The 72,089-nt window shown below is 41.6% G+C and overlaps 2 protein-coding genes across 6 annotated transcripts; one reads left to right on the forward strand and one right to left on the reverse strand.

The window, feature by feature from the left end:
* The first annotated feature begins 1,474 nt into the window (after positions 1 to 1,474).
* On the forward strand, positions 1,475 to 10,721 carry LOC143280935 (F-box only protein 44-like). The gene is made up of 6 exons (XM_076585728.1): positions 1,475 to 1,529; positions 3,378 to 3,921; positions 4,419 to 4,532; positions 5,410 to 5,536; positions 6,693 to 6,828; positions 8,043 to 10,721. Exons 2-6 carry the CDS (start codon positions 3,711 to 3,713, stop codon positions 8,214 to 8,216), a joined length of 762 nt encoding a protein of 253 aa, XP_076441843.1. The 5' UTR covers positions 1,475 to 1,529; positions 3,378 to 3,710; the 3' UTR covers positions 8,217 to 10,721.
* Positions 10,722 to 10,868: 147 nt separating this feature from the next.
* Positions 10,869 to 50,605, reverse strand: LOC143280934 (uncharacterized). Of its 5 annotated transcripts, none has more exons than XM_076585726.1 (16): positions 50,571 to 50,605; positions 46,235 to 46,433; positions 42,779 to 42,899; positions 36,737 to 39,273; positions 35,390 to 35,562; positions 34,639 to 34,690; positions 31,866 to 33,648; positions 25,179 to 25,440; positions 23,869 to 24,114; positions 21,471 to 21,659; positions 21,064 to 21,126; positions 20,103 to 20,222; positions 19,278 to 19,352; positions 18,771 to 18,842; positions 17,530 to 17,673; positions 10,869 to 16,256 (listed from the first exon to the last, which is right to left on the reverse strand). In XM_076585726.1, the coding sequence occupies exons 4-16, from the start codon at positions 39,159 to 39,161 to the stop codon at positions 16,200 to 16,202; spliced, it is 5,661 nt and encodes a 1,886-aa protein (XP_076441841.1). In that variant the 5' UTR covers positions 39,162 to 39,273; positions 42,779 to 42,899; positions 46,235 to 46,433; positions 50,571 to 50,605; the 3' UTR covers positions 10,869 to 16,199. The 5 variants fall into 5 exon arrangements, with proteins under 5 accessions (XP_076441841.1, XP_076441840.1, XP_076441838.1 ...); XM_076585725.1 differs by having other exon boundaries at positions 10,869 to 16,253; positions 42,779 to 42,918; XM_076585723.1 differs by having other exon boundaries at positions 42,779 to 42,918.
* Positions 50,606 to 72,089: the final 21,484 nt, after the last annotated feature.

Genomic DNA, 72,089 nt, shown 5'->3' on the forward strand with positions numbered 1-72,089 from the left:
ATGAAATGATATGATATGATATGATATGATATTGACAGGCGCAATAGCCGAGTGGTTAAAGCGTTTGACTTTTAGTCTGAGGGTCCCGGGTTCGAATATCGGTAACGGCGGTTTCCGATCTTCCAGGTCAACAGTCAAATGTGCAGACTTGCTAGTGCCTGAACCTACGTGTGTATACGCACGAAGAAAATCAAATACGCACGTTAAAAAACAGTCCTGTAATCCATGTCAGCGATAGGTGGGCAGTTATGAAAACTGAACAATAACATACCAAACATGCACCCCCCCCACCCCCCGAAAACATGGGTTCTTTTACATGCACTAAATGTATGCTGCACACGGGACCTCCATCTGTCTTGTTCGAATGACTAGCGCCACGGTCCAGTCCACCACTCAAGGTCTAGTGTAGGGTAAGAAACTATACTGGCCGGCGACTGTGGGACTCAAACCAGTGCGCTCAGATTCTCTCGCTTCCTTGGTGGACGCCGCGTTACCAACATTCCACAAAAAAAGCAAAAAAAAGAAAAAAGAAAAAAAAAGCAGTGTGTGTGAGCAGTTGTGGGCATCCAGGATACGTCTTCATTCACACACGAGGACCCACGTACACTAGCAAGAGATGAAGATGAAGTCTGCATCGTCTACTCATTCCGAGTCGTCGAGCCAACGAAAGACAAGAAGCTATCCAGTATCAAAAAGACTCAGGCTCCATAATTTATTGCACTGAGCAGTTTCAATTACTTTACTGTACTGATATTTTTTAGAGAGAGAGAGAGAGAGAGAGAGAGAGAGAGAGAGAGAGAGAGAGAGAGAGAGAGAAGACAAGACAAGACAAGACAAATTATTTATTTCGAGGATAATAGATAAGCACTGGTGTGCTTTTTTACATCTAGTCCCCGCACTGAATAGGGTCTACACTACACAATATTTAATAAAATGAAAGCATGGTGTTAGTAGAGATACTTAACAGAGGAAAAAATATACATAAATCAAAACAAAACAACAACCACACACACACACACACACACACACACACACACACACACACACACACACACACACACACACACACACACACACACACACACACACACACATGGCATACAGGCACTAGCATGGTGTTAGTAAAATGCATAGGAAAAAATCAACAAAATGAAAGAAACAAACACACACAACACACACCGCACTGCACACCAGAATGGGGGATAGAGGGTGAGGAAGGTTCTCAGTCAACCATATACATTTGACAAACAGTATCAATAAAATGGACGATTTACATTACACATTATGGCAGAGAGAGAGAGAGAGAGAGAGAGAGAGAGAGAGAAACAGAGACAGAGACAGACAGACAGACAGACAAAAACAGAGACAGAGACAGAGAGAGAGCTTCAAGCCGAACTGCAGCTTTAAACCAGCTAAACCGTGCTTTAAAATCAAGCGCCTGTTGTTATCCAAGGGACGTAAATCTAACTGCACTCTCACCAAGACGCGCATTGCGTTGTCAACATCGACCATACAACGTGAAAATCGCTGTAAGTACTTTGAAAGCACCAGTCTGTGTCGTTATACTTGTGTTCGTAAGGTAAGTAAGTATACATAGAACGAGCATTCCTTTTTATCGTGTTTTCAACAGTCAAATGTTGATGTTTGAACAGTTTCCAAACAAGAACATAACATTAAAAGCTGGAATGCAACTTTGGAATCTGACTGGATTATGTTTAGTAATCTCTCTCTCTCTCTCTCTCTCTCTCTCTCTCTCTCTCTCTCTTTCAGCACAGCATTATATGGGGAAACCGGCAGATATCCACAGTACGTTAAAACTGTTGTAAAATGTGTAAAGTATTGGATTAAGTTGACAAGGCTACCGACTTCCAGATCATGTAGGCAAGCGTATGATATGATGCCAGTGCAAGAAGAGAGAGGTAAACAAAACTGGGTTTATCAAATTAAAAAAACTCTGACTGAACATGGATTTGGACTTGTTTGGATGTGTCAAGGTGTGGGTTACGAAAATGCGTTTATCTCAGAATTTAAAGATAGACTGATAGCTTGTTATAAACAAAATAGGCATGGAGAAATGGAAAGTAATGATAAATATAGCTGTTTTTTTTTTCTTTCAAGACAGCATTTCAGACAGAAAGACACATTTCAATCATAACAAACAGGTAGCACAGAGTCAGTCTTGCTAGATTTAGATTGAGAACAGTTCGGTTGAATGCTAACAAAAGATGGTTTGAGACAGGTGGATTAACAACATCTCTCATAAAGAAGATGAGAAACATTTCAAGTTCAGTTGCAAAAGTTACGAGGAGGTTTGGGAAAAGTGTATTCTCATTAAAACAGTTGCAGCAAAGAGGAAAGACCTAGTCAGTGTTTTAACATCAGATGACGAAAATAATATCCTCACAGTTACAAAATACATCTCAGAGGCAGTGGCTACACAGAAAAAAGAAAATAAATGATCAAATCACCTGCTAATACAAAATATGTGTAAACATTAATGGTTTCCCAAATGATTATTTTGAGGGTAAAAATAGAAGCAGTTAGAATTGGTATTTGGATGGTCAGTCTGATGATGTTGATGTTGTTATTTTTTGTGTGTAATTCGTTGGCTGTTGTTTATTGATACAATCTTAGTAATATTAGATGTATTAGTTTTTGTTTTTGTTTTGTTTTACTTTTTCAAATGATTGTACAAAACAACACTGTAACTTCCTGTGTATACCCCCTGTCACATGGGCTGTTGAGCTAATGACAGTAAAGAGTCAAGTGTCAAAGTGTCTCTCTCTCTCTGTCTCTCTGTCTCACTGTCTCTCTCTCTCTCTCTCTCTCTCTCTCTCTCTGTGTGTGTGTGTGTGTGTGTGTGTGTGTGAAAAATCTTTATCTGACAGTCACTGCAAAACAACACTTAATCAGACATCCTGGGTAAAATGCTGGTCGGCAGTATAAATGTTTGTGTTGAGGCTGCCAAGGCTAGCCGTTGACCATGTGTTTTGAGGTGGAGATGAGTAAGCTGACCAAATACCCAACCAAAATCTGTTTTCCCAAATGCACCAGAACTTATAAACTTCAGGACTAGTCAGACCTGCTGTGAAAGAAGTGATTGATAAGTGTTTTCTGTAGTGTGGATGAGTTGTCACTGACACTGTAAAAGACACCAGAAAGAATGATGTATAACCAATGTTGCAAAAGTGATAACCTGATTTACTTGGATTTCTATGTTATAAAAAATTATTTCAGCCTTTTTTTCTTAATAAAAAGTTAAAATATTTTGGAATCTCTTCATCACTTATTGAAAACCCAAACCAGACTATTTCATTTACTAATTTAGCTGATGATATAATTTTTATCAAAGCATTCTGTTTTGTTCTGTCTTTCAGTTCAACAGACGTGCATTCATCATCAGTGTGATAGCACTGCTTGATCATTACCGAAGCCTGAGAACAGTTCCAATGGTTGGGAATGAAGAAACCCACAAAACACAGGCACCACAGAAAAATATCCATTAAAACTCCACGCCTTCCGGAACTGGCAGAAGCAACACCAAGACCGTCGTCAGCAGCAACAGTTGTCTCATTGGCACCGTCATATTCCGATAATGAAACTGTGTTCAAAGCCAGAACAGACAGAACCAGACGAGATCGGTATGGAGGGTAATTGACTGTGGGCTTGGTGTCACCCCTTTATCGGTGGATCTGTTCCGACATATTTTGATGCTTCTGCCAGCCAAGGATGTGGTCCTGCACTGTTCTCTGGTCTGCAGGAGCTGGCTGGCTGCCTGTCGAGATCCTTGTTTCTGGCAGCAGAAATGTGAAGCAGAGAACAAGTTTGTGCCCAAAGTCAGCGGACAGCCTCCCAAGAACTTCGTCATGCTGTACTTCAAGGAGCCGTACACACGCAACTTACTGCGCAACACTCATGCTGGTATGTGCTCCTTGATGGTGATTGCTCTTATGATAGCTCGAGATAGATTTCATTGATGGAAATGATGATTAATATTGTTCAAGTGCTTAGAGCAGCTCAGTAAACTTTGCTCTTTTTTGTTTGTTTGTTTTTTGCATTTTACAAGTGTTAAGAGGAGCTTGGTAAACCTTGCTTCTTGTCTTTTGTATTTGAAGTGTTAATGGGAACTTAGTAAACCCTGCTGCCTTCCTTCTGTATTTCACAGGCGTTAAAAGGAATTTGATAAACCCTGCTTCTTTTCTTTCTTTATTCCAAGCATTAAGAGGAGCTCGGTAAACCTTGCTACTTTTCTTGTGTATTTAAAGTATTAAAAGGAGCTCAGTAAACATTGCTTCTTTTCTTTCTCTATTTCAAGCATTAAGCAGAGCTCAGTCAATCTTGCTGCCTTCCTTTTGTATTTCAAGCGTTAAAGAGGAGCTCAGTAAACCTTAATTGTTTCCTTTCTGTGGTGTTTGAAGTGGATGGCCTCAGCCACTGGAGTCAGCCCCGTGGCTGTCAGATTGTCAATGTAGAGGACAGTCCTGAGGGAGCCTATGCTATCAGGGACTACATCCCAGCTGAAGAAATACAAGGTGATTAGGACTGTTGTGTGTTGTCATACCAAAATTTGCTGTTGCATTTGTTGGTGTAAAGGGTATTGTAGTTGGGCATTTCCTGATATGGCCCTGTGTGGACGGCTGGACTAAAAGCAACAATGCCAAATGTTGGCTAGTATTTTTGTTTGTTTGTTTGTTGTGTATGGTTGAACTGATTTGTCTTTGTAAGCAGGAGTGTTTTTGGACTGTTTTGTAAGTTACCCCCCCCCCCTCCCCCCCAGAAGATTAAATAATTGTCTTTTGCAGGTTATGAATTTTTGTTGGAAACAGTTCTTCAGTTAGATTGTAAAGCTTAAAATGAAAGAAATAAAGGACAGCGTTTTGTCATTCAGTTGCATTATGGCATTTAAATCTTTGTACTATCAGTATTATCATAATTACGTGATATCTATGGATATGTAATTCCCAAATAGATTAAGAAGATGGATAGTATTGTTTTATATTGTATTGTTTACAGTGTACAGAAAAGGAGTATTGACATGACCGCTGTATGCCAGTTCATGTTTTGTTTCTAAGTACCATTCATGGTGAGCACCATTGATCATTATGCATTTACGCAAAAAGTTCTTTTGGAATATTGAAATCAGCAGAAAAAGAGACCTTTTGTGTTCAATAACTGAATAGTCTCTTATCCATTAAATTAATAAAATGCAGGTTGTTTTGTTATGTTGAGCTCTGAAAAAAGCAAACACATTTCGATATCTTTATGTTCAAGCCATTTGTTTCACAATGTCTATCTTACTTATCCTCTGTCTGCCTCACCTATGTTTGTCTGTGTAATAATGTACAAGCTGTTTGTTTCATGTTAACTAGTTTATTTATCCCCTGTCTGCATTGTCTACATTTTGTCCAGGGAAGATTCAGAACTGGGTGACCTCCTACAGATACACCTTCCTCACTCAGTCTGTGGTGTTGCTGGAAGAAGGATGCTCCAGAGCGGTACTGGATGAGCTGAGGCCCCCCATTGCTGTCTCTGCCTGGTCAGAATATGGTTTCTTCTCCTTCTTTTGCTTCCTCTGCGTTCTCAAGAGTGCGCATGCTGGATACGTTTTTACCGGGCATGACTGTTTTTACCCTGAATGTAGGCAGCCATACTCCATTTTCAGGGGTGTGCGTCTTGTTTCCATGACCCCACTGGGTGCTGACATAAATTTCAGGATCTTTAATGTGTGCCTTTGATCTTCTGCATGCACGTACACATGGAAGGGGTTCAGGCACTAGCAGGTCTGCACATTATGGAGATGGGAAGAATATGTGCTGTAAACCCACCAGTTGCTGTGACTGCACTGGGATTCCAGCCCAGGTCCTTCAGATTGAAAGCCCATCGGTTTTACAACTTGACTGTTGTGGTTGACTTTTTATGTGTAAGGCAAACAAAAACACAACAACAAAACAACAAAAACAAACAAACAACAACAACAAAAACCCCAAAAAACCCAACCCCACACGTCTTTTGCTTCTTGAAAGTTTAATATAGAATGGGGAAGCAGGATGAGTATCTTGTGTCTTGGCAATAGATGGGATATGATAGATAGAGAAGGAAACAAACACATTTACTGTGTTGCTGACACACTTAGCAATATCGATGAATATGTATGTCGAAAAAACAACAACAAAACAACAACCAAAAACCCAGAAGAAAATGAATTGCTCTGTAGCTGACTCTTTTGGTAATCATTATATATGACAACAGAGATACGCTGGAGTATAGTAGTTGTCTTCAGTTTTACATGTCTTCACTCATTTGATATTAAACTGAAACACATAAAAGTGGGGGGTTGAGGAAGAGGGAGGAGGGGAGGGTGAAGGATTTGGAAACAAAAGGAAGGGAGAAGGGGAGAGGGGAAGGGTGAAGGTGTGACTACATGTGTGTGTGTGTGTGTGTGCATGCATGCTTATGTGTATATGCATATATGTGTATGTGTGTGTGTGTATGTGTGAGTGTGTGTGTGTGTATGAACCTGGTTGTGTGTTTGTGAATACGTGTGTGTGTTTGAGTTTATGAATGTGTGTGTTTGTGTGTGTGTGTGTGTGTGTGCGTGTGTGCGTGTGTGCGCGTGTGCGCTCAGTCATGTGTGGATGTGTGTAAGTTTTAGGAGTTAACGGCATCACAGCAGGAGTGATTTTTTGTGACAGGTGTGCTGCCCATGAGGAGTCTGGCGCCAAGTTCTACATGCTGGTGCGGCTGATCGACAAGAGGAAGAAGGAGGCTGGGCACTTTGAGACAGAAGTGGACCTCTCCAATGAAGCTCTTCGCAAAATATGGCACAAGGTGGGCTTCGAGGGGTTTTATTTTCATTTCTTACTTTGTCTGTGTGTGTGTGTGTGTGTGTGTGTGTGTGTGTGTGTGTGGCTACAAGAATAGAATATAAGTTGTGTGTGTTTATACATGTGTGTGTGTTCATGTATGTTTTTGTTTGTGTGTGTGTGTTCATTTGTGTGTGTTTATGTCTTTTTCATGTGTGTGTGTGTGTGTGTGTGTGTATGCAGATACATGTTTAAGTGAGAGTGCGAGTCTCTGTGTGTGTCTGCAAGAGTGGTGCTGATTGATGTTGATGGAATTCTTTTGCAAAAAATGGCAAGTGCAAGTTTGGATGAAAGCTGAATGTCTGTATGTGTCTTGTATCCTTGTCCATATGTCTAACAACAAGAGTGAAATACACTGAAGCATGTATGCTAATGGAATCACTGATGCCTGCATGCTGTATGTGCAGATTTTTCTTTCTGTTTTGTCTCTCTCTCTCTCTCTCTTTTTTAAAAAAAAAGGAAAAAAAAAGTCATTTATCTGCTTTCTTTGTTCCTGGCTTTTTCCTTTTTCTTTCTGCCATTTCTTTTTCTTTCTTATATTCTGTCTTGCTGGTCCACTCTCTTAAGCTTTTTCTTCAGATTTTTTTTTCTTCTTGTACTGGATTTCATCATTAGGCAGCGTTCTTACCATGTAATTTTTTTTTTTGTGTGTGTGTGTTGGACTTGTGATTTGCTGGCAAGCTTCATAAAACAAAAGGTTATAGTCTGTTTTTAAAATTTTTTTTTGTGGTTTGTATGTTTTTGTGCTCCTGTTCCTTTTGATAATCTTTGAGTGAAAAATTGACAGATTGGTCAGCGTCAGAGGCATATTCTCCTGTGTTTATGCACATGAATGTGACTGTATTTGTGCCTAATTATTTTCTTCTCCAATTTTTTCCTTTCCACTCCCAGTTTTTTTACAGGATCAGTAATGATTTTGTTTTCAGCCTGACATGGCCTCATGCAATGGGATGGGCTATAAGCAACAAAGGTCCAGAGATATTCACTTGGGATTGCACAAGATGAGCTCTTACATATTGTTTGATTTTCAAGTGACATGTGAGACTGTAGTTATAAACAACTTTTGCGATTGACAGGATATGGCACGCTTGTATCTTAGGCAAATTTTGTCATTTTTTTTTTCTCCTTGTCCGCTATGAGCAACAACAAATGATTAAAAAAAACCCCACCATCTTGCAGATGGAGCACACTTTCACAGACTACAGACCGGGCGTGCGGAAGGTGGTGTTCAAGATGGGTGGGGTGGCTACACAGAGCTGGAGGGGACAGTTTGGTGCCAAGTTCACCTTACCCTGTGTGCGCTTTGCGTTCAACGACATGCAGACGGAGAGGCAGAGTCCAGAACCCTTGTAGGCTGTTGTGAATGTGTTGAGCGCTTAATTTGATGTTCATTGATAATTGCCGGTACCTTGCCAACAGTTCTCAGGTGATAACTTTTGTGAACTTATTTTTTTTGAAAAAGAATTGGGAAGAGGGGGTGGAGGGAGAAAGAGATTGGGACGCCATGTGTGAGAGGTGCAGGTGGGCATGCATGTGTGGGTATGTCTGTGTGCGTTTAGTGCAGCTGTTGGTGTGTGTGTGTGCCTTCAGCTGAGAGAGAAGCCATACTTCAGTGGGAGATAGAGAAGTTGTCTGAAACTCTGTCATCCTTAAGTTAATCTGAGGAACATGTGTACAGTGTGTGTGCCTTTAACTGAGAAAGAAGCAAAGAAGCCATACTTAGTCGAAGAAAGAGGAGTTGGCTGAAACTGTCTCCCATAACCTGAGGAACATGTGCACAATATTGAAATGCGTCCATTTAATACACCTTACCAAGCCATTGAAGTGAGTCTTTTTAAACTACCTCTGTTTTCCCTAATCTAAGGAATAAGCTCACAATATTGAAATGTGTCTGATGCTTCTTGCCAAGCCATTGACGTGTGTCATTTACACAACCTTTTTCTTCCCTTATCTTGGGAACAAGCGTACAATATTGAAATGTGTCAGTTTGTTGCTTCTTGCCAAACCATTTAAGTGTGTCATTTAAAACTATCTGTGTCTTCCTTAATCTAAGGAAAGTGCTCAGTATTGAAATGTGTCTCTGTGCCAAATATTAGAGTGTCATTTAAAACCCCTTGAGTGTTCCTGGATGGAAATTTGTCCCCTTCTGATGTGCAAAAAAGTGCCCCCAGGACAGAAATATCCATTTGTCATTATAGGAATTTACCTATCACAAAATCATTAATTCATGTGAAACTGTCATAATTGGATAGTGTTTATTTTCCTTTCAGAAAAGTTTAGGTTATGTTTTTTCTTTCAGTAGTTTTGGTTGCTAGAATTTTTTAAGCATCACCCTCAGTGACCAAAAATCCTTGGCAAATAGTTGTCACTGAGCATAAAATAGGCCTGTTACTGAACAGATAAACTATCTCATATGTGTACAATATTGAAACTTGTCCCTTACACACTCCTTGCCAAAGCATTGAAGTAAGCAAAGCTTGAACACTCCAGATTTCTGCAGTGTGTGTTTATTTAAACCTGTTACTTACTGTAAGCTGTCCTATCTGATTTTGTGTTCTGCCTCATAAACATCACATAACACTTTTCATTTTGAAAGCAATAAAGAAAATCCTATTATCATACTAAAATCTTGTGATTGATAAAGAGTCAAGAACAAATTGTTTGTGTCTTAAATTTCTTCATCTGTATATTTAAACAAAAGAGAGATTTCACTTTTTGTCTTATTATTTTTACTTTTTGTTGACAAGAGTGAATATGCTTTTCATTTATTAGATTTATTTATTTAAATATTTGTTGAGAATAAATTATACCACTATTATTTAAATCTGTCAGTATTGGCAAACTCTCTATGTGTGTGTATTATATTTAATTAAACTTGAATACTTGCATGGCCTTTTCATTTTAGGTTGGTTACAGTATTGGCAAACTCTCTATGTGTGTGTATTATATTTAATTAAACTTGAATACTTGAATGGCCTTTTCATTTTAGGTTGGTTATTATGTCTTCAGTGTTAAGGCATTTGGGTCATATTTATTAGAAGCATCACCTGTTTACACCAACACACACACGCAAACACACACTCACACACACAACACATGCCAATCTGGCACAAAAAGGCCAGAGAGTTGAGAAACTTTGCAGTCTTTATTTCACCAACTCATATGATATACTTATGTACAAATGTACTGAAGTAATGTACATGTTATTCACAGACCCTGATTTTCTGGCTACAACAAATGATTTACATGTATGTAATAGGAACACATTTATCTCATTTTGCATCTTGTGCCTTGGACAACAACAGTTTTCACTTGCAGCATAATGATTGATGATAATAATGATGGTGGTACTATTTTATATTTTATTCCTGTCCTTTTCAGTATCCTCTTTGTCAAATCTTTGCGCCAAGTCTTTTGGGATCGGGTCTTTCAACCTCCCTCTTTCCAAAATACCTTCCCTGTCTTTCCGTCTAGTTTCTCTTGATTTATATCGACACACGTTTCTTTTATTTGTTTTATTTCACAAGAAAACAAAACATTTATTATCATAATGGTATTCTGGACTTCCATGGATCGTGACAATCTTTAGTTCACCCAAATGGTGATGCCAGAGGGCTGTTCAAGTATGAACAGTATCCCCATCTTGAGGACATTCCGTTAGAAACTTCCTCTTTTCTTCAAGTCTCTTTGTTTCGGTCTCCTGCCTTTTCTTGGTGGCCTCATTATCTGTATTTTTTCCTGTAAACCTTGAACACTTTTGATCTTTTTCTGGTCCTGATACTAGGGCATTCTTACTACATTGTACTTTTTATGCCTGGGACATGTGGGGTGCCTGTTGATAATTTTTCATTATCATTTATATTTTTGTTTGTGCTGTACTCTGTGCTGTTTATTTATCTATATGTTCACGTAAGATTTATTTTTCAATCCTGTAGAAAAATATACAGAATGGTCAATATCAGAGGCATGTCCTAGTTTATGTGCATAAATGCCTGTACTTCTACCTAATTTTCCCTCTCCCCTTTTCTTTCAGGTCCTGTGGGGTTGATATTTATTGATAATTATGTTACCCTGTGTGGTCAGCTGTGCTACCTGTAGCAAATGTCAAAAGATGTTCACTTGTTCAGGTTTTTATTTGGCAGTGCACCAAATGAGGTCTTATGTTTTCCTTCATTGTTTGATTTAAAACTGACATGTAAACATTACAATTGTAAACTTTTTTTTTTGTTGTTGTTGCAATTTCTGCCATGCAATTGTTTATATGCTTTTTAAGGCTTAGTTTATCTCATCCGTTTTTTATCTCCACTTTTTTTCCCTTTTTATTCTCGATCTTTCATTCTTTAATAACATATATTGGATTTCCTTACACCATGTTTCTGAGAAAAAGTGAATTTTCATTAATCTCTTCATGATTTATTGTACATTATTCTTTGTGGATCTATCCAGCACTTCAGCGTTTTGTATTTTTGCACTTTTAATTGCAGTCATCTTTTAATGATACTTGTGATTTTATGATGTGAAAATTGGTTTTTATTAGCATGTTTTTTGTTGTTGTTGTTATGTTCATTGTTTGTGGTGTTTCATTTTGAACACACAATTTTCCCAATACAAGCTGTTGTCACAACAGTATTAAACTCCTGTGATGAAATCATATGGTTTGATAAATAAGTACTTGTAAGCACTTATATCTATCCTATGTATGTTTGTGTGAGGTGGGATTATGTGTGTGTGCTTGAATATGTGTGTTCTTATGTATATGAATGCTATGTTAAGATGTGTATGAATGTGCATGTTCAAGACTATCCCCACCCATTATCCAAAGTACAACCTGTTCTCTCCTCCCTGTGGTGCGGAGGATTTGTGGTGGGCGGCGTGGAAGAAATGCCTCCTGTACAGCAATTTGACACACACACACACAAAAGAAAGTGATGGAAAGACAGCAGAAGTTTCTTATTTCGTCATACTGTGGGGAAGGTGATAGGAGTGCACAGGAACAGGTGTCGAGATGGCTGCCGGAAAAAGAGGGCGCTAGCCAGCGGGACAAAGGGGAGGTTATTGGCTGTAGTTGCTTTCGTTTTCTCCACATAGGCGGATAGTAGTTTGCACAGGACAGGAATGTCAGACCCCTGCCGGAGTCTGCACTAGTTGGGTCACGGTTAAGTATGTGTAATTAAATAAGATGTTTAACTGTTCATTACTGCTTTTAACTTTCTCTTTAATGAAGCAGTCAATGCTGAAAGCAATGAATCATGTTTCAAATCACAATGAATCTCGATGTCCACAAGAGACTGTTGAGCAGGTATCTGCTTTTGGTTCACTTAAACTGTATCATGTACTGTTAGTGCAATGCCAGTACATGAACTGCATACTAAAAGTTACACATGACAGCACAAAGTAATTTCTCTGATGATGAAAGCAATGGAGAAATGAAATGATACCAAATAATATGATCAATTGATGTGTGACAATAAACCTAAGAATAAACCAGGTAACAGAGAAAAATCAAAATAAAACAAAAAATTTTGCTTAAAAGCAGACCATCCATATATTTGACAGATTTTTACTATTCATAATATGGGATTCTTAAAGTTTTAAAGAAATCTGCATTAGTCGTCTGAAATGACTCGTGCATTCACTTACCGATGTAAACTATGGTAACACTACAACCAACACACACATCTCTTAACTCCAGTCATTTCTTCAAGCCTGGGTAACAAACATGCTTAAAATTATAATTAAAAACATTTTATGTTACAGCAATAAACAAGTTCTAGATCCACTCTCAGTTCCAAATTGCCTGCCATTCCAATATGTCTTGCCATTTATTTTTTTTATCAGTTGAACACATAGCATGCATCACCAAAATTCCTGATGAAGAAGAGTGTTTCTTCGCATTGTCTTAAGAAAGATGCATTCTTTGCTTACCCCATCCTTCTAGGTGAAACAAAAATCTTCACATATATGTTTGGATAATAATTGTTTGAATTTTAGTGTTTACCACCTGATTTCATTCTTGCTGCTAGACTTTTTACTGTGCTGTAGAGACAATGATAACTTAATTAAAGTGCAGTGGACACTCTTTGGCTTGAATATTTGTAGTGCATTACGGTGATTCTTCCATCCACGACACTGTTTAAATACAGAAGAAACACATGCTGACAAAGTGCAGTTCACCATTTGCCCCACACAAAGCTGTGTCAAATGCAACCCTCTCTGGAATCTGAGCTTAATTCAAAAGAAATGTCTTTTTCCCAGCAAAAGATAAGATGATTAGGTTTCTGACTGTGTAGAGGCTCTCTCACGGTCTCTCTCTCCATTGATAAGACTGAATTGCAGAAATGTAACCCACACAACCTTCAAAAGCAGCCATTGCAGGTGTACTAACGATAAACAGGAGTTAACATAAGTGCCTTTAAGGTACACACCTTCAAAGCATGGCTGCTTAGCATTTCCCATTGGCTTGCAGCAGCACACAAGTACATGAAAGGTGTACACTTTGGTGCTGCATCCACAAAATGCGTGTCCAGTGATGCTGCAAAAAGAAAGTTTTATGTGCCAGCCAGTGGGGTTATTCCAAACTGTAACATAACAGTTGAGGGGAATAAAAGACTTGATACAGTGGAATACAAACACTGCTTTGTGCCTTCTCAGTCTCACCCAAACTCCTCTTAAGCCCTGGTAGTATAACTGCAAAATCATCGAAAAGAGAGGAGAGAGGGGGAGGCACTGTGTGAGTGTGTGTGTGATGTATCTGGCACGATGAACTGCAACAAAGCAGTAAATGTAATATTTTGTACAGAAATTTAGAGAAAAGTTGTGGGCAAAAGTTATACTAACACTATTACCAAATGTTTTCATTTTCCTGGTACTTAATTTTGGATGCAGCTGTCACAGACATAACACTGAATTAAGACATGATGGAACTCCCTGTGAAAATCCCATCAGCAAAGTGTTTGACACACAGGTTTTTGGAGAAGAATTTCATTTCACAATCAAGCCTCCAAAAATATACAAATCATTGTAACAATTTTATATCTAAAAAGCAATTAACTCCAAAGTCAGTGTTCAATCTTTGCAGATAGCTGTCTGCTGGCAACAAGTCTTAGTAAAAGTTATCAAAATGTATTTTCACATTATTCCTTTCCTTTTAGTGGTTTGTTCTCAGTTGCTTTCCATAGATCTGTTTTCACAATCTTGATATAAATGCGAGTGAGATCATGTTATATGTTTACATTCTGTGTATTGTTGGTATAATTATGTTCTCCATGCCCTAAAAGGGATTTAATTAAACTTGTGTGTGTATGTGTGAGAGAGTGAGAGAAAGTGAGTGTGGGGTCAGTGATTAACACCAGTGCAAGGTGAGAAATACTAGAACGTTGGTGTTGGTAAGCGGTACTCATTCTATTCAATATGACACTAATTCAATATTAGTTATGACAGTGCCAGCACACACACACACTGAACTAGCTGAAGATGTTTGTGTCCTTTCTCATTATCCGAATCCTCCTACACAATATCAGGTACTTTATTTTCACAATTCATGCATGCAGTATCAAATATCTAAGACATGCGTGCAGTATCAAACATCTGGCCTTCAAAACCAACAATAATCTGTTAGAATGTGCTCCTAAACACTGCTGATGCTCTGGTGACCTTTCATGTAACTTCATGTTTTTGACAGAAGCATACTGACAGGCAACATGAATTAACTCCTGTTACACTAGCGTTCCATGGTGGTGCATGCATTTATTGTTCCAGGCATTGTTTATTGTTGTTTTTCACAGTAACATGGGTTATTTCAAATGTCAAAAGCACACAATTATTAAATAACTCATGTAATTTGTAAACACACAAGTGAGCCCTAAACGTTTAAAAATGATTCTTACCTTCAGGAAGATGTTAAGAGGCATTATTTGTACACCTGTACAGGTAATTTCACTAATTGTTTGTGAAATCAGTCTGGATAATACTTAAGCTTATTCCACGACACCAAAAAAGCTAAAAGAAAAAAAAGAAAAAGAAAAAAGTCTGAAAGTAATCACACATTTAAAATTTAACTCTCATCAGGCATCACACCATACAGTTCAACACTGGCCTTTGAATAGATTCACAGTATCATTTTCCCATTTCAAATTCTTCACACACAGGTGTTCACACACTAAAAAATCACATTGAAAGCACACAAAGTTAACCGACAATCACTCAAGCACACTTGAGTTCTCGTGAGTAAATCAAAGCATTAGATATATTTCAATCAAAACCAAGAAACATAAAAAAAAATTTCCCAGCCTTTTAGGCTTTTTGTTTTGTGGGGAAAGAAAAATCACCATGCTGACTCAACGAAATCATGCAATGACTTTTGCATTTATTTAGCACACCAAGGCAGAGAGAGATTTTCCATTTCAGTCTGAAATATATCTCCCCTCCAATGTGACATTTCTAAAGAATCAATTATTTGCTGCTTTCTGCACCTTTCCTCTGGTCAGATTTCAGATCAGTCTGAAACATTCTCAGGACTGAGAGTATATATAGTAAGTTGTGGGGAGAGTATATATGGGTAAATGAACATTAATGGGGGAAAAAAAAAAAAAATCACAATCTGTAGATCACTCAATCCTACTCCACTGATCACTGTTGTTTAAAAAAACTCCCATAAAAATATGTACAAACTGGCAAAAATCTGTGTCCTGACCATGTACTTCAGGAAATCCATCCAATGCAGAAAGCAAAAAATCTGAAAATGTGGAATTCTAATATACCAACTATAAAAATCCATTTCGCTCCATCAATGTAAGCTTTGTTATTCCACAAGGCACTTTCCATCAGTGTATGTACTTTGAACACTGGACAGGCTAAAATATATTTGATTCTGCTGTGATCCGACAGCAGCATACTTTCCAATGAGAAAATCTCTGAAACTTCAACTGAGACTAGGTTGAGGTTCCAACCATATGTTAAAAAACCACAACACCACCCCCCCTCACCACCCTCCCAAAAACAACCACACACACCAAGATTATTTGTCTCAACCATAAAAACCAACTCAGCTGCACTTGTTCTCTTCATTACAGTGGAATGAGACACACAATTATTCTTCTTTTAATATCCTGCTGCTTGTAAGCAGTCCTGCATTAACAATTTTGTTTGTTTGTTTTGGTTTGTTGAAAGGGAAGAAAATCAACCACCACCAAGACCTCTGGTCATGTAATGGACTGTTTCCTCTTTCTGCATGAGGAAGCTTTCCTGGCCTGGGCAAGCAATGTCCCAGAACTCGAGACATGGTTCAGACACTGATCTGTGGCCCGAGTGACAAATTTTGTCTTCAGGTTACATTCCTCAAGAAAGTGGCGGCTGACCCCCGTAGATGTGTCGGCGCAGGTGCTCTCCAGCCTTCTGTGCAACACAGACAACACCATTTTCAGATTACTGTTTTCAGATTATTTATGTTTAACATCTTTATAGTTTCTTTATTGATTTTAGAAAGAAAAAAAAAGTACTATAAAAACTGGGACTGCAAAGAAAAGAATCTTCTACGGCGCTTATAACTGTAATTCTCACACACAGCTATGCAGGAACAGATTCCTCAAGAGACTTGCTTCAAAAGACTATAATTTTTCTGCACTTGAAAGCCCTTGCCACCAGTAAGCTATTAAACACAAATGTACATCTTTAAAATGATTAAAAAAAAAAAAAACCCACCTGAATTAACTACAAAGAACAAGCTGAAAATTCTAGTCAGACGCTCAGACAACTGAAACACACGATTATTACACAGACTGATGGGCACTCTGGCCCCATTCCTCCACCATCTCTCACAACCCCCACTCGTACTCCATCCACTCACATCACAGCTTTTCAAATGTTCAAATACATCAATAATGCGTCCAGCACTGTCCACAGGTGCAGAGTGCGTGTCCAGCATGACAGAGCATTCAGACAGGGACACAGCACCGCCTGTGTGTGTGTATGTTCTTGTGTGCTTTGTATCTGACTGATGTTTGTTACTGTAACGTGCTTTTATAGCACAATTTATTGTATTGTATTCTATTACACTTTTTTTTTTTTTTTAAATCACAACAGACTCCTCTGTGTGAAATCTGAGCTGCTCTCCCCAGGGAGAGTGCGTCGCTACACTGAGAGCACCTCCCATTTCTTATATATCTTTTTTTCTGCCTGCTATTTTATTTGTTTTCCTATCAAAGTGGATTTTTCGACAGAATTTAGCCAGGGACAACTCTTTTGTTGCTGTGGTTTCTTTCACGTGCGCTAGGTGCATGCTGCACACAGGAAATCAGTTTATCCTCTCATCTGATGGACTAGCGTCCAGACCACCACTCAAGGTCTAGTGGAGGGGGAGAAAAAACTGGCAAGTATGGGATTCGAACCAGTGCTCTCAGATTCTCTCGCTTCTTAAGTGGACGCATTACCTATTAGGCCATCACTCCACTACAAATGACTATTCTCACCATATTTTTCATTACAGCATTAACAGCCGGCGCAGGGTGTATATCCAACATGACACTGCATTCAGACATTGCCTCTGCCTTTGTGTATGTTATGTTCTTATGTGGTTTGTATCTGACTGATGTTTATAATGAGCTTTCAGAGGTCTGAAAGCACTCTGTAAATGTACCAATATCACTGTTCTTATCCTTACAGCACTCACCGCCGGCGCAGAGTGCGTGTCCAACATGACGGAGCAGTCAGACCAGGGGCACCTGACAGATGGTGTGTTGGGCAGCAGGTGGTCAGCCACCAGGTGGTGCCACAGGTGCTCCTTCAGGCCGTACACCGCCGAGCACGACACACACTGCACACACAACAATGCAGTTAGTAGCTTTAACAATACATGGCATGCTTAGTGCTGATTCTGGGGTATATGTGTGTGACAAAGAGAGAGATACAGAGAGACAGACAGACATACAGAGACAAGAAAAGACATACAGAAACACACAGACAGATGAAGACACAAATCAGAGAGAGAAACAGACAGAAAGAAGGGAGGAGGCATGGGAGAAAAAGGTAAGGGATGGGGGAGGTAGCAGGACAGAGAGAGAGAGAGACAGGCAGACATACAGAGAGAGGAAGACACACAGAAACACACACAGATGAAGAGATGAATCACAGAGAGAGAGAAAGAGAAACCGACAGAAAGGAAGGAGGAGGCAGGGGAGAAAAAAGGTAAAGGAAGGTGGAGGAAGCAGGACAGAGAGAGACAGAGAGAGAGACTGAGAGACAGGCAGACATACAGAGAGAGGAAGACACACAGAAACACACACAGATGAAGAGATGAATCACAGAGAGAAAGAGAAACCGACAGAAAGGAAGGAGGAGGCAGGGGAGAAAAACGGTAAAGGAAGGTGGAGGAAGCAGGACAGAGAGAGAGAGAGAGGGAGAGGAGAATGAGCGAGAGAGAATGCATGTTTGTGCATGCACACATACGTCGTTTGAGCAGCTGCAATGAAATAATGTGGCTGCTACGGCAGATTCATGCTAAAAGGAATCCAATATTCACATTTCATATATACAACAACTCAAGGAGGCGTCACTGCATTCAGACAAATCCATATACGCTACACCACATCTGCCAAGCAGATGCCTGACCAACAGCGTAGCCCAATGCGCTTAGTCAGGCCTTGAGGAAAAAAAAAGAAAAAAAAAGAGGTGAATAAATAATAGATAAGCGTACATAAATAGGTAAATAAATAACAAAAACACCATTTCCCCAACTACACCTCTTCCCTTAACTCTCCCCTAGTGTCTGCCAACCTGCTAAGTTTCAACATAAGTCCTGTTGTACTTTCTGCCAGAAAGTATACACTGTAAAAACTGTCCTGTACAAGAGTTGAATAGTACAAAACGTAACTGCTCCAAGATGATTATACAACATGACTAACACCGACTCACCTCACAGGCAAAGCTACCCATATCTCGAAGATCTATAGCTTCAATCTTTCCATCTCTGTTCCCGGTGTACAACTGAAAATAAATCAATCATCAAGTGATAGACATGTTCCAAGAATTATTAACAGTCATGCATTATTTCAAACTGAAATATATGCTGATCAATTAACTGCAGTAGTCTAATCGATACTGCACCAATATTGGCTGAAACAGATGTTGCATGTTTACAATTTTACACAGCACTGACAGTCATTTTGTCACAAATGATTTAATCAGTTTGGGGACTATTTTTTACATGCTGAGACAATTCATTTGGGAACGATCTTCTATATGCTGAGGTGATTCATCAAATGGTAATTTTTGTCAAAAAGAACACAACTGAACTGACTTCTCATGTGCAAAACTGTTTCCCCCCACATGAAGAGATGTAAACATGATTAAAAAAAAAAAAATCACCCTTATGAAGCAAATGTATGCAGATCCATTCATGTTTTGTTATACAACACTTACAATGGAATTGTGGATCGTCATCTTCATAATAATGCACTTGCCAGCTCCATACATCAAATGCAGCAGCTTACGACTCTGTAAAGGAAACAGATTACTCATATGTAGAAAATACATGTCGAACTGACATCTGGTTGAAAAACTGCAGTTCTTGTTATTAAGACTTTCATAAACTTGCAATTCAATATCAATGAAAACTCTATGACAGCATCAGGAAAGTTGAAATGCAAAGTAAGGAAAAAAAAAAGGAGAAATAGGAACACCTATGGTGACAGCATAATTAAAAAAAAAAAAAAAAAAAATCAAAAAAAAATCAGCTCATACAAGATTCTGAGAAACCCAGAAGCAGTTGGTTTTCTGTCAACAGGATGAAACAATTTTTGACATAAGCCATGCAAAATAATCTTTCCTCTCATAATTATTCCCCATTTCAGACGGGTGCAACGGCTGAATGGTTAAAGTGGTGGAACGTTCTTGGTTCCATTCCAGTATGCTACCTGGTGGATTAAGGGTAGAAATTTTTCCATTCTCCAAGGTCAACATATGTACAGACATGCTAATGCCTTAACTGCCTGTGTGTGTATATATATGCAAAAGATCAAGTACGTTAAATATCCCACAATCCACATCAGTGTTTGATGAGTTACGGGAACACGAACATACCCATCATGCACAGCCCCGAAAATAGAGAATGCTGCCTATATCATGCGGTAAAAATGATCATACACATAAAAGCCCAATTGCAGATTCAAGTACACGTTGTGAAGTTGTATCCCACAAACAGAAAGAAAAACAGCCAAGAAGCTGAAAGCAGAAAAGCAATCTCACCTTCAGGTCATAGCATCGGATGATTTTGTCATAGCCAGCTGTGAAGAGAAGTCCGTTGTCCACACAAATACTGGTGACTATACCCTTGTGGTCATGCAGTTCCCAAGCAAAGGTTGCATTCTGAATGTGGTAGCACAAGTCACAACAGCTTTTAGTTTTCAGACCCTGAACTGTTGAAGTGATGACTTTGGCACAAAAAAAAACCCAAAAAGAAAAAAAACAAAACAAACCACCACGCCCACCCCCTCTAAAAACACATCTTAACCTCTTGACTGCTGAACTTAAGTGAAAATGAACTAAGTGTGGCATGAACCTAAGTGCAGCTAGTGCACTTTGTTGAACAAAAGTAATGCAGTCTCAAGGGACAAGTCCAGACATAGAATGGTAATGGGTGTGTGTGTGGGGGGAATTCAAAGTAAAAATTCTATTCAATGATAGTAAACTGAATAAGCAACAACTGTTATTTACATCAAGCCATCTATGAAAAAACACGAAGCACAAGTCTATGTGTAATCATACATGGATATGCATGTGTGTGTGTGCATGTGCATGCGTGAGTGCGTGCGTGCATGCATGCGTGTGTGCATGTGTGTGTGCGTGCATGCATGCGTTTGCGTGCGAGCGTGTTTGTCGATGTGCGAGTGTGTGCGTATGTGTGTGTGCGTGTGTGTGTGTTGTCGTTTGTTTAGTGTGTGTGTTTGTGTGCGTGTGCGTGCGTGCGTACGTGTGTGCATGCGTGTGCCTTCATTCACAGCAGGAGTTTGTTCTGACAGATGTGTTGCCCCACCCCATCTCTCTCCCACCCCTTGTCTGTGTGTTTGTGTGTGCATGTGTGAGTCTCTGTGTGTGTATTCAATATCTGACGTAAGCACTTGCATGGACATTATTGTGTGTGTGTGCGTGTGTTGGGGGTGTGGGGTGCGGGAGGTGTACGTGAGAAAGTCCAATATCTGACACTTACATGGACATTATGGGCCATAACCTTTCTGTCCCCAGAGCCACTCAACACAAAGTGGTCCAACATCTGAAACAGAAAAACAAATCAGAGATGTTTAACATAAAGAATCCTCCACAGGTGAAAGGCCTTACAGATAATTCCACAGTCTTATGATGTGATGAAGTCTGAGATTCTGAGGAAAGCTCTGTGTGTTTGCAGATGTGTGTGTGTGTGTGTGTGTGTGTGTGTGTGTGTGTGTGTGTGTGTGTGTGAGAGAGAGAGAGAGAGAGAGAGAGACTGTACGTGCATGTGTGTGCGCGTCTGTGTATGCATGCGTGTGTGTATGTGCATACATGTGGGGGTGTGCATGTGTGTCATAACAGACACAAGCCAGGTCACATTCAGTTCCTCTAAAACACACACACACTTACGAGAAGTGCAAAAGCAGTCTTGCTGTGACCGCTGATGATGCGGACGGGCAGGCCACTGGAGGCGTCAATCACGTGGATGTTAGCATCCTGAGAGGCCACTGTCAACAGGCGAGTGCTGCCCTCTCGGGTCCACGCCATGCTCTGCACTGCACAGTCGCTTGCCTGGAAACGGCGTGTCTCTTGAAGGGTCTGAATCCAAAACCATCATACTCTGATCATCATTACAGGCAAACATGTAAAAAAAAAAAAAGAAGAAAAAAAGGAGCTATAACAGTAACAGTATGTTTAGTTTAAAATCAGAAACTTGTCTTTAGTGACCTCTACTGCAGTTTGTTATGACACAATCACTCTAAAACAGCACACTTAAAAAAAAAAGAAAAAAAAAAAGAAATCATTACAACCCACAAAAAAGAAATTCAGTGCACAACATTAACATTTTTTACATGAAGAATAAGGATTTTCAGCACTATATTCTTACATGAAAGTTCACCCACCCACATCCACTCATGCACAGATACACACACCCTCATCCCTACAGAATCATAACATGCTGGATATAAACATCACACTTAAAAGTTATAAAAGAGGTATCATTACAATCCACAAAAAGAAATATACACAGCAAAGAAAATTATAAAATTATCATAACCCACTTTGAGATGTTTTGGTTTTGGTTTTGTTTAATTTTAATTTAATAAAGTGGCTAAGCTTTACTGCTTGATAAACTTGCGAAATCTGCAGCAGAAAATCATACCCACATTCACTCATAACAATGCACTGACATCAATGTAACCCATAGCCTCAACACGAACATCCAAAACATCATTTCCCATTAAATCTTTCTTGACCTTTCCAGCACTTTACTTGGAGATGCTATGGCAGAATCAGTCAGGTGCTGGACTTCTAATCCAGCATTCACCAGTTATTAGGGTTCGAGTCCCCATTTTGGCAATGTGTTGTATGCTTGGGAAATGCACTTTTCCTCACTCCACCAAGGTGTGAATGGATACCTGACTTCAGCTTGGGAAGGCTAAAACAGCAGTGGAAGGACTGTGTGTTAGGACAGGACTGGCCCCTGCCTTCCTTTACCAAGCCCTAGACACACTGAATATGAATTCAATGCCATGACGGCCATAAAAGGCTATGTGACCTTTAACCCTTATTCCCCAAAAATGCTTGAAATGCCTGTTTGGTATTTTGAAGAAAACTCCCCCCCAAAATAACTCTCTCAACTTCATTGGTATACACTCTCAGATTCTGGATAGATATGGAAATTTCCTCACTCAGAATCAAAAGTCTAAACTTGCTTGTATATATATATATATTTCAGTGCCTTCACACCACCTTCCTCAGCTAAATTGACGATGACAAACCTTCAAATCAAGGTGAGACTGACAACAATGACAAACCTTCAGATCACAGTAAGACTGACAACAATGACAAACCCTCAACTCCTGGAGAGACTGACAACAATGACAAACCCTCAACTCATGGTGAGACTGACGACAATGAAAAACCCTCAACTCCTGGTGAGACTCACGACAATGAAAAACCCTCAACTCCTGGTGAGACTCACGACAATGAAAAACCCTCAACTCATGGTGAGACTGACGACAATGAAAAACCCTCAACTCCTGGTGAGACTGATGACAATGATAAACCCCTAAATTCATGGTGAGACTGACAACAATGAAAAACCCTCAACTCATGGTGAGACTGACGACAATGACAAACCCTCAACTCCTGGTGAGACTGATGACAATGACAAACCCTCAACTCATGGTGAGACTGATGACAATGATAAACCCCTAAATTCATGGTGAGACTGACGACAATGAAAAACCCTCAACTCCTGGTGAGACTGATGACAATGACAAACCCTCAACTCATGGTGAGACTGATGACAATGATAAACCCCTAAATTCATGGTGAGACTGACAACAATGACAAACCCTCAACTTATGGTGAGACTGACAACAATGACAAACCCTCAACTTATGGTGAGACTGATGACAATGATAAACCCCTAAATTCATGGTGAGACTGATGACAATGACAAACCCTCAACTCATGGTGAGACTGACAACAATGACAAACCCTCAACTTATGGTGAGACTGATGACAATGATAAACCCCTAAATTCATGGTGAGACTGACAACAATGACAAACCCTCAACTCATGGTGAGACTGACAACAATGACAAACCCTCAACTCATGGTGAGACTGACAACAATCACAAACCCTCAACTTATGGTGAGACTGATGACAATGATAAACCCCTAAATTCATGGTGAGACTGACAACAATGACAAACCCTCAACTCATGGTGAGACTGACAACAATGACAAACCCTCAACTCATGGTGAGACTGACAACAATGACAAACCCTCAACTCACCGTGAGACTGACAACAATAACGGCCCCAGAGTCCAGCCCCGCAAACAGACAGGTGTCGACGACCAGCACGCACATGACCTTGACCACGGTGTCCAGGCTGCTGACCACTGAGTGGTCATTGATGGAGAGGAAGGTCAGGTGGTCCGCACAGCCCACTGCCAGATAGTGCTGGCTGCCACTGCCCACCGGGGTGATGGTGAAGCACTGGGCATCCGCCATGGGGTACTCCCCTGTCAGTTCTCCTTTCTGTCCACACACACACACACACACACACACACACACACACACACACACACACACACACACACACACACAGAGACTTGAGAACTAATGATGTTCACAATCATAGCACCTGCTTTATCAAAAGACAATTCTTTCTGCCAACAAACACATACATGGACACAGGCATCAGAACGGTGATGTTTGTATGTCTGCTAAATCAAAGGAGAATTCTTTCTGTCAACACACACACACACACACACACACACAAAGAACAGTGATATCTGTATGTCTGTCAAATCAAAAGACAATTCTTTCTGTCAACGCATACACACACACTCACACAAAGTCAATAAGAACAGTAATGTTTGTATGTCTGCTAAATTAAAGGACAATTCTCTCTGTCAATACACACATGTACAGACATAATGATAAGAACAGTGATGCTTGCAAGTCTATTAAATCAAAGGGTTATAATCATTTCTGTCCTCACAAACATGTAGACACATTCACACACTCACTTGAGAGCAATGTTTACAAACAGCTACATACATAATGACGGAAAGCTGGGAAACAAAAGCCAATGGAGAAAAATAAATAATCATGCTGCTAACTACAATTTAAAAAATATATAAAAAGATGTCCACAACAGTTTAATCAGAATTTTTAAAAAAGTGAACTGTTTAAAAAACATTCACAAACTTGACATTTATTCATAAAAAAGCTCCAATATATCATGAATGTTTACTACTACAACTGCCACTACTTCTGCAGATTAACAATGACAGGGAGATCATGGCGTCTACAGTAACATCTGTATATAAAATATACATTTAAGTTTGATACATTACACGCTATTTTGTAACATGTCTGGACAGTTTCAAAGCATATAATGATATATATATATATATATATATATATATATATATATATATACACACACACACACACCTACATACATATATGAGAGAGAAAGAGACAGACAGAGAGAGAGAGAGAAAGAGACAGACACACACACAAACACACAAGACAATGCTTCTGAAATGAGATTCGCAGGGGGAGTGGAATTCCCTCCCTGTCCCCCTACTCACCAATGTGTAGCTGTTGATGCCTATTCGCTGGAAGCAGGCGTATAGCGTGTTGTTGTGCACGCACAGTCCTGTCACTGGGGCGCATGGTCCCGACATCCTCACGCTCTCCTTGCTCACTATGGACCCTTGGTCTGTAGTCCGGCTGCTCCCTTCCGCTGTTGTTTCCACGATGCTCGCTTCACTGGCTTGTGCTGATGGGATGGTCAGGTTTTGGCGGACGTTGGCACGGAACGTCTTAAGGTTCTCCGGGTTCAATTTCAGCCTGTTTATAGATAACTGGTCTAAATGTAGGCAATGTCACTTTGTTGTTTCTTCATTTTTTTCTTAATTTCTCCAGGACATTAAAGGAAAAGAGAAATAAGCACAAAAAAAAAAAAAAAAATTTCCACATTAGAAACTGAGCTTTTTAGACAACGAAAAATAGTTAACTGCATTGATCACTTTCAGAGATTTATTTCAAAACACACAGAGTGTGCACATATTTACTGAGATAATGTGTCCTTCATTTACTGACAAATACATAATAAGCAATACAATAGTTCCTTTAATACTGACAGTATGTTCATACAAAACTGTTGTTTGCAATGGCAACCACTCATTGCCCAAATCTTCACTCTTACCCCCCACTCCTTTTTTTTTAATGTAAGTCTTAACACAGTGGCTTCAAACTTGCGTGGCAGAATGCCGCTACACAGCTTTGCAGAGTACCCCTATAACTCAGTTTGGGCCTCTCCTGTCTGCATGAGCCTTAAGCTGACTGTACTTTAGTTGTCTGGTTATGTGACTGTCATCCATTCTGATGACAAGGCCAGCCCAGAATAGCTGAGACTTCAGTAACACCATCTCAGTACTTTTTGAGCCAGGTCTGTCCGGTGCTTCTTGGTTTGTGACTTTGTCCTGCAAGTGGATGCTTAGGATCCTGCGCAGCTATCTCATGTGGGACTGATCCAGGTGTTTGATATGCCAACAATGCAGTTCCATGTTTCACACCCACAGAGCTGTGAAGAAACGACTACAGCTTTGTAGACCTTGATCTTTGTGGACAGTCTGATGCCTTTCTGCAGGAGGACCTTCACTCTCAGTCTTCCAAGTGCTTAGCTGGCCTTCTGGATTCTGGATGTGATCTCTGCAGGGATTGTCCTACCCAGGTACTATCGTAAGTTCTCCATGCACTTAGCTTGACTCCGTCAACTGTGATATTTGGCTGGGGCTGGGCTGTGTTCAGGCTTGCTTGGACCAGGACCTTTGCTTTCCCTAAGCTGTCAGTCTACAGAGCCTTGATCAATTGATGCTTCTATAAAGTGGTCGATAATTTCTTGCAGATGATTTTTCTTGTGTCCTTATGATTAAGGCTAAGTCTTCTTGAACGTAGAAAGAAAACAAACTGCAAAAGAATATAACAAAAGTATCAAAATGCAATTCAATATTTATAACTTAGATAACAAAACATTGTCACCTTTGGTTGAGAGATCCAAAAATGTACTGAATTATACTGATAAGAAAACTGGCCAATTACCCCCTCCCCAAATCCCCTGCAAAACTGCCTGATTCATTGTAAAACATTTCATGGCATGTTTAGAAACATGAATGAGGAAGGCTGAAATGACACAAATGATTTGTCTTAGATGAAACTTAAGTGCACAGGAAAATCCTCTGCTGAAAGTGTTATTACTGTATTTATTTAATTTTATCAAAAGCTTACTTGGTAAACATATCACAAAATTTGGACAGGAAACAAATCATGTGGTTTAATCAAGACTGCAAATAATTTTCTGGAAGCCTTGATAAACTGATATGTAATCCAATCTTGTACTGTTGACTAGCACGGTTCCAAGTGACTACATAGTATTTATAGAGGTAAAAAGACCTTTTTTTTTTAAGAATAAAGATTCATTCAAGGACACAAAGAACAATTGTGGTGTCACAATCTGGTCTTGTTTTGGCAAGTTATTTACAAGTGTACTGAATAAGCATTTGAAACAAACTAACTTGAAGTGTTTTTTTCAATGTTTAATCACCTATTTACATAATAAAACATACAGTATTCATGACATTCATTGGAAAGTTGTTTCAAAAAGAGATTATGTATATCTATATCTATATATATAAGCATTATATATATATATATATATATATATATATATAAGCATTCTGCTTTCTTAGAAAAAGCTTCTGACACTCAGAACACTATGGCAGAAGCTATGCTATATTACTATAAATGGTAATATACAGCAAGTATGTCAGGTCAGGTCACTAGATCTGCTACTGGTAACCTGAAATCCAGTACAACCTGTTCAGGGTCGGATTGCCGGCGACTAAACCGGCACTCTCACCACTCCCTTCCGGGACTGGTGAGGTGGGTGGCTAGACACCCTTATGGAATTAAAAACGAGATCCATAAAAGGGCGTCGGCTCAGGAGAGCCACCGACGGCCATCTAGCTCCACCGTGCTGTGTGCATGCCACACACACAGTTGGCCCCCGGGGTGTGTCTACCCATGCATGCGAAGTCTGGATCCGGTAGAATCTGCGGAAGAAACCTAACGGTTCAACGGAGAGGAAGGCGGATACAGCAACGCACTGTGGAGTGCAGAGAGCAAGATGAGACACCGAAAGGATATCTTGGTCATCCACTGCATCCGTGCTCATCCTCCAGTTGTCTCGACTTAGTCTTGCCACTGGAAATTGGTGGACCCGGACGAGAGAGTGAGGTCGACGTTGCGCAACTCCTCTTCACTTTAAACAAACTCATCGCGCAAGTCATCAGTCATCCATACTGACCTTTCATCCTTCATCATTTCATCACCCCCAAGTCCTGTGGCGACAGGCGAGCGACGAAACGACAGGTGTGGGTACACTGGCAGTCGCAGCCGCAGACCTGCACGCAGGCGGTTCAGGCCATAGGGTCGTTCTTCATCGACAGGAGCAGCGATGGAGCTCGGCAGCCGTCTGAGCGTCTGAGCAGCCCTCTTTAGGAATGCACTGCTCACCTCCCTGGCATGAGGAAGGGGCTAGAAAAGGTGCCCTAAAAATTGCCTGCTCCATATCGCCCTGGCCAGCATACCGCGGCTGGCGGGGACCCTACATCAGCGGTCGAAACAAAGAGAAAGAAAAGAAAAAAACAAGGATCGTTCCTCTCACCATTGGTGCCTGGAACATAAGGACTCTCCTGGACAGAGATAACGTGGACAGACCCCAAAGGAGAACGGCACTAGTTGCATCCGAACTCGCCAGATACAACATCGACATCGCAGCCTTGAGTGAGACTCGGCTTGCAGGCGAAGGTGAGCTCTGTGAACGGGGATCTGGTTACACCTTCTTCTGGAGTGGACGAGGAAGCGAAGAGCGACGTGAGGCTGGCGTTGGTTTTGCAGTAAAAACAGCACTTGTCAGCAAGCTAGCAGGAATCCCAAAGGGAGTCAACGATAGGCTTATGACCATGAAACTCCCACTGGCATCTGGCCAGAAGCACCTCACCATTGTCAGTGCCTACGCCCCAACCATGACCAACCCGGATGAAGTGAAGGCGAAGTTCTACGAGGACCTTCACTCTGTCATTGCTGCTATCCCTAAAGCAGACAAGCTCATCATTCTTGGGGACTTCAATGCTAGAGTTGGCTCTGACTACATCTCCTGGGATGGAGTGATTGGAAAGCATGGTGTGGGCCACTGTAACCCAAATGGATTGCTTTTGCTTCAGACCTGTGCAGAGCACGAACTGCTGATAACCAACACAGTTTTCTGCCTCCCTACCCGTAACAGGACGTCATGGATGCACCCTCGCTCAAAGCATTGGCATCTCATCGATTACATCATCGTCAGGAAAAGGGATAGGCAAGATGTACGTGTGACAAAGACCATGTGCGGCGCCGAGTGTTGGACAGACCATCGCCTTGTAGTCTCGAAGCTGAATATTCGAATCCAGCCCAAGAGACGCCCCCAAGGCCAGAAGGCTCCAAAACGGCTCAACATTGCTCAGCTGAAAAACATCACCATCAAACAGACTTTTGTGGAGCTGCTGGAAGATCGTCTGGAATCCGCCTCTCTGGACAACCAGAATGTGGAGTCTGACTGGAGGACCTTGCGCGAGATGATCTATAATACAGCTTCAGAGACCCTGGGACCCATGACCAGAAAGCACAAAGACTGGTTTGATGAAAACTGTGAGGAAATCAAGCAGCTTCTGGATGAGAAACGCCGTCTGCATCAAGCCCACCTGAGCAACCCAAAGTCCACATCAAAAAAGGATGCGTACAATGCCATCCGCAGGACTGTTCAGCAAAAGTTACGTCAGATGCAGGATAAGTGGTTGAGCGACAAAGCCGATGAGATCCAGGGATATGCTGACAGGCACGATATGAAGAGGTTCTATGATGCCTTAAAAGAAGTCTACGGTCCCACATCCTCAGGATCATCCCCCCTCCTCAGTGCAGATGGGAATACCTTGATCACCGAGAAGGAGAAAATTCTCAAACGCTGGGCTGAGCACTTCAACAGTGTCTTAAATCGCCCTTCCTCCATAAATGATGAAGCCATAGACCGGCTCCCACAAGTCCCCATCAACGAAGCACTGGACGATCCGCCAACACTTCTTGAGACCCAGAAAGCAATCCGTCTGCTATCCAGTGGCAAAGCACCTGGCTCAGACTCCATACCAGCAGAGGTCTACAAGGATGGAGGCACTGTGCTGACTGAGAAGCTCCATCAGCTGTACTTACTCATGTGGAAAGAAGAGACGATCCCCCAGGATTTCAAAGATGCATCTATCATTCACCTGTACAAGCGAAAGGGGAACCGGCAAGCCTGTGATAACCATCGGGGCATTTCCTTGCTCTCTATCGCAGGCAAGATACTTGCCAGGATCTTACTAAACCGCCTCACAGCACACCTTGACCAAGGTCATTTGCCTGAGAGCCAATGTGGATTCCGGAAAGAGCGCGGAACCACCGACATGGTGTTTGCTGCAAGGCAGCTGCAAGAGAAATGTCAGGAGCAAAATGCTGCTCTGTTCTCCACCTATGTTGACCTCACTAAAGCCTTCGACACCGTGAGTAGAGAGGGACTGTGGAAGATCATGGCCAAGTACGGATGCCCTCGGAAATTTATTTCCTTGGTCAGCCAATTCCATGAAGGCATGCAGGCTCGAGTCCAGGACAATGGTGAAACATCTGCTGCTTTTCCTGTCACAAATGGTGTCAAGCAAGGCTGCGTCCTGGCTCCAACACTGTTCAGCCTCATGTTCTCTGCAATGCTTACTGATGCCTTCAGAGATGGCGATGTTGGAATTGGCCTAAAGTACCGAACAGATGGCAAGCTGTTTAACCTCAGAAGGCTTCAAGCAAAAACGAAGGTCATGACAGACATCATCAGAGACTTTTTGTTTGCTGATGATTGTGCCCTCAACGCTGGATCTGAAGCTGACATGCAACTCAGCGTGGACAAATTTGCCACTGCCAGCAGGAACTTCGGCCTTACCATCAGCACGAGGAAAACTGAAGTTCTCCATCAGCCAGCCCCAGGGAAACCCTACGTTGAGCCCAACATCACAGTCAACGGTCAGAGACTCAGTGTGGTGGAGCGGTTCACATACCTTGGCAGCACATTGTCACAAAATGCGACCATTGACGATGAAGTGAACGTCAGGATTGCAAGAGCAAGCGCAACTTTTGGTAGACTCTATGCAAATGTCTGGAACAGAAGAGGCATTGGTCTTGAGACCAAACTAAAGGTGTACAGAGCAGTAGTTCTCCCCACACTACTGTACGCCTGCGAAACTTGGACAGTGTACCAACGACATGCCAAGAAGCTGAACCACTTCCACACAACATGCCTAAGGAAGCTACTGAACATCAAGTGGCAAGACAGGACCCCAGACACGGAGGTGCTTGCAAAAGCCACCCTTCCCAGCATCTTCACCATCCTGATGCAGTCCCAGCTTCGCTGGGCTGGACACGTGGCGCGCATGCCAGACCATCGGCTGCCCAAAAGGCTCTTCTATGGCGAGCTGCAACAAGGGAAGAGATCACACGGAGGTCAGAAGAAGCGCTTCAGAGATACTCTGAAAGTCTCTCTGAAAGCGTTTGATATCAACCCTGACTCCTGGGAGGAATCTGCAGCGGACCGTGACAAATGGCGCACTGCTGTGCACAAAGGTGCCAAGTTGTGCGAGGCCAACAGGACTGCTGCAGCTGTTCAGAAGAGGCAGGCCAGAAAGTCACGGGCAAACAAGCTCCCTGACAATGATATGCCTGTTCTTGTCTGCCCCAACTGTCAGCGAACATTTCGTGCGCAGATTGGACTATTCAGCCATCTGCGCACTCACAGATAGATTCATGAGCATCCCCCCCCCCCCACCACCCTCCCCCCATCCCCCAGCTGGATGACAACGATGGTCATCATCGATCTCGATGGACACACACCAATATACAGCAAGTGATTGTAAAGGTGTATAATGCCAAAGCTTGTGTAATTGCAAATGATGAATTCTCCAAATCTGATTCTTTTCAAAGCTCAACATGCGGGTAAGACAAGGAGATTATCCTTCCCCAATAACTTTTGTATTGTTTTTGAATGGCATGAAATAATGACAACAAAGGTGATGAAATGGATCAGCAACTGCTGGTGATGATATGAGGAAAATGAACATGAGTGAAGAGGAAAGTGACATCTGCAAGTGTCATGAAGTTACCTGCTGGGGCTGAGGGAACTCAGCGTGGAGTTGGCAGCCTGGCTGGACCCCACCACCTCGTCCTCTGACAGACCGTCCTGGGACATCCGTTCCCGGCTCCCCACAAGTGTGTGGTTCAAGTTGTCATCCTCCGCCTCTATCCCACAGTCTGCCTCCATCTTCTCCACCCCATCTGGCAGAGTAGAGCAGTTAGGCTGCGGTGCAGAACTTAAAATGCTGGGGTAACCATCATCCACGGGTGTCCTTTCTCCTTCCTCTCCATCAGAGCTGGACTCTGTCATGTAGCGGCGTCTGCGCTGAAGGGACTGATCCCTGTCCTTCCTGCTCTTCCGCTTCTTTTTGCGGTCTGTTTCATCCTCTGGTCTCCACGAGTCTGAGATGATGGTGATGCTATCCATGTCCAGCCTCTCCAAAACCACAGAGCACTCAGGCATGCCATGGTTGGACTGGCTGGCCTTGTGGCCATTATCCTCCTGAGGGGGGCCCACACCTGACAGAGTGGGGGCTGTGTCCTGGCTGAAGGAGTTTCTTTCTGAAAACAGCTTGATCTGCTCTCCAAGAGAAGTGCCGCTGGTGATGCTGTGGGCGTCTGATTCAGAGCGTGGGGTGCAGGTCTTGGAGCCGGCTTTGTCCGAGTCCTCACGCAACTTCAAGGGAGGAATGCTGGCTTGTACAGACTGCTCTCCTGAGCTCAGCTCACTTGAAACACTGTGTGCGGATGTGGTTCTGATTCGTGATTTTGTAACCGAGTCCTCTGCGGGTGTAGACCTCACCCCTGCATCCTGTGACTGATTCTCTGGGGCAGATGTTCCAGGTCTGACAACATACATCGACGGTTTATTTGCCTCCCCCAACTGGCTGGTAAAGGGCAGACTGCGCACAATCTGTTGCACTAAATCAGAGCTTAATGCACCAAGGTAGGCCACACTGACTCCAGGTGATTTGGGCTGACTGGCACTCTGACCCTGAGAACTGTTGGCATGAGAAGGATTTGGTGAAGCGAAGGGGTGAATAACAAACCTGGAGGATTCTGTGGGCTGCACTGACTTACTTTGTTCTTCCTGGCTGCTGTGAGTTGAAGACAAGTTCTGAGGAGTACCTGAATCAGTCAGAGGACTGCCCAGACTCTTTCTGAGGTGACTGTTGGTGGACACACTGCTGCCAATGCCACTGGAGCTATCCGCTCCAATTCTGTTCTTCAAACCCGAATGACTGGCCTCTGTAGCAACACTGGACACGGACGACACAGTGACATCTCTGTCCCCACTAGAGTCCACTGCCCCATTGATGCTTAGCATGACTCGCCCTGCCCGTTCTCCAATGTCTGAAGACGATGGCTTGGCACTCAATGCACTGGGCTGCCTGAGTGCCACTTCCTGCACACTGTCCACACTGTTGTTGAGGGAGGAGCTGTGTGACACAGCCTGGGGAGTGGCACTCCCCACTGTGCTGGTCACAGAACCAGAGAAACAGATATCTGACCTGTAGTCGGCGGATGAGAACAACGGTGCAGTCTCCTGTCTTGAACCCACCCTGTCCGCCGGCTGTGTGCTGGAGGAGGAGGAAGCTGCATTCAGCCAGCTGGGCAGGATGACAGAAGGGCCGCTGGCTGCCTGTTCCTCCATTCGTTCTACGGATTTTCTGCTGCTCCGCTCTTCACTCTCTCTGGCTGTGTGGAAGGAAGCTGGGTTTGTCAAAGGTTCTGATGATGTGCGTTGTCGTCTTTCTTCCCTGGCTGATGATGGTTCTTTGTCCAATGAAATGGATGTGTTTGGGTATATACCTGGAAACCCATTGTAAATGCCCTGTACAAGCTGCATCAAATAAGCCCTAAGATAAAAGTATGGAGCCAACTTTTCCCTTGAAATAAAATCTTTTTCTTTGTAAACAACATTTCTAATTCATCTGAAAATTCGAATTATATCTGTATGGCATTATTCTCACACTTCAAATCTTTGCACAGAGAACTATCAATGTCAGATCATCACAATCAGCACATCTGAAATAAATACTACTGTGTCATTTCATAAACTTTTTTTGTTTATAGTGTTCAGTTGTGCCAGTCCTGACACAGAACATGATGGGCGCAACAGCTGAGTGGTTAAAATGTTGGATTTCAATCTGAGGATGTGCAGACCTGCTAGTGCCTGAACCCCCTTCGTATGTACGCATATACATGAGATCAAATATGCATGTTAAAGATCCTGTTATCCATGTCAGTTTTCAGTGGGTTAGGGAAACAAGAATATACATGGTATGCACACACCCCTGAATGTGTAGTATGACTGTCTAAATGGTGGGGGTAAAAACAGTCATACACATAAAACCCCACTTGTATATATATGAGTGAACCAGGGAGTCACACCCACAAATGAAGAAGAAGACACAGCACACCAAATACAAACTCTCAAATGTTCATAACTGCTTAGTCATATTACTACAGGTGTATAATCATTGCATGCAATGAAAGATCAATGTTTAAGCTTCAATATCAATTTCCTAATCACTATAACTTGTGGAAAAAAACCACACTCATCCCTTGTCCATAATGTTAGTTCATTTAATTATGTCCAAGCTGCATAACAATCTCTTCACATATTCTGGTACACCACAGATATTCATTTAGTGACTTTTTCTACCTTTGAAAATATGGTCATGATAAATGTAAAATACACTGGAGTAGAAAAATGTTGGTTTAACAAACTCCAGCACAACATTACATCCTCATCTGACACTGTTGCCTTGTTTTGTTGTTTTCCACTTTGGAACATACCACTCAAAAGGTCATTGCGTTGTTGACTCAACTGCTCCCCTTCTGTCTGTAACTGAAAAAAACAACAACTACTATTTAAGATTTAATATCAAGATAAGATTACATTAACTGACACCGGAAAAAGAAATATGTACAAACCATTTAAAAATGAATGTAAAGCAATATCACTTAACAAAACAAATACATTTAACTCTTTCTGCTTTGTATACATTTCAGTGCTAATGTCCAAGCAATTCTAGGCATCCAATCCAGATTAATCAAACTTGTTTTGCCTTTCTTTCCTTTCAGTTTCAGTGATCAACATGACCTCACAATTTTCAGTTTTTAAATCATCTGAAAATCATTGTTGCAGAGCAAAAACCTCTCAGGGAAGGTTGCATCCTCATTGTGTTAAACTGGTAACAAGCATTCGAAATCCACAAAAAACAAAACAAAACATTAGTTGCATAGTTTTGTATCTTTGAATAAGCACTATTTAAGTCAATGTTCAATAAAGCTGAATATCTCCTTGTAAATAAGAACACAGTATTAGTAAGCAGTTCACTAACATTCTGTAATTGATTTCCTGTATCAAACATGTGCTTTTGTGGTTCGTAATTGTAGAAGCCCACAAGATCAGGTTCTAAGGACCCATTTTTCATTTATTAATCCTCACACTTCAGATTCATTGCTTAACACACACACACACACACACAAAATACAAAGAGAGGAAAGACTTATGACCACAAACAACACTTCCATGACAACATACCTGCACCCTCCTCCTCTGCAGACCGCTCATGCGTGCCACAATTTCAATGAGGTTCTTGTACATCCCACATAGCTCATTGTCGATGGCCCTCATCTCTGACAGGATGGTGTCCTGTCTCTGACACAGGCCCTTCACCTCGTGCAGCACACCCGCTTCTGGGGAAGACTGACGCCCTGTTGTCAACCGTATCAACCAACATATTTAAGATCATCTGATTGCTGCTTATACACAGTGCAACTGATGCATCAGAACTGATAGGTAAGGTAAGATTTATTTGAATCTTCTAAAGAAAAATTACTCACATCATGTGCAGCAAAGCAAAATTAGAAAATTACTCAAAACAACATCAATTATTGAAAACTGCAACAAAAAGAAAAAAGAAAAACAAAAACAAACAAAAAAAACCAACTGACACTAGCTAGTCAAAAGATAGAGAACTTGTTGTCACAGATATAAAATCTATATCTAAATATTTCTATAAATATTTTTCCTTTATTTTTTAGATTTAAGTTCACTTTGGTGAAAATGACATGTCTTGACTGGGACGACTGCATATTTGTCACATGGAAATTGACAGAGCATGATCAGCAAACCGTGGAAAACAACAACAATAATAAAACACAAAGAGAATACGCTATTATGCGAGATTATTGTTACATTTATGTAGCATTGTCTATGCCATAATACGGAATTGTTTTTCTGGTCTGACTACCTTTAACAATATCATATGCAGCCTATACTAGTCAGAACTACTTTGTCTTCCACGAATTCATGTCATACCATGGTTTGTGAAGTGTCACCTTGAGTGGAAAGAAGAGAGCAAGACAGAGTGGGGAGGAGAGAGAGAGAGAGAGAGAGAGAGAGAGAGAGAAGAGAGAGAGAGAGAGAGATGCACAGGAGATGAGAGAAGTGACGAATAATTATCATTACATCCTGACCAACTATAATCAATATCACACAATAGATTTATTTTTCTCTCTTGTTCCAGTTGGCATTGCCAGTAAATAACGCAATCAACACTTTCTGAAAATATTTGTTCAGAACCAAATTTGTGAACAAAGTGAAAGAGACACATACAACAGGATGCACTGCATACCAGAGCAAGAAAAAACCCCCGTACAATACCAAAAGAAAGCAAAAACTGTCTATCATGTAAAGTCTTGACCATAAATGAGGTTTTCTAACATAAGCATATTTTGTCACTTCTTGATCAGTGTTTGTGTTTTTTTTTGTCAAATTAAAAAATAAGGAGAAAATAAAACACACATCCCCCCCCCCACAAAAAAACAACAAAAAACAAACCAACCCACACACCCCAAAACAAGAACAACAAAACAAAACACTAACATGTAGGAGTGCTGGATGTCGGAGCATCTGAAGTGTCCATTGGCACTGACGGAGATCTCCTTGAAGTACTGCCCCTTGCCTGGTATGCCACTGTGTCCTCCTCAGCATCAGCATCACGAACAGCCGAAATGTTACTGCTGTCTCCCACTCTTTCTGCTGATCTTCGGGGAGACAAAGGGTGTGTTGGTGATGCTCTTGGCGATGAAGAACGTACAGGTGAAGGTCTGACAGGAGACCCAGAGCGCAGTGAAGTAACTGTTGGTGATGAGAAATGAGTGTCCACGGATGTCGGTGGATGCAAAACAGTATCTGCAGAGTCTTCCTGCCTTGACCTGTTTTCTGTGCTGAGGTCATCCAGAGACAGAGGTCTGGAGGGAGATGGGGACGCTGTCTGCAGTCTGTGAGGAGACCTTGACGGACGGTTCACACTGGATGCTTCTGTTTCTCTGCTTACAGTCTCCAAGCTTGGTGTTCTGGTGCGGCGCAGCCGATGGGGTACCTGAGGCACTGGTGTTTCCTCTCCCCTCTCACCAATGTCTGCGTGATGACTTCTGCCTGTGGGGTCAGCTTCCTCGATCATCTGAGCTATCCGCAACTTGTCCTCAACTGTAAGGTCCTCTAGTTTAATGTTTCTCAATTCCGCACATTCTCCAATTTCTTCCAAACCACTGATGTTCTTCAGTACGTCTCCAATACTGTCACCGTCGTCATCATCATACAGTCCTTCCAGTTGAATGTGGCGAGGACGTACTGCAGTTGCAGCAGTGTGCTGTCGCAATATCCGGGCCAGCTGAAGCCTCTGTGTGCGAGACCGAGGTGCGTTCACCATTTTGGCAAGGGCATCTTTAGACAAAGGCAGTGGGGGTTTACCTGCATGGGAAGATGCACCGACTGTAGTTGGAGCTGATGAATGTAAAGCTGAAGAAGATACTGTGACTGCTGGCGACCTATTTCCTGAAGAGCTTCTTTCTCTAACACTGGTCCTCCGCACTCTCCCTTCAGCCATTACACTGCTCTCTATGGAATGTCGGATTCTGTCAATATCACTGACTGGAGTCTGGCTGTTGCTTTTACCAGAGGAAGCAGCAGTATCTGCTCCACTGTCAGTGCTGGTAAGTGTTGAACTAATGGATTTCGCAGTCTGTGCTATTTCTGAGGTCGTGCTAGCAGAGAAACTTTTCTTCTGAGTAGATGAAACTGTAGCATTGTCCCCAGCAGGTGATTTGCTGAGTGTGGAATTGCTATCAGACATGTAGTCCCTCAGGAATGATTTATGGGCCAGGTTGAACCTATGTTTTGATGTGTTCAACACAGAGCGTAGCGCACCAACTCTCTGGGCATTCAGACTGGCTTGAGAAGGTGCTGACTTCCTCCTCTTCTCACGAAGTTCTTTACAGATTCGCTCTGCTCTTTCCAATACCCCTTCACCAGCATCAACTCCGTCTGATTCATTTGTTTTTGCTACTTCTACTGCTGTCTTCACGTTTGAGACAGATGAAGAGGTGGAGGATGCTGCCTTGTGCTTCAAGACATTCTGCTTCTTCTTCATGCCTAATGGCCCTGCCTTGATACCAGATCCATTCACTGACTTGATCCCTTTTGTTATTGTGGCTTGAGGTTTTTGAGCCTTGCCTTGTTTGCTGGTGGAGTCAGGTTTCTGAACCTCAGTTGTATTCAAATCGGATACAGACAAAGCTCTACTACTGTTTGGAATATATATGTCATAACTTCTTGACGCCAACTTTTCAGCCCGTGAAGATTTGGATAACTGTCCACCTCTGTCCAGTGACCGTGGACGTTTTCTCCCTCCCGCTCCAGAGCTGCCCGAGTCCTCCAGACCAGAGCTGTCTGCTTGTGGAGCATGTGAGCCACCAGGAAACCCCCAGTCCTGGCTGTCTGCACCCTCTCTGTGGAAATGGCTGTTGCCAAATTGCTTGGTCAGAGTCCTCCACTGGTTGCTATGTGAACCTCTCTCACTGAAGGACTGGCTGGATCCTTGATCCCAGCCAGACTGAGACTTTGATGGCCTTGACTGCTTCCAACTTTCTGCAGAATGGGGCCTGAGGAAGGTGTTTCCGTTTTGCCAGCCATGGTTGTCAGGACCCCAAGAACTCCATCCCTGATGATCAGCCCTTCCTTGTCCACCATGGAACCTTCCCCGAGGACCATCACTTCCATACCAGCTCCGGTGTCCTCCCTGCTGCCAGCTGTGTTGCTCATTTTGCCATCTGTTGCGTGGGTTGTTGTTCATGAAGGGTGAAGCCCTACGGGGGTCAGACCAGTCGTGGCTGAAGTCTGTGTACATACCACCACCCTGCCCATTACTGTAGTTGCCAAACGAGTCATTAGCGAAACTGTCCGAGTTACCCCAGCCGTCTGAATCTCTTTGCATAGACCTGTCCAAAGACATGCTGAGACCGGACATCTGCTGGCTAAAGGTCAACGCTGGTGCTGAAGAAGCAGTGATGCTACCGGTTGAACTAAAAGGGTTGGGTGCTGTAGGCTCACTGTTGGCTGCTACTGTGACAGTCTGTGACCTGAGGGAAAAAAAACATGGGATGTATGTAACCATTTGTGTACATTAAGAAGTAAAAAGCATTTCAAAGCATGCATAAAAGCATTCCTGCATATATTTACTAAAACAAGCCTCTACATGCATACTACATACTGAAAAGAACACAAGTACCCATTGATTGATACTGGTATTATAATGTGAGACAGTGCAGACTTATCTAGTTATTACAATATCATGATCGTGATGATGAGATGGGGCGAACAAGCCAAAATACTGTGATGCCTTCTCTGTCATTTCTTTTTCTTTTGCAAAGGAGAAAATTTCTTCAACCAAACAGTCGCATCTTCTAAAAGCAGATATTCCTCACCCTTCAATTTCCTATCAAATGAAAATGATTAACTTCACAAAATAAATACTTTGGTAATGGGTATGTACTGTTTTCACAATTTCAGGAAGCATACCGATACAAGTAATCCCCATACAGAAGCCACCTGGACAGAATCAGAAAGGCACTGGACTTGTGATCCAGTGTTCACCAGTGATCAAGGTTCGAGGCCTGGTTTTCAGCAGGGTGTTGTGTTCTTGGGAAAGGCAGACTACTCCAATTTTTCAAATCCACAGTCACCCAGTTGTGATCAGGTTCCCGACTTTGTATGGGGAATGTTTAAAAAAAAAAAAAAAAAAAAAAAGGGAGTGGATGGAGAGAACTGGGCTCCACCTTCCTAAGCAGAGCTATTGACATAATGGACATGAATTCACTGCCCAGATGTCCATAAACGGCTATGGAACCTTTAATACCCTACTGCTACAATCTGCCCATTTATGTGCATAAGCATTCCTTTCTAATTCTTATACCAACATGGTAGATGACCATTTCTATAGATATATGTGAAATTTCTACATTCACTGAAAAGAAATGGTAATCATTTATTTTTAAGCTATCTTTAACTCGAAATTCAAAATGTTAAAAAAGCATTTAAAGTTTGCACTCACACCTTTGAATCACTAAATCTAATATAACCAAGTTAATTTAGTACACCCCCCGCGCCCCCTCCCCACCAGCTCCTCTTGCAGTGAAGATTATACTCATTTAACTCTTTCACTGCCAAGTTTGTGTGTGAAGAACACTTCCCAACACCAAGTATTTTAGATACAATGCTTTCAGTCACAGGCTTCGGTTCATGTCAAAACAACACAACGGACTTGTTCACTTCAAACTGGTCTGGGAGGAAAGGCTAGTCTTTGTTCCACTGGCGGGGAACTGGCTGTAGCTGCCAAGTTTTTCTTTTTTTTGCTGCCCCATCATGTGCACCGTTTCAGGGTTACACACCCCTCATTCCAAGTTCCCCCATACACAGCCACACCCGGGTTCATCTGTCGCAGTCCCAGTGCCAGCAGTCCACAGGAATCCATCAATGTTAGACTGCCAGAAGGCCACACACCAGAGGAGAACCTGCACTGCTGCAGAGTCACTTTGGTGGTGTTTGGTAGTGCCTGTTCTGATCTGATGTACTTAGGACACCACATACTAAGCCCCCTACTAACGACAATAATGGCTTAGTCGTGGAGCTCGATTAAGTGAGTGTCCACCCCAGAGTGGAGACCGCCACCACATCCCTCCAACGGCAGTTCCCCATGAACCTGTCAGCACTGAAGACCTTGACAAGACTCACCCCAAGTGCGTAAGTTGAGGTGTATCGAAACTGAAGTCACCATGAGAGCAGGGCATGAAAGGCCACATAATCTGGGGCTTTTTTTATACTGACAATGAAGATGGTTGATGATGATGATGATGACAAAGCTGCTATGGAGGTCCATTTAGGTTTGGGACTACGTGACAAGGCTGTACTCTACGCTTCCTATTAAATGATACCCCGGCATCAACCAGGCCTGAGAGAGACAGACACTTGCAGTGTTGGTCAGGAAATTAGAGCAACACACCCAAAGACGCATCGGTGAAGTGGATGATACTCGATTGTGTGATCCCAGTCTTCTCATTTAAGCCCACAACACACTCAACTGTGGGTAGGAGCCGGCCGTGAGCCAAAAAACCCACCTCCGCTGGGATTCGAACCAGTTGTCCTCCCAGCCGTCAGTCCGCAATGCAAACTACTCCACCACGGCGGCTGGTCAGCTGTTAAGCTTTGTTACAATGTAAAAAACGGTCCTTTTAACAAGACCCCTTGATGTCAACTAAAGCTGCCTTTGGCAGTGCAATGTCGAGTCTACTAAGGTCAACTATGGTGGTGAAAGAGTTGAAGACAAATGTTACGAAACTGCAAGAAGTGAATAAAAATTAAAGAAATTTACTTCACAAAACTGACGAATCACAAAAACTAAAGCTTAACAGGCACACAGGATTTACACACACACCCTCCCCCTTTCACATATCCAAATCTATCTCTCTGTTCCCTATATCCATCCTCAAATGAATGCAATAATGACAGACTAAAGTCCAGCAAAGATCACCATCCCCTCATCCCACTTTGACAAAAAGATGCGTATTTTAACCAATACATATGGGATTCTAAGCCACAAAAGGATGACTGCACACTGCACAAACATATCTACAATAACATATTTTTCTGAAATGTTTACTTATCTGGGGGAAACAAGTCAAATGGTACATGACTAAACCTGAATTAGTAAAAAACAGAAAAATATCCCAAGCAAAATGTTAGTCCACTACACTCAAAATCTTAGATCAAATTCACCATTTTCAAAGCCACTAGAAAAGAGTAAGTGTTTAACTCAATCAGAAGAACATTAAATCTATTTAGATGGTTTGGCGATCTTTTTATTTTATTTCGTTTTATTCTTAAACCTTTATGATGAAAACTGGTCTAAATTTATATTGCATTGTTTTATTAAAGTTAAAAAAGGGAGATGGGATGAGGAAGACCGAAAGAATCTTGGTAAAAGTTGACTTACATGGGGTAAAAGAGGCAATGTATAGAGCCACAGGCTCTTCTTCAGGCAAATGAAATGAGTAAGTGACAGACAGAAATACATAGACAGAGACAGAAAGAGAGAGAGAGAGTGAGTAAAGTTCAGGAAAAGAAAGTGACGAGAATAAGTCACATTTAGGACAAAGAAAACAAAGAAGGGGGAGTGGAACTGTGAGTGTGAGTGTGTGAAGGAAAGAAGAGGCTCTGAACGGGGAGGGGAAAATGGGGAGGGGGAAAATGGTGGGTGGGGGATGAGAGGGCAGGAGTGAGGGAAGGGGTGGGAGAAACTGTTAGGGACATATGAACAAGTAAGTGAAATAAAAAATATTTTTCATTATAATTATAATAAAAAAAGAAGAAAAAAAAAAGGAAAAAAAAAACAAAAAAACATGGGATGATTTTTAAATTCTATTTATTTATCTTTTTTTTTTTTTTTTTTTTGAAAGCAAATATTAAATGTCCAAAGTAGGGAAGAGGGAAAACAAAAAAAGTTCTCTTTTGAATTTTGTGCGACAGAATTCCCAAAGTTATTCTATATTCATTATCACTTGCTCCACATTCATGTCTTTAAAGACTTACTCTTTTGAATCATTGCTCACAGACTGAACTGCAGTGGCAAACTGCTGTCTCCTGTGCTTCTTTTGTGGGAACTTTTTCCTTTTGATTTTCTTCGCCTTCTTGGATTTGGATTTCTCCTTACCTGCCAAACGACTGGACAGCTGCAATGGCGACAATAGTGTGACAGCAAGTGGCATTGATTCAGTTACAAGTCAAATGGAAAAAAAACCCCAAAACAAACAAACAAACAAAAAAAAAAACCCAAAAAAAACAACCCCAAAACAACAACAACAACAAAAAACACACAAGAAAACCCCAAAGCCTGACAGAAAATAAGTCTTAATCCCAGAACACGACCCAAGAAATAGCAGCAGAAAAAACACATACTCACCATGCACACTACATAAAAATCATTTTAATAAACAAAAAAACCAACAACATACAAACAAAAAAACCCATAAAAGCTCATACTATTGTTCCAAAGCAAATAACTATTGTGGAACATCAGCCTGAAAGACTTTTTTCAGAGTTAAAAGATTTAAACATTAAAAATGAATATGCTGTTGACTTCAGAATGCTTATTCATTAAAAAAAAAGCAAAAAAAAAGCAGCAGTCAAGTTTCTGAGGTCTGTCCATAGTAGAAAATTACTGACTATCTTTAGTCTGCATATCACCGTCAGCATCTTAGCAGTTCAGGTTCACATGAGCTCTCCAAAATGCAGCTGCCACCCTAAAATTTCACTGACCTGTCAATGGGATTGGCTGAAGTCACTTCAAAAACTGAGCACAGGAACATTTCACACAATTTCTTAATGTTGTCTTTCCAGTTTGCTCCTCCCTTCTCCCCTCACCCCCTCTTTTTTTTTTCTTAACAGAAGGTTCAAGACCCATTTTCTTTATAAATGAAATACACTTTTCATGTACCCCCTGTGCAGTTAAAAAAAAAAATCTGGTCTACAACTCTTGTTATTAGTATGGACATATTATGCAATGTTCAAAGTAATGTTTTCTTCCAAAACAACATTTTCATTTTTGTGTTTAAAAAAAATCTGAAACTTCTACAGCTCTCATAAAGAGGTGACTAGGCAGTAGGCAGAAATGAAATCTGAGTATTTCGATCAACTTACATTATAATTATTTGGAAAAGAACAGTCAATTTCAGGCTGTCAGGTTTCCTACTGACACACACACACACACACACAGAGAAAAAAAAAGAAAAAAAAAAAAAGAAGAAAGAAAAGAAGAAACTGATCTTCTGCAAAGGCTGGAATCACAAGTGAAGCCTGACAAATCCCCAAAAGATGAAAATCATTGAAATGGCCCTCAGGTGTGCTAATCTCCACTACTCTAGATCAATTTATCAACTGATGTATCTGACAAAGTCTGTCAATATTCTTTTACCCTTTTCCAGCTTTTTATAACTGACATTTTTTGTCAATCTGATTGCATTAATGGGTAGGCAAGACAGTACAGAGAGAGAAACTTCATTTGCTATTTGTAGAATTACTAAAATAGAATGTGTACATGCATGCTAATAATACTGAAAACAATACTGTAGTAATCCATATCCATGAGACATCAGATTAACTTCTATAAGCTTTTATTTTTATTTATTTATTTATTTTGGTAAAACAAATGAAATGCTCAATGCCTGACTATGAAGACAAAACTTGTCAAAACCATGACAGCTGATGCACCTTAACACTTTCTATCATTTCAAGGGTGATCAGATCGACTCTTTTGATACTGCTTTTCAGTGAAATACCATGACCTCTCTTTTTTCTCAGAATTACAAATGAATGACCCTGTGTGTTCTGTGTGTGTTCTGATTGGCTTAGAGTAGCCTGTGCCTTTGAAAAGAGACAAAAGACCAGCAGAATTCAACAGTGATCACGGATTAATTTGTTGATGTTCTGGTCATTAAGGAAAATTGCAAAACGTGAAACACTCTATACAACAAAAATGTATTAACTATTAATAAAGTATTATGTAAAAGTAAATATGTCCAAAATTTTGCCACATGCTATTTTTAATCATATTTTTTCAGTTCTACTTCAAGTTGTCACACTTGAGAATGTAGTGGGTCCATAAAGTTTGACAACTCTAGGAGGGGGACTACATGCTTGGGGAAGAAAACAATGCAGCATTGTCAGTGTTTGCACAGGTACTACATTTTGGATACCTTAGAGAAAAGCTGAATACTCTTTCAAGTCCATTACACTGTTGTGATCATTTGTCCCTCTTTGATAGAACTTTAATTTTCCCCCAGCTGAGCGGTTTCCTTCCACAGTTCCTTTTCTTCAATACTTGGATTGAATAGACTGAAATTTGAGTCGACAGCTACGGGGACAGACCCAACAGAAGATCAGTTACTTGTTCTGCCAGGGCAGGTTGCATAAACTATGTTAGCATGGGCTGAGTTTGCTCAGCGGTTATAATTTTCCTACATCTACAGCAGACTTGGGAAAATTCTTACTGCTAAGCAAGTGTAGTACATGCTAACATCACTTGTGCATCCTGGCCCAGGATATTAGTTGCATTTACCTGGAGAGCAAAATGAGCTTTACTGTGTAATGTTGAAAAACCAAAGCCAAAACCAAAACAACAACAAAAAATAAACAAAACACCACACACACAGTGACACACACAAAACACCAGCAGCGCACTGAAGAGCATCAATGTCTGTGCTTTTAATCAGCTCAGGGTCAGTCTTTAAAAGGTGGAATGAGGAAAATCTGCTCAAAATGTAGCATTGGAGAGCTTGAGCATTCAAGGAGGCCTCAGCCTGGATATTCTTGATATCCTCATGTGTTTCAAAGTCACTGAAGTCTTCATTCTGTGTGGTTAAGACTTAAGATACTGGGATATGTCATTCTGACTGAAGACACACAGACTGAAATGTGCCTGATGAAACTTTTCAGCACTCTGCTGGGATACTGTAAATTGTTTTCATGTTGTTAGTACAGACAGTAAATAAAAAGAGAATATTCTTTTCACAAAATAATAAATCAGTACTACACCATACAGATAGCTAATTACGAGTGTGGCATTGCAGACATCATTAAACAGAAACTGCATTCTGAAAATGTAGTTCATTTAATATGCTTAATGCCTGTAGTTATATCTCACCTGATTATTGTTATTTTAAAATCTCCATGGTCATAAGAAACAGGTCAAGGAGAATAATGTGCTTTGATTCTAACAATAGACTACACATCAATATGTCATGCTAACAAAAGGAACAGATGAATAAAACAAACAGAAATGAGTAATCACTTTTGTTATTTACAATCAGTCAGTACATAATTAAGTTTATTAGTGTAAAACTGTTTCCTGATTTACTCACAAAAAAAAGCAAGACTGCAAATAAAAATGAAAGGGGAGAGATATTTGGAAAGGGGAAGAGGACAGAGGTTAAGTGACACAGACTGACTTAGACATGGTTAGAGAGGAAGAGGCCCAAAATTATTCCTGACCTTTAATTTTTTTGATTTCGATCCAACTTCGTTCCCAGCATCTTGTTTCCTCTCCATCACAGTCTCGGCAATAATAATGCGATCATCATCTCTTTTGTTCAAAGATGCACTGTGCTCTGGCAATATAACTGTCTGTACAACACTGGAAACTGCTGCAGTTGTCCTGGTGCTGTAGTCACGGGGTTTCCGCTTCCGTCTGCTGCAAAAAGAGTCTGCTTGTAAGTATTTTGTATGGGAACCCCATTCACAGGTGCTTTCTTGTGACGTCTTACCCTTCTGACCATCTTTCGGTTGTTTTTCTTTCTTTTTCTTCTCAGCCTTTGACCTAACATGCTGACTGCAATGGTGGTTTTTCTTGGACTTTTTATTGAACTGATTCTTGTCAGTCATGTGATGACCACAGGAGGACTTGCTTTCAGAGGCCTCCATCTTCAGACACACCTCCAAGTCACCTGTAAACTCAGTGTAAATAACTGTAGGATATGTTAAAGCTTTTTTTTTATTTTTTATTTTTAAACTTTTATTTCATTATCTATTACATAAGTCCATTTCCATGACAGATGCTACTGTATCATTTTTTTTTCTTTCCATTGAACTGATAACAATGCTAAGGCCTTATTTCTTTATTTTAATATAAACAAACCAATGTGTAATAGTACTATTACACTAAACAACTTTATATAAATCATCAGAGTAATATTCTAGACAATAATAATAATAATAATAATGAAGTGGTCCTCTATAGCACTGTTCCCTCACAGAGAGGATTACGGTGTTTTACAAATTATACACACGCACACACACACACACACAGTAACACACTCATAAAAAGAAAGATACAACAATGATCAAGAAGATTCAAATAGCAATTAATAACTCGTGGTGCTCCACAAGTTAATTACGTTTCAAAAGAGAAGCAACATTCATCATGAAAAAGAATCAACCATGAAGAAACAATCACCATCCTCACCTCATAAACAACACATATGCACACACATACAATCACACAAAGCATCCCCCACAACACTGGAAAGAGTAGTACGTCCCTCATATAACACTATTAACAGTATATTAGATAAAACTGTTATTCATATGCAAAACAAGAAAGATATGTTTTCAGTTGGGACCTGAAAGAGTCTACAGAAGGGACCTTTTGCAAGTCAGCTGGCAGCAAGTTCCAGACAGTTGGGACTTAGAAACTAAATGATCAGTGACCAAAGGTTTTCAGATTAATTCTTGGCACCAGAAGTAACCTTTCAGCTGAAGATCCCAGTGACAGGGAAGACTTATAAGCTGTTAGTGAGGATGAGAGATACTGCAGGAGTGTGCCATCAAAGAAGCGGTACTCTAGCGTGGGAATTTTGAACTGGATGCAGGATTTAACTGGAAGCCAGTGCAACTTTTTCAGCAAAGGTGACACATGTTCACGCTTAGATCTGGCTTTACAAGTTTTGCTGTACTGTTCTAACTCTCTGCAAATGACTAATCTGATAAGCTGGAAGACCCAGGAGTACTGAATTGCAGTAATCAAGATGGGGAGACAAGTCTAGCTGTGACAGTCTTTGAGAGATAAGAATGACTGTCAACAATTTTCTGGAAATAACGAAAAGCTGCATGGAAAATGGTTTTAATATGCTGCTGCATGGACAATGGTCTAGACATGCACTGAAGTACTGGACAAAAGGTTTGGAATGAACTCTGTCACCCCCAACATTAGCCGACTCACTATCCATTAAACAAAGGTGTCATGATGAGCCCACTGGCAATACCTCAGTCTTGTCTGTGTTGAGTTTCAATTTGTTACTGCTTATCCAAGCCAGCACATGATCAATGCAGTTTTGAACATCAAATAAAGCAGTAGAACGTTCAGTGGGACATGAGCTTTTTGATATTTAAATCACTGTTGTCAGCATTCTTATGGTAGTCACAAACACAAGAATCAATAACACCAAGGAGAGGCTGAACGTACAAAGTAAAAAGTATGTGCCTTAACACCAAACCCTGGGATACTACAAAAAAGAAGTGGGCATGGAGAAGACATAACACCACTGGCAATGACAATATTGTCCACAGCCAGTCAGGTATGACCTAAACCAGTCAAGGGCAGTGCCATCAAACCCAAAGGACATGTGGAGTCTCTCCAACAGGAAGGCATGATCCAGAGTTTTTAATGCCACACCAACTTTAAAGTATCAGAGTTCTAGAAAACTTTGAAGAAAACATCAGAGTTTACTTAAAGATTCTTAAACAAGTTTGGTTGCCCTAAATTTGAGCTTTATGAGTAAGATATTAGAATTACATCTACACACCACATTCTTGCTTGTTGCAATTCTTAAGTAGAACATTAGTTTGCTGTTTTGAATTATTACCAAGACTTTAAAACTGTTACTATTCTCTCTTATTGAGTCTACATGAAACAGAAATCAGTAGTTTTATTTGCCAACCAAAAAATAACAGAAATGCCAATAAATATATACAAAACTTCTCTCGAATCTTTAGTTTTAGTTCCAAGACAATACCAGAAGTGAACATCCTTTTCAAATACAAATCCATCTTAAGAAATCTTTAAAAAGTAATAAAATAAAACCCCAACCTTTTTTGATAAACTGTATTTTTATAAATTCATTTCTCAGTGTGAAAGTCTGAACAGTAAAAACTACATAAAACTACAATCAAATACTAATCAGAAAGCATCACACTAAAAAATGTAATTTATATAATGTATGCATACAATTACCATCCTTCATTTTATTTTATTTTTTTAGTGGGTTTTACTTTCAGAAGTTTTACTAAATACTCATTAAGTAGTTTGCACAGGACAGGAATCAGACCCCTGCCGGAGTCTGCACTAGTGGGTCACGGTTAAGTATGTGTAGTTCAATACTCATTTACAAAAAATGCTGGCAAATCATTTTAATCAATATGTCCTCAGTCTACACAATCTTCTATTGGTTCTAAAAGGCTGTAGAACATTAAGCATATATTTTATGAATCTAAATATGTGCCAAAACCAACCTCTTTTCAAACATGTGATCTCCAACAACCAAAGTTTTATTGAATTTTGAAACATAGTTTTGTTTTCCGCCATAGTTGCTTTCGTTTTCTCCGCATAGGCAGATAGTAGTTTGCACAGGACAGGAATGTCATACCCCTGCCAGAGTCTGCACTAGTTGGGTCACGGTTGAGTATGTGTAATTAAATTTTGTTTTCACACTTGAGCATGTATACATATCACATTATTAATCAAAAAAGAAACTTGGCACATTGATGAGTATCTTTGCACAGGTTTACAGGTTGGGTTGCATGTCATAATCATATATCATATAATTATGACATGTCAAAGTACATTTCGTGAATAAAATAAATCCTAAAGAATATGATCAATCATCATGATGCTTTTTTTCTTATCTTAATTTTTGATACTTTGTTGACAAGAATGCACCTTTTTATATGATGTAGAATTTATGCATGAATGTAATGTTACTTAATTTCCAAACAGTTTTCCATATATAATGATATTGCACATTATAAAAAGTAATGTGCATGTGGTCACATTACAATTGTGAGTTACATCCCTTGCATCACAGAACAGACCTTTACAAAAATTTATTTTATTATAATCTATAATAAATAAAATGATACAGTGGGGATAATATGCCTTTTCACATCTGAAATCGACCCGCTGCTGGTGCTGGGCAAATATTTGGTTTAGATATTTGACCTGTGTCGACCTATTCAGACATTGTGGTGGATTGCTCGTGACTGGATCAGAGCACGTGCATATGTCAGTCATAATACTTATGAATCACATTCCAAAGTAACTGCCGGCTGTGCTGCAGATGTACCCCCCCCCCCCCCCCCCCCCCCACACACACACAGTGACGCACAAACAACAATCGTTACTACCCCCTAGCCCCCCACCCCGCATATCTCCGAAAAAAAGTATAAACAAATTTTTTTATTACTCCTCCCTAGAAAATAACAAACCAAGAATTGTCATCCCTGACAAAGCATCTATTACTGGCAATTCTAAGAGTATGCAAACCCCTACAGTGGCACAATCTTTAAAGTAGCATCGCGCTCAATCGTAAAAGTTAACAAACCCGCCCGATAATTCACAAGTGCATGCACGTTTCAGGAATGTAGTGAAGTTGTTTCAAAAAGCAAAAGCTTGTTGTTTAACTTTTTCTTGGATAGCAGGGTGATGCTGTATAATAGCTAAATTCATGATGCATGCAAAGCAACACCCCCTATAGATAATTTAAACTTGGTAAGAAAAACGAGCAAACATAGCCCAATACAGAAAAAAGCGAAAGTATCATGCCCACACACATACCATCGTCAACAACAAAGCCGCCATTTTGAGCATTTATAAGGGCATGATGGTAGTGGAATGAATATAAAATGTTCGTGGCTTCTTCAGGATTTTTTTTCTTTGAAGCTGCAGTTAGCTCAGTTTATATTTAAAAGAACTATTTCTATGAAATAATTAAACAATAATGACTTCTTGAATCAGAAAGCAGGCGGTAATGCTTTTTACCGGTATTTATACGAACAAATATTGTTTGGATGTAACTTTGCGTGGTAGTGAATGCATATGAAATAACCCACTTAACTGTTGATTTGATTAAATAAGTTTAAGGTTAAATAAAATCTTATTAGACTATAGCAGCAGCAACACCCGGCACCCCCCTCCCCTTAACCTCCCCTCCTCCCTCCCCATAACCTCTTATGCGGAAGAGCAGGGGACTGACGGTTTTCTTTACAAGTGTTTTCGTGTGTCTACTTCTTCTTCTTCCGTTGAGCGACCACAATTAACCCTCTGATTCTTATGTCGCTGTTATGAAAGGGGGGCCTACCAGTCAGCGCTTAAAAAAAAAAAAAAAAATTAAAAAATGCATTGCCAGTCTTGCTGCCACCAAGACACCCTACAAACCGGGTCTTTTTGGCCGCCGGGTCTCCTCTCACAAGATCCCTCCACATACATTCCCAGTCTTGCTGCCACCAAGACACACCATTCGGTCAAAACTCAGTAAAGTCCCTCTCACAGGATCCACTAATTATATATATATATATATATATATATATATATATATATATATATATATTTTTTTATCTTTCTTCCTTTCTTTTTCATCTAATGAATTATGAGAACATTTAAAGGTTTGCGCCGCCATTTCATCTCCCCTGGGCCCCCCAGAGCTAATCCACAGAGCAACCCAGTTGAGCCAGGCCGAGCTTTTTGGACTAAGTTTCAGTTCTAATTTACCATCCCCACCGACCATTTCCCTCCCCGGGCCCACCCTCACCTCCCTCCATCTGCTTATGGATCAGTATCCGGTGTCTGCTGGAGGCCCCTTTTAAGCACATCCAGCAGTGTCTTTCAGGTGGTGGTTTATTCTGGTCCTGAATGTGTCCACAGTCTCAGCATCCACAATAAATTGTGGAAGCTGGTCCCATTCCCGAATGGTGCGAGGCAGGAACGAAAAGTACCTGTATCTGTTGGCGCCCTGGGTTGAGATACGTTGGAACTGCTGGTTGTGGCCTCTGCGACTACGCTCTGGAAGGGATTTTAGTTTAGTTTTGTCGACTCGAGCCAGGTCATGGTGTATTTTGTACAGCATGGCGAGTCGTGCTGCCTGTCTTCGTTGCTGCAGAGATGACCATCCCAGCCTTTCCAGCATCTGTGTCTCACTGGCTGTTCTATGTGACCTGTGACTTGACAAACCTGGCTGCTCTTCTTTGGATGGCTTCCATCTGAATTATGTCACTCTCAAGATAGGGGTCCCAGACTGAGCTAGCATACTCCAGGAGTGGTCGCTCAAATACCAGGTATGCTTTCTCTCTGAGCTTAGAAGTGGCTATCTTGACATTTCGACGGAGAAATCCTAGGGTACGTCCTGCTTTTGCCACAATGTTGTTCACGTGTTTGTCCCATTTCATGTTTGCCTGGAGGGTGACTCCTTGGTACTTTGCTGTTTGTACAGTCACTAGGGTGTGGCCATGGAGTTTGTAATCACTTAGAATGGGGTTTTCGTTTCTTGTGACTGGGAGTGTGATGCATTTGTCAGGGTGGAAGACCATGTCCCATTTCTTTTCCCATATCTCGAGGTTTTGCAGGTCTTGCTGAAGCTGTTGCATGTCAACTGCTGTTATGGTGGAGTAGATTGCTGTATCGTCAGCAAAGATTCTTACTTTTGAGCTCACATTTTTGGGCAGGTCGTTTATGTACGCTAAGAATAGACATGGTCCTAAGACTGAGCGCCATGTGGTACTCCAGACTTGACGTTGGAAAACTCTGCTTTCTCTTCGTCAACAACAACTGCTTGGCGTCTGTTAGTAAGGAAACTCCTGATCCATCTGTGGACATTGCCGTTGATGCCGTAGTCGTAGATTTTGTGGAGTAAGAGGCTGTGATTCTCCTTATCGAATGCTTTCGCAAAGTCAAGGATAAGCATGTCGGTCTGAATGAGGAAGGTGGCAGAATGGTTAAGACGCTCAGCTGCCAATACAGAGAGTCCGTGAGGGTGTGGGTTCGAATCCCGCTCTCGCCCTTTCTCCCAAGTTTGACTGGAAAATCAAACTGAGCGTCTAGTCTTTCGGATGAGACGATAAACCGAGGTCCCGTGTGCAGCACGCACTTGGCGCACTGAAAAAGAACCCATGGCAACGAGAGTGTTGTCCTCTGGCGAAATTACGTAAAATGAAATCCACTTTCATAGGTACACAAATATGTAAGCATGCACTCAAGGCCTGACTAAGCGCGTTGGGTTATAATGCTGGTCAGGCATCTGCTCAACAGATGTGGTGTAGCGTGTATGGATTTGTCCGAACGCAGTGACGCCTCCTTGAGAAAGTGAAACTGAAACTGTCGGTCTGAAGCCCATCTGCCAAGTTGGTGGGGTAGGTACGGGGCGAACGATGCAATCGAAGCGTAAGCTCAAATGTGTGTTCTGTAAAGACAACATAGTGTCGTACGATAGTTAAACGTAGTTCTTTTGTTTTTGAAGGCTTTCTCCGACTGCCGGGTTGCACCACCGACTGGGAAAAGTTCGTCTGCTCATTCTTTTCAACGGAGTTTTGTCGACGTTCGAAATAGCAGGGGTGCCTGAGAGTAAATGCGAACGGGCAAGTCTAATTGTGAACGATTGCTTTGGGTACATGTTGACAATTAAAACATAAGCAGGTCTTGTACTCATTAGACATAACATATTTGGAACATCGCGCCAAACGTTTGTATTGTTTGTCACTTTGATCACCGGGCACATGCACACAAACACACAGACATTTAAACACACACACACCACACCACACACAAACACATATCCTTTTGAGACGGTGTTCAGTAGCTGTGCTGCATCGTTCGCAAATAGACTCACGTCAAAATATCCTATGGTCAAATTGTAAACGACACTATTTTGCAGATGTCTGTCAAAACTGACGTTTTGACCTGTCACCAAAATGCTTTCTTAAATTCTCCCAGCACTGGCAATGCGTATTCGACATATACGATCTGATTTTAAACTCAACACTATTTTAACACTTTGACACTATTTTAAACTGTGTCAAAGTTCAAGTCCTACAACTTGCTTCCCTTGGTTTTAGGACTCATGAGAGCACGTTTGGAACCTTGGTCGGCAGTGGTGCGCGAAGCCGGAGAAGAAAGACTGAGCGCGGAAATATCCAGAAATGGCTGCATGATGTTTGACTGGTTCTTGGAAATGGATATTCATTAAAATATTAGAAAAAGGTCGAAGCAGACGTTACATTGTGAAATGCAGCCATAAAAACGCTTCGAAGTGGGGCGGTATACAAATCGTTCGCAATTACACGCGCATGCTGCTTTTGGAGGGTCGAACAAAGCTAAGCAGCTGATTCATCTGTGTTTTCTATTGGCAGAATCTGTTTTCGACGCAGAAATTGTTATAGACAGTTTTCTATGATCCCAGAGTGTCTTATCGTGTACAAGTAATTGGAGGCTGTCAGTTACGGAGTAGTGAAGAAAAACGATTATAACTTGGCCATTGTCGCTGAGTGCCATTTTGGTGTCGGACACTCACTTCAGGTTGTGCTCGCGAACTCCTATTTTCCTATGAACTGGTGTGGGGTGTTTGTTATGAGGTTCTAATAGTATACAAGTGCTGAGTACACACCAGGGTTTTTGTGGTGTATTAACCGTTAACCAATTCACAGCTTTCTCAGATTTTTTCAAGGAAACCACCGTAGTGAACGACTGTGTGGACTTGTTTTCTACCCTCAACTCAACTTCCGGTCAAAGAAGCCAGGTGTTTCACCGCAAAACTGTATGTATTTCTAGCAATATTAATATATATATTTTTTTCTGTGAATGAAGAAATTCTCAACATGAAGCAGTAACTGGTGGGCTGGTTGCCGACTCCGTCTTAAACACGATTGAAATGAAACATCTACCATGATAAAGAACACATTATTAGTATTGGTAGTCGTCCTCTCGTGCTATTGGACTGCGCTCCCATCACCAGGTACCAATTGTCACGACACTGTAGATAGCGTCTTAATCTGCCAACGCCGTCTCTTCAGACAAACCTCTCTGTCACCACAGTAAAAAATTATATGCTTAATTGTCAGGTTACTAAAGCATATGCGCTTGACATTAGAACAATATTTGGTCCGTAATGAATTTGATAATAGTCTGAGAGTTAAACACAGAATTGGTCTGCGAATCGGACCAAAGTCTGAGAGAGTCAACTGACGAGGTTTTAGACTTGAATTTAAGCACCTATAAAAGTCTCTTTCTAGTATATTGCTTATTTCCTTGTATGACAATGGGCAATATACTTTTATACTATCTGTATGATTCTTTGCTCCCCTTTTTGCTGCTCTGTCTGCTTGGTCGTTATAAAGGAATCCAGTATGGGATGGTATCCAACAAAAATCAACATTTACACCCTTCACAAATAGGGAGTGCAATAAATACCTAATTTCAAACAATAAATCTTCTCTTTGATTATTCTAAAAAAGGAACAAACTTTTAAAAACAGATTGAGAATCAACACAAAATAGTATATTACTCAACATCATTGGTATTTGAACAAGATGATTTAAAGCCATAAGGATAGCCACCAATTCAGCTATAAAAATTGAATGTCCCTTACCTAAATAATATGATTTTTTCTGTTTTTAGGCTGTGTCTCAGCTATGCTGAAGGATCTACAGCTTCCTAGCCTGCAAGAGGGACGTCAAGACCCCCGTCTCTCATTTCTAAAACGAGTGGTTGAGGGGTCGGTGCCGGTTATACCATCTGAGGAGTTCATCAAAGAACAAGAACGAAACAAACGCCGCATCCAGCCAAGACGCTTTGCTGACTTTGTTTATAGCAGTATTGTGGAGAGGTCATGCAGCCAGAAAGAACAACAGGACACTAGAAGTTCCGGACACAAGAACAGAACAATTTAAGAACTCGTTCTTTATTAGAACAGCTATAGACTGGAACAACCTGAGCAACGATCAGCTGCTGGCAAGGGTGCAGGACCACCATCACAGTAGCAGAAGCAAGCGCGCACTGTGTAGTAGCTACACAGCAACCCCTCCCCCCACCCCACCCCCCTTGTGTATATAGCCGACTGGGCTCCTGCAACGTAAACCATCAAAGTCAAAGTACCGATACATACCCTATGCTTGTTTGTTCAGCGCACGGACGTCCGTGGTTCAGCATGATAAAGTCAGTAGTCTATTTAGGCTGCTGATGCTTGGTTTCTCCGTTCATTAACACTGTTATTTTCTGTGTCAGTTCTCGCTCCAAACCGACAAATGGATACCAGTCATGTACACGTGTTTGTTACTTGCTCACTTCAAATCAGATCTTATTTATTTATTTATTTATTTTATTTTATGAGATCAGTTCAGATCAGATGACTTTGTGAGAGAAATAAACTGGATGTAACCAGGGACTGGACAATGAGAACAAATCGTTGTTTTCCTGTTGAATTAATGCCTCTAAGTTCTGATAGTTCAATAACTCAACGAGGAGTCACTGCTTTCGGATAAATCCACATTGCACCAGTCTGCTGAGCAGATGCCTGATGGACCAGCAGCGAAACCCAACGCGTTTTGGCAGGCCTTGAGGGAAAATAGAACTTAGTAAATTAAAATATTTGACTGGAAAATCAAACTCAGCGTCTAGTTATTCGGATGAGACGATAAACTTAGGTCCCGTATACAGCACGCACTTAGCGCACTGAAAAAGAACCCATGGCAACAAAACCATACGTGTTGTCCTCTGACAAAATTCTGTGAAATAAATTCACTCTGATATGTACACAAAATATGGAGGCACCCCAGGCCTGGCTAAGCACGTTGGGTATACTGCTTTAAGGCATCTGCATAACAGATGTGGTCAGTAGCCTACAGGGATTCGTCAACGCAGTGATGGTTAGTTGAGAAACTGAAAACTGTGTGTGTGTGTGTGTGTGTGGGGGGGGGGGGGGGGGGGGGGGGGGGGGGGGGGGGGGCGCGCGCGAGAACGCACGACTGTCTTTCATTTTCAGTGTGTGTGTGTGTGTGTGTGTGTGTGTGTGTGTGTGCGTGCGCCGCGAGTAAGCGTGCTTGTGTGTGTGTGTGTGTGTGTGTGTGTGTGTGTGTGTGTGCGCGCGCGCGTGTGTGTGTGTAAGGGTGGGTGGGCGGGGGATAGTTTAAGGGCGGTCGGAGGAGGGAATAGGGTGAGATAGGGAGGGGGACGTGGAGAGAACAAACATCTGCAGGTTCTTTTATCGAAGCCACCGTTTCAGTCTGGGACTCCGCGCGGCTTCTTCCCAGTCGGACATTATTTTCTCTCAGACAACGCCACCACTCAACTGCTGTGGATTATAAGTCACGATTTTGTAATCTGAATCTGCAGTAGTATATCGCTCTAATTTCATCTTGCTTATGACAATCAACTTTGCATGACCTGCTTATGACAATCATTGTAACATGGCCTTTTCCTTTCAAGTTTTTCATCGCTCGATTTTTATTTCTTTTATTTTGTTTAATTAATTAATTTTTCTTTTATATAACACACAGGCTCTCTCAACCTGCCGGTGTCGTCTGTAGTTCCCTGTCCTGTGTGGTGCCTTGTCTTGTCTTGTTTTGTCTTGTCTCTCAACCGCCACTGAAGCCATGCAGCTTCCTTTCCTTCTCGATACACTCTCCCTCTTTCCCCACCCTCTTCCCTCCCTCCCCGAGTTCATTTACAAGTTGATGCTGGGGGGGCTTTATTCATCGGTCTCGGAAAGGTCGGATCGATTTCTCGTCGTGCGAATTAAAGTCACGCGCTGTTTTTCATTTCAGTTGAAAGCCTAGTCCCCCCCCACTTTTTTTTTGAACATTTTTTTTTCTCTCTCGTTCATTAATTATACATTGGGTCAAGTGTGGTCTCGTAAAAAGACAGTTTGAGATTAACCCACAGAAGAATGCATTGCAAAAGAAAGTGTGTGTGTGTGTGTGTGTGTGTGTGTGTGTGTGTGTGTGTGTGTGTGTGTGAGAGAGAGAGAGAGAGAACGAACGAATGGTTTATTGTAGTTAGGCCCATTTTCGCCCATTCACAAGGGGGCAGGGTTGCACATGTCAGAAACATAACGAAATATGAAAACTTGTACGCATTGTACACATTGTCACGACATGGAATCCACGTCATGCAAATATTTGTAATTATGTCAAACAAAGTCTGTCTAATCACAATGTTTGTTTTCGCAAGTCTACAAGTTAAAAAAAAAACCCCAGCGAAATCAGTCATAATATATCCAGATCAGGATTTCTGTTAACACTTTTACAAGAATTTGAATTTGTATCTTTATACGTATTCAGTAAATTGTCCATTTTCTTGGCCGACTCCTCAAGACATTATCTGTCGGCAAACATCAACATGCTTCTGTTTAAAAAAAAAAAAAAAAAAAAAAAAATCACTGTCATGTTGGGAACTGTCCACATCTGGGTCAGTGATGTTCGTGTCTTCAAATTCACACATTTTCTGCATCACAAAGTATGCCTATACCCGTGGCTTCATCGTGGAGGACTGTCACTGCACGTGAATTTGTGTCGCCGTGTGCCATGTCGATCTGCTGGTCGTCACGCCGTGCGTCGCTCGATGACAGGTGCCGTGCAGAGGGAAGGGAGTGGTTGTCATACACTGACATGTCGGCGTGAAAAGATGTCAGCGTTGTCAGTGGCAGAGAAAAGACTGGAAGGGGCTGGCAAAAATAAACCCAAAGGAGACGATTCACGTCCACTTGCCTTTTTCTCCTGGTTCTGTCTGCATTCTTCGGCTCCCCTCTTGTCTCTGTTGATCTGCGACGGACACTTTCGGCGGAAAACAGCAGCACTGCAGTCTTCGGCTTGTGTAACAGGGCCGGGCTGACGGTCGGGTAGTTGTCAGTCGGAGAACGACGACAGTCTGATCACCTCTGTCTTCGATTTTGAAAGACGACAGCCTCATGTCCTGTAGCATAACATTTAGTTTGCTTTCTAACGTCGATGGGAACCCCTCAACAGGCATGCTAACAAAATCTTCACAAAAACTGCAAAAATTTTACTGTGCTGGAGATAGGAGCGTCTTGCTGGCTGCCAAGCAAGGGAAGCTACTCCCGTGTGAAAGAGAAAGAGAGAGAGAGAGAGTGCACGCGCGCGTTCTGGTCTGTTTTAGCAGAGTTAAGCATCTCTCTCTCTGTCTCTCTCGATCTCTTTCTGACTCCCGCACCCGCACTCCCCTCCCCCTACACACACACACTGACACGCGCACACACACTGCACACTGCGTAGAATTAGCTTGGTCAGGGCCGGCAGAACAAAGGTCAAGAACGACGCTCACCCACTCGATTTTGTCTCTGACATGCCTCTCAGTAATTCCTCCCCCCCCCATCCCCCCACCCCCGACCCTCTCCCAAACCGTCCATCGTTGGCCTACTGTCTCTCTTCCTTCCTCTCGATCTGTGTATTTCTCTTGACTAATTATCTGCTTCTGGTCAGTAGTACATCACTGCTTCGATTTGTGTTTACATTATTTTAAGCTTATTTGTACATTCATTATTCAAGCAAGGGATTCATTTTGAATGGGAGAAAACAACAACAACAACAACAACCACAACTACTATGAAATCGCCTACAAATTTGCTTTTAATGAGGATTCTTTCGCAGTGGCCAGCATACCAAATCAAAAGCTTGATCGATGAAGAAAAATGTGTGCCAATCGTAATAATACGATGACAAACCCGGCGGTATGCAAATAAACACAAAGACACGTTTTCTCTTGAGACAGACAGACACTGAAACAGACCTACGAACAGACAGATAGCCACACAGGCAACATCTACGGACAAACACCGCCGCGACAGACAAGACAGACAAAACGACTCCCTGAACAAAAGTGCGTCAAATTGCTCTCCGGACTGGAAACGAGATTTCCGATGGCGATACAAACAGCGAGGGAGCCGCAAATCCTTCCGCTCCCTACCCTATCCCTCCTTCCGAGTCCCTCTCCTCCCTCCCCGGCCTCTCCCCCACCCCATTCATATCACAGTCATTTCATGCATATATTCATGAGGTCACTACAGCGTATGCATTGGGATACGCGGTGTTTTACATATTTCTTCGTCCCTGTGGTGTCCAGGGGTACGTCCGTTTCATTCAGAACTGCCAGACCACATGAATGTTATCATTCTGATTCAGATCGAGGCATTCCACCTGATAGAAGGAATTCAATAAATTGCCTTGTCAAAAACGCATCGGTGTGTTCTGGTTGGCTTAGAAGCAGAATGTAATGTCTTCCGTCGTGGGCACCATTTGTCGAACACTTAGGAAACAGATCTATCTATCTATCTATCTCTCTATCTATCTGCCAGTGTTTCTCTCCCTCCTGTCTGTATGTCTGGTTTTTATTTATTTATTTATCTACTTATTTATTTATCTTTTAAAAAAATGTTCTTCTGTTTCTCCATTTTCAACCAACTATACATGAATGTAACATGATTTTGAGCTACATGGACTTGGGCAGCACAATCATGTGCTCTTCAGTATTTCTTAAGGTGAAACACGAATACATACATTTTCCTGTTCATGATAACAACAACAACAAACAAAACAAATACTAATACTAAAAACAAGAGGAAGAAGAATAAGAATAAGAACGACAAGAACAAACAAAGCAAATACATATAGGTATACTAATACTTAAAGCAAGAAGAAAAAACACAACAACAACACTATCAATAACAAACAAAGCAGATGATAATACTACAAGCAAGAAGAAGAAGAAGAGGAAGCAAATACATGTACCGATACTTAAAGCAAGAAGAAGTTAACAAAGCAAATACTAATACTACAAGCAAGTAGTAGAAGAAGAAGAAGAGCAATAACAAACGGCAACAACAACACGCTTATCTTCCAGCCAATATCGAGAAGCCACCTGTCAGGACTGGAATTTGACTTACTAGGCCAGTATGTTGCATGTTTGTAACATTTAGGGTCTGGTCACTGAATGCATTGCTCGCATTTCTCTGTTGATGAGGGTCATTATCTTGTATTGATCGACTGACAGGTATGATGTCTGCACACGTTTATGGGACTCCCACCACGCCCGGCCGTGGTGACAGATCATTGTTATGCACGTGGTATCGGTGTGGTGGGTGTGTCATGTTACCGGTGTGGAATTCCTGGATATACTTTGCTGCCGATACTTCTGATTAGCTCTGTCACTGTGTGTATCTCGTACTGGCTCCGGTGCGGTATTTGTCAGGCGAGGTTGGTTGTCAGTCTTTAAAATCAACTCATGAATTTTTATTTATTTATTTTTTTAAACCAAGGATGTTGGGACATCACTATTCATATTGTGAGAATTTAGATATGAATGCGCCCTGATTATCTTACAAAGCCTATGGGTTGTTGTGGATGCACGTGACAAAAAAGGAGATCAATGAAAAAGAAAATCCCGGACAACAAACAACAACAACAACAACATTATCTCCCCCAAAACAACAATTATAATGACAACAACAGCAACAACAGAAGTTTGGTTTCTGCACAGGCGAACATGTACATCATTCTTCACGATAAATAGGAATGATGGGGCATATTCATGAATGTAATAGTATTTTGATCAGAAGTTTATATTATAAAATTATTGAAATATATCCGATGATAACGCTTAAACCTGATAGATGTTTCAAGCGTAAAATTTCCGATTGTTATTTTTGAAATCATTGAACATCACATAGTTTCACATATTCAGTATACGTAGTTTAAAACATGCACTGTGAAACGAATTTCAGAGTAAAAGACAATGGCAATGAATGTCCGTATATTTCGTGTTGCATATTCAGGACCAAAACTTAGGCTGTGCCCATCTTGAATACAAGCTAATTTGTGTTTGCGCATTTCTTCTGTACTGCTAGTGCGTGCATTTGTCAGATGATCGGTAAGACAGGCCCGGATCTTCCTTTTCTGAGGAAGTGTCTGGGTTTGTTCCTCAGTACCTTTTATTTACCCGTGTGCTTGCTGAATCGGTAGCATTAACAGCAGTGACTTGAAGTTGCGTACATTGTAAATGGAGAGAGTTACTACTTTTTATTGTTGTTTAATCCATTACTGTTTTAACGTAATCATTCTTTGATTTCGAGTTAAAACAAGCAAGCAAACAAACCAACCAACCACTGATTACAAAATGTTTAATTTTTTTCGAGTCAGTTTGCATTAACCTTAATAAATGACATCCAGACATGAACAGTGTAAAATATTAATTGACTCCAATAATTATTATAAATCTATTTAATTTGATCGATCTTATTTGTTTATATCATTTATTTCTTGCATGCAAAGCATTCACGTGGCAGTTTGGATCTAGTTCGTCAGTGTTCCTGTCGATGATGTGAACAAGCGTCGTATTGTTAAACTTTGGGTTTTTTTTTTTTGCATCCCCGTCATCAGCGCCAGTGTCGTGACTGTGAGTACATACATCTTCAGCAATCACATCTGAAACTTTCATGCCTCTATTTGATCGGACTGTTAATCAGATTACATGACTAAAACTGTAAGTCCATGCTTCCGTTTGTTAGCCTCTCATTGATTGTCAGCCCGTTTGTCTGTGTCTCTTGTTCATTGACGATGTGAACACAAGTCCCGCTGAAATTAATAATGGTTTATGTCCATCCTCTTGTGAGCGGCCAAGTTCTGTTCATGAATGAATCCTCCGTACCAACATTACAAGCATGATGTCCTGAATTTTTTTCTTCTTCTTTTTGATTAATCGGATTTGGTAACTTCAGTGCTCCTGCTCCTGTCTGTCTGTCTGTTTATCTGTATTAACTGAAGATGTTTGTCTCATGGGCCTAGCAACTGCTTTCAAATCTCTGTTCATCCAACAGCCCTCTCTTTCTCCCTATCCGTCTCCCCCCACCCTCTTTTCAAACAAAAAAAAAACATGCTCATGCACCCGTTGCCTTGCCTACACACACACACACAGAGGGGGAAAAAAAACCCTTTCACAATCAGTTGCTGTGGGCACATGGGGAAGTTGTGGTGGATGCATGTCGATAAGCAATATATTGATGTTTTGGGCAATCAAAGAGTTCCCTCAGATTACAAGCCCATGCCTGTGTTTTCTCAGGTTCAAAAAGGCCTGCACAACATAGCGCTTTGACAGACTGATGCTGTTGGTAGCAGATATGACAAGGTAGAACAGAAAGAGAGAGAGAGAGAGAGAGAGAGAGAGAGAGAGAAAGGGGGGGACCATAAGGAGGAAGAGGAAAACTAGAGAGAGAGAGAGAGAGAGAGGAGAGAGAGAGAGAGAAAGGGGGGGACCATAAGGAGGAAGAGGAAAACTAGAGAGAGAGAGAGAGAGAGAGGGGGAGGGAGAGAGAGGGAGCGACACACACACACACACACACACACACACACACAGACTCAGACTCAGATTCAGACTCAGACTTAGAATCAGACTTGACTCAGATTAAAAATGATTCAGACTGCGGTAAACCGTATTTTGGTTGACTGTTTTTGTTTGTGTAGTGAAAGAAATGTGTGTGGCCTTATCCTTCTTCTACCTCGTGGTCTACTTGTTTTTGTTCCTATTCTTGTTCTCTTGTTGTTCTTGTTCTTGTTCTCCTCCTTCTCGCTGTTGTCCTTGGGCTTAATTTGTGGTTGTGGGTGCTGGTTTGTTTCTCATGTCTGCTTTGCATTTGTTCAAGTTGTATCTATCTATCTATCTATCTACCTGTCTGTCTATCAATCAATCTGTCTGTCTATCTATCTATCTATCTATCTATCTATCTATCTATCTACCTGTCTGTCTATCAATCAATCTGTCTGTCTATCTGTCTGTCTGTCTGTACGTATGTGCACACACATACACAGACACAGACATACAGACACAGACACACACACACACACACACACAACTGTTCGCGAAAATATAACTATCCGACTAAGTTTGTGTGTGTGTGTGTGTGTGTGTGTGTGTGTGAGTGTGTGTGTGTGTGTGTGTGTGTGTGTGTGTGTGTGTGTGTGTGTGTGTGTGTGCTAGTGTGTGTGTGTGCGCGCGCGCGGTTGTGTGTGTGTGTGTGTGTGTGTGTGTGTGTGTGTGTGAGAGAGAGAGAGAGAGAGAGAGAGAGAGAGAGAGAGAGAGAGAGAGAAGATCATCTTTACTCTGTTAGCTCTTAGCCGACACTTCTCACCACAGAACATGGGACGTCGAATGAAATATTCCCATGACCTTGTCACACTTTTTTTTTTTTTTTTTTTAAACAGCAGTAAATATTTGATGGAAGCGATTCCCGTGTTTGAACTGAAGGCCTGACAACCTAAGCGCAGCACACGGTACAACAAATAACATTTCTGTTACTTTACTGAATGAAAATAAATTCTACTTTGTGTGTGTGTGAACATGTTGCATGTCGCCTTCTACTTCGTAACCACCATCATCATCATCGTAATCATCGTCATCATCATCATCATCATCATCGGCAGCAACACCACCACCACCACCACTACCAACACCACTACCACCACCATCAACACCAACACCACTACCACCAGCATCAACACCATCACCACTACCACCAGCATCAACACCAACACCACTACCACCAGCATCAACACCATCACCACTACCACCAGCATCAATACCAACACCACTACCACCAGCATCAACACCAACACCACTACCACCAGCATCAACACCAACACCACTACCACCAGCATCAACACCAACACCACTACCACCAGCATCAACACCATCACCACTACCACCAGCATCAACACCATCACCACTACCACCAGCATCAACACCAACACCACTACCACCAGCATCAACACCAACACCACTACCACCAGCATCAACACCAACACCACTACCACCACCATCAACACCATCACCACTACCACACCATCAACACCAACACCACTACCACCACCATCAACACCACCGCCAACAATATTATCGCATCATTATCATCATCATCACCACCACCACCACCACCACCATCACCACCAAAACCATCATTATCATCACCATCATTTTCATCTTCTTCTCCCAATATAGCAATATAGTTCACTTCGATTACATATAGGACAAACTGGAAGGACTGTCCTGTCACCGGCATACAGGGTAAGAACACTGTATCATCAGGTACTAGATATCGTGCTACGAAAAGCAAAGAAATAAAGATGACAAAAACAAAAACTGAGGTGTGCGTGTGCGTGCGTGTGTGTGTGTGTGTGTGTGTGTGTGTGTGTGTGTGCGCGTGCGTGTGTGCGTGTGTATGTGTGTGTGTGTGTGTGTGTAATTGAGAGAGGGAGAGAGAGAGAGAGAGAGAGAGAGAGAGAAACTGAGTTTTTGTGTGTGTGTGTGTGTGTGTGTGGAATTGAGAGAGAGACAGAGACAGAGAAACAGAGAGAGCGAGAGCGAGAGAGAGAGAGAGAGAGAGAGAGAGAAACAGACAGAGAGGGACAGAGACAGAGAGAGAGAGAAAGAGACAGAGCCAGACTGCCACCAGTCCAGCCTAGACAGCCAGCCAGCCAGCCAGCCAGCCAGCCAGACAGACAGAAGGACTGGGAGGAAAAAAAACAACACAAACCCCAAACCTGACGTCCAAAGTATCTTCCTGTTTTGTGGGAGCCCTGTTCGTGATCAATCATCATTATCTGGAGTTGTCACCTGCTCCCCAACACCCTGTCACCCGACAATCAACGGTCAGCTCTGGGGAAAAAAGAAGAAGAAGAAGAAGAAGAAGAAAAAAAAAGCACTAACTACTCGCAGTGTGCAGGAAACAGCAGCAGGGAGGGATGGAACTGAATCTGATAGCAGCAGATCTCCTTCAACATGCCCTAAGGCGGGGAAAAAACCCACAAAAAACCCCCCAACAACAACGCGAAACAAATCCACAACCACACACACACACACACATTAAACCAAACGAACAACAACAACAAAACAACAAACAAATAAACAAAAAAACAGCAAACACACACACACAAAAAGGAGGTTGTGTGTGTGTGTGTGTGTGTGTGTGTGTGTGTGTGTGTGTGTGTGTGTGTGTGTGCGTGCGGGTGGAGGGGGGGTGGGGGCAGAAGGGGGGAAAGAAGGGGGGGGGGGGGAGGTAAGAAAGATCTGCCATTCAGGAATCGTTCTGTTCTGTGTATCTGTATTTCTGTCTTTCTCTCTCGCCGTTTCTCAACTGTGTTTCTCCATGTGCATAAATGTTAAAAGGCGGCTGAGGCCCCGGGTGGATGGGTGTGTGTGGGGGAGGGTGCGAAGGAGGGGGGGGGGAGCAAATATGTGCATATACTGTCTGCCACAATGCATGCACAAAATTATTAATGGACAGACCAGTTTATCACTGTAAACAAGAAAATAGTGTACTACCAGTTCTCGCCAGATGCATCTTTACCTGTCTGTCTCTCTGTCTTTCTGTCTGTCTGTCTTTGTCTCAGTCTCTCTCTCTCTCTCTCTCTCTCTCTCTCTCTTTATTGTTGAGTTTGTTTTCTTTCATCCAATACATTTGACGCTGCAACTTAGAATTGATCGCCTTGACATAAAGGATGTAGCTTGGCCAAGGTAAATAAAAAGCGTCTGAAGCGTCCCTCTCTCTCTTGATTGATGTGGATACTTATACAGCGCCTATCCTCGGTCAGAGACCAAGCTCTAAGCGCTTTGCATACACGGGGACATTTGCACCACAGGCTGCCTACCTGGGTAGAGCCGACTGACGGCTGCCACTGGGCGCTCATCATTCGTTTCCTGTGTCATTCAATCAGATTTCAGACACACACACATACACACTCAGACAGACATGTAATATTTTACGTGTATGACCGTTTTTAAATTTTTTTTTTTATTTACCCCACCATGTAGGCAGCCATACACCGTTTTCGGGGGTGTGCATGCTGGGTATATTCTTGTTTCCATAACCCACCGAACGCTGACATGGATTACAGGATCTTTAACGTGCGTATTTGATCTTCTGCGTGCGCATACACACGAAGGAGGTTCAGGCACTAGCAGGTCTGCACATATGTTGACCTGGGAGATCGGAAAAATCTCCACCCTTTACCCCCAAGGTGCACCGAGATTCGAACCCAGGACCCTCAGATTGAAAGTACAGCGCTTTAACCATTCGGCTATTGCACTCTCTCTCTCTCTCTCATAGAAACACACAAAACAGAGGGATAGAAAGAAAAGTGACATGTAGAGAGGGGATGGGATGTGTGAGAGCCAGCAAAGATAAAACAAACAACAAACAATACTAGAAATAAAAACATAAGAGAGAGAGAGAGAGAGAGAGAGAGAGAGAGAGAGAGAGAGAGAGAGAGGAGGAAGAAACCTTGTTAGCCAGCATCCTTTTACGTGACAAACAAATGGCCGGGTCCCCCCCCCAAAATAGAACTGGTTACAAGGGGTTTACAGGAAACGGCATCAGAGCAGGTGGCTGTGTCTGATAGACGCTGACAGGCATCCAGCATCAGGAAAAAAAAGAAAGAAAAAAAAGAGAGACAGAGAGAGAGAGAGACAGAGAGAGAGAGAGACAGAGAGAGAGAGAGAGAGAGGTCCTTGGACCAGCATGCCCTGCCCTCCTTACATGCCAGAAGGGAACATCTAAGTTTAAATGTTTAGATATATATAGGTGTATATAAGTATATATGTATATTTGGTCTTCACTTTTTATCCCCATGTTAACAACGGAAGGTGAAATATTTTTGTAACTGAGTTTTTTTTGAAAGTATATCTATCTATCTATCTATCTATCTATATCTATATATATAGTGTGTGTGTTTGTGTGCGTGCGCGCGCGCGCCTGCGGGCGTGCGTGCGTGTCCATACGTGCATGTTAGCGAGTGTGTGTGAGTGCGTCAGTGTGCGTGCGTGCGTGCGTGTGTGTGTGTGTGTGTGTGTGTGTGTGTGTGTGTGTGTGTGTGTGTGTGTGTGTGTGTGTGTGTGTGTATGGTTGTTCATCACAATCAAACATACAGTTTGCTTGGTAAAGACAGAAGAAAAAGAGAGACAGAGATGCAAAGACAAACACAGAGCAAGACAGAAAGGTAGAAAGAGAAGAGAGGCGGTTCAAAAAGAAAAAAACCAAAACCAAAAAAACAAAACTGACGGAAAAACCACAAATTGCGAAATTGACGTCCAAAAGTATCTTCCTGTTTCGTGGGAGCCCTGTTCGTGATCAATCATCATCTGGAGCTGTCACCTGCTCCCTAACATCCTGTCACCCGGCAAACCACGGTCAGCTCTGGAAATAGAACTGAGTGCAGACACTCTGCAGGAAATGGGAGCGGGGCTGGAACCGCATCTGATAAGAAGGCACCCAAGCTGACAGTTTTTAGCGTTATCTCTGAAAATGGAACACACAAACACACACACACACTCACACGCACACACACACACACACACACTCAGCGAAAAGTGGAGCAAAGAACACATTAGATCTTAAATAACATTCACCTTTCTCTGTTTCTACAAAAAGCATTGTACTCTTGTTGACAACTTTGTTGGGATATATTCAAACATACGAAAATAAACACACAAATTTTGACATTGACACAATAAACATTCAGTTCAGCGTCACTGAGTAAGGCAATACAAAGTCCTGTGTACAGATGGAAAACTGACGCCTTCAAAACAAAATATACCAGGTCTCACAATAAACATTCAGTACAGCGTCAGTATGGAAAAAAAGAGAGACTATTATGTGAAATTAAAAATAAACGCCATCAAAACAACATATACCAGGAATACTGTATGCCAATGTGTAGAGAAGATTAAATTACAAATTCGCTTATTATTTCTTATGTCAAGTGAAAAGAGTTCCTGTACTTTTCAAAAACAGTTACAATTTTTGTTTTTGTTTTTTGTTTGTTTTGTTTTAATGTCCACACTAGAAACATAACAGGATAGTATTACATACACTAGTACATTTGGAAAAAAAAGACCAAAACATCAACAACTGAAAACAACATAGTAAATGAAAGGGGAAAAAATGGCAGAGAGAGAGAGAGAGAGAGAGAGACTTATCATTCAAATTCGGTTACCAAAATATTTAACTCTTCATCGCTAACTTTCGAATTTTTTGTTAGTTTATATATAAATATCCAAGGGATGTAAGTATTCTGACGTTTGACTCTTACCTGTTTTTACCAGTTAGTTGATTTTATGGTTCTTCTCATTTATCAGATGGGTGATTTTGGTTAACTAATAGAATTCCTTAGTTTGTTTCCTTACCCCCAAAATTCCATTTCCATTAAAACTTTCTCTTTCTTTTCACATTTGTAATTGTATACGGTTTTAAGACGTTCCCACACACATAAACACATACACTACACGCAAATAACCCACCACATTGGAAACACTGTTGATGAATAGATATCTCTAGAACATGTTCATGTTCACGATGCCATAAGTAACTTTAATCAAAATTGATAAAGCAGTCATAATAACAACATATGATCACGTGTTCTTATCAGAATTGGATGCATTTAAAAATGCTTTGTTGCCCATTGATAATTTTTGCAGAGTGGATTATTAGGTCAACTGTATTTTATTATTTTCATATTGCCGATGTTCTGTAATTTAATACGACGATGATAACAACAACGACGACGACGACGAAAACAACAACAATCGTAATGATAATAATAATCATAATGATAATGACTTACGCTTCCTCCTCCTCCTACTATTATAATTACTACTACTCCTACCCCTACCCCAACTACTATTAAAAGTTAAGCTACTGATTTCGTGCTCGGTCTTGTCAAGAGACAAATCAAAGCACTTTCACACTAGTCATTCACACGCTTGCGTAGCTTTGATTCAGGGGAATGAAAGACAAAACTTTGAAATCCATGTGGACAGAAAACTGGAGAAACTGTTGACCGGAACTGGAAGGAGGGAGGAGGAGTAGAGAGCTACTTTGGAAAGAGGAAGTTTTAAGGTTTAAACTTGAAAGAGCCGAGTGCAGGGATCTGATGAAGCGAAAGAAGGGGCTCATTCCCAGTGTAAGGTCAGGAGACAGAGAAAGAACGGTTGCAGACTGTGAAGTATTTGAATTTGTGAAGGCCTGAAGCTCAGTGTAGAGAGAGTGAAACGGGGTGTAGAGGTGAAGGTCGTAACAGGGATAGGAAAGGGCAGATTGATTTATGTATATTTACAGCACTGTGTCCTGAACATGTATTTTATTCTGTGTCAGAAAGGGAGCCAGTGGAGATATGCTCTTCTGAGAACGAATCCGGTGGCAGAGTTTGTCTGTGCTGAAAGAGGACGAATGGATGATGCAGGCAAACCAGACAAGAGAGAGAGAGAGAGAGAGAGAGAGAGAGAGAGAGAGAGAGAGAGAGAGAGAGAGAGAGAGAGAGAGAGAGAGAGATGCAGTGGTCAAGGCCAGAGAGAATATGAGAAACAAAGTGTTTAAATAAATTAATTTTGCGTCGGACAGGTTTGACTGATGAATTTTTGCATGGACACTTTTTTGTCAAGGACAACACCAAGGTTCTTGACCGAGCTTGAAAGAGGAATGGATGTAAGGCCAAGTTGGATTGAGTTAACTGTGACAGATGGGATTATTTGTTTGGTTCCTGTGAGCATTGCTTCAGATTTGTCGGTATTCAATTGTAATCTATTGAGTCACCCAGTTTTGAAAACCACACACACACACACACAGTAATTTGATAAATTCACACACGTACACACACACACAGACACACACAGACACACAGACACATACACAAAGACACAGACACACACACACACACACGCACACACACACACACACACACACACACACACACACACACACGCCACAAGCACACACACACACACACACACCGCCCCACTCCCATCCCCACACAAACATACTCCCACACCCCTTATGCACAGAAAGAGTAAAGGGAGAAGGATCAGTGTAGACAGAGTGTGGCAGCTGTACAGACAGACATAAAGACAGAGAGAGAGAGAGAGAGAGAGAGAGAGAGAGGGGGGGAGAGATAGAGATAGAGGGAAAGAAAGACAGATAGACATGCAGACAGATGGACAAATACAGAATCATACATACAGACAGACAGAAGAAAGAATCTTCTCTTTGATGTTCCAAATTAATGAACTTAGCTTGCAAGGGAATTACAACCAAAAAAAAAAAAAAAAAAAATGTGTGTGCAGTGATGTGAAGAGAGTGAGGCCCACCCATAAAAATGTCCAGGGTCAGATCAGGCATGGGAATCATTCTAATCAGGGAACTTCCAACACGTGCACATCCACTGCACGCTCTGTACGTTCAGACCACCGCCACCGCCACCACCACCACCGCCACCACCAGCACCACCACCACCACGCAAACAACACGTCATGGCATGTCTCTGTCGGTCCTTTCTGCTTGGTTTCTGCACATCACGTCAGCATGGTGTGTGGGGAGGGACGGGTCGCGTTGGGGTGTGGGTGTGGTGAGGTGGTGGGTGATGGGGTGAGGGGAGAGCGAGGAGAGATCAATTGCTGGCAGTGGGCATTTTTCATGGCCCTTGATCAGGCACATGACTGGTGTGACTGTGGATTCTCTCCTCCTGGTGGTGGACTTACTGTCGTGTGTGCTAGAGATGTTTTGTGCCCTGCTCTTATCAAAAACCCATTAGTTATATTCCTTCTCTCTCTCTCTCTCACTCATTGCACCCCAACAAAATAATGTGTGTGTGTGTGTGTGTGTGTGTGTGTGTGTGTGTGTGTGTGTGTGTGTGTGTGTGTTGTGTGTGTGTATGTGTGTGTGTGTGTCTGTGTGTGCATGCACACGCGGATGTTGTGTAGTTGTGTGTGTGTGTGTATGTGTGTGTGTGTGTGTGTGTGTGTGTGTGTGTGTGTTCGTTCGTTCGTTCTTTTGCTTAAGGTCTATCCACATTTGTGATTTTAGACGAATATGTGTTTGTGCGTTTGTGCGTTTGTCCGTGTGTGTGTGTGTGTGTGTGTGTGTGTGTGTGTGTGTGTGTGTGTGTGTGTGTGTGTGTGAGTGTGTTTCACTGAGCGTGCGTGCGTGTGTGCACGTGCGTGCGTGGATATGCGCAAGTGTGCTATTGTTTTTTTTTGCTATTTCGAACGTGAACACTTAAACTTTAAATACTTTGTCCGCTTATCAGGTCCAGTTCCATCCCCGCTATCGTGTCCTGCAGACGGTAAGCAGTCAGTTTATTTATTTATTTATTTATTTTTTCAGACCGTTGATTGTCGGGTGACAGGATGTTGGAGAGCAGGTGACAACTGAAGATGATGATGATTGATCACGTACAGGGCTCCCACGAAACAGGAAGATACTGTTGACATCAGGTTTGGGGTTTGTGTTCGACTACCCCCCCCCCCACCCCCCCAAACAAC

This window comes from Babylonia areolata, chromosome 4 (genome assembly GCF_041734735.1).
Source record: "Babylonia areolata isolate BAREFJ2019XMU chromosome 4, ASM4173473v1, whole genome shotgun sequence".
Classification (NCBI taxonomy): Eukaryota; Metazoa; Mollusca; class Gastropoda; order Neogastropoda; family Buccinidae; genus Babylonia; species Babylonia areolata.

What these genes read in the sequence shown, in the direction of transcription:
- LOC143280935 (XM_076585728.1), top strand. Translation starts at nt 3,711, where the DNA reads ATGCTTCTGCCAGCCAAGGATGTGGTCCTGCACTGTTCTCTGGTCTGC. An exon ending in ACTGCGCAACACTCATGCTG is followed by an intron (nt 3,922 to 4,418) that starts GTATGTGCTCCT and finishes TGGTGTTTGAAG; the next exon opens with TGGATGGCCTCAGCCACTGG. An exon ending in CCCAGCTGAAGAAATACAAG is followed by an intron (nt 4,533 to 5,409) that starts GTGATTAGGACT and finishes CATTTTGTCCAG; the next exon opens with GGAAGATTCAGAACTGGGTG.
- LOC143280934 (XM_076585723.1), bottom strand. Translation starts at nt 46,291, where the DNA reads ATGGAGAGGAAACAAGATGCTGGGAACGAAGTTGGATCGAAATCAAAA. An exon ending in AGTTCCCTCAGCCCCAGCAG is followed by an intron (nt 25,441 to 31,865) that starts GTAACTTCATGA and finishes ATCTATAAACAG; the next exon opens with GCTGAAATTGAACCCGGAGA. An exon ending in TGGGTAGCTTTGCCTGTGAG is followed by an intron (nt 17,674 to 18,770) that starts GTGAGTCGGTGT and finishes TTGTGTGTGCAG; the next exon opens with TGTGTGTCGTGCTCGGCGGT.